Source organism: Schistocerca serialis, chromosome 11, assembly GCF_023864345.2.
Source record: "Schistocerca serialis cubense isolate TAMUIC-IGC-003099 chromosome 11, iqSchSeri2.2, whole genome shotgun sequence".
Lineage (NCBI taxonomy): Eukaryota > Metazoa > Arthropoda > Insecta > Orthoptera > Acrididae > Schistocerca > Schistocerca serialis.
In genome coordinates this window covers 12,753,629-12,825,717 of record NC_064648.1, presented here as the reverse complement: position 1 = coordinate 12,825,717, position 72,089 = coordinate 12,753,629, and the positions used below count along the sequence as shown (strand labels likewise).

The 72,089-nt window shown below is 41.6% G+C and overlaps 1 protein-coding gene and 1 long non-coding RNA gene across 2 annotated transcripts in view; both read right to left on the bottom strand.

Moving 5' to 3' along the window:
* Positions 1 to 27,900, bottom strand: part of LOC126426763 (uncharacterized) — a 94,787-nt gene extending 66,887 nt beyond the window's left edge. The window contains exon 1 of the long non-coding RNA XR_007576410.1: positions 27,772 to 27,900. This is a non-coding gene — a long non-coding RNA (uncharacterized LOC126426763). The remainder of the gene's footprint in view (positions 1 to 27,771) is intronic.
* Positions 27,901 to 45,712: 17,812 nt separating this feature from the next.
* LOC126426762 (uncharacterized) lies at positions 45,713 to 71,711 on the bottom strand. The gene is made up of 3 exons (XM_050088749.1): positions 71,543 to 71,711; positions 67,209 to 67,448; positions 45,713 to 46,654 (listed from the first exon to the last, which is right to left on the bottom strand). The coding sequence occupies exons 2-3, from the start codon at positions 67,364 to 67,366 to the stop codon at positions 46,417 to 46,419; spliced, it is 396 nt and encodes a 131-aa protein (XP_049944706.1). The 5' UTR covers positions 67,367 to 67,448; positions 71,543 to 71,711; the 3' UTR covers positions 45,713 to 46,416.
* Between the last annotated feature and the right edge of the window lie 378 nt (positions 71,712 to 72,089).

Below are 72,089 nucleotides of genomic sequence, written 5' to 3'. Positions count from 1 at the left end.
AAGAAGTCTGTAGTATTTTAGCCAATGGTTGATACTAGCAAAGAAATTTCTGGGAATATATGTCTGGAATACAGGACTAGGTGGTAGTGAATTGTGGACTGTGGGAAAAACCAGGAAGGGAAGAGGCCCAAAGTGTTTGAGATGTGACTCTATAGAAGGATGCTGAAAATTAGGTGGCTGATAAAGAGTGAGGAAGTTGTCCACAGTACAAGTAAAGAAGATAACATACGGAAAACACTGACAAGAAGAAAGGACGGGATGACACGACGTTTAAAAACATTAGGGAATGATTTCCTCAGTACTAGTGGCTAAAAACTATAGGGGAAGACAGAGACTGCCAAACATCTGACAAATTCAGGGTGCATCGTAACTAATTGTGTAATTGCACACAGTTGAAGATGGTGTAATATTCTGGTTCAGAAATAAAGTGTAAAAGTTTTGTTTTTCTGTGTATAAAAGCAGCCACATACCATCCAACAAACATGACATGATGTACGCCAAGTAAAAAGACAGCAACAGAAAAAAGAGCACAGAAAATACATCACAGACAGTGCCAATAATTGCTTAAAACATGCTGTAACATACAATAAATAAGATTAAAAAAAACCACCGATGACGACGATATTTGTCGCCGAAACTAGTTTGGGATGATAAAGAAATAAACAAGTAACAAGGTGTTTTGCATCAAGGCGAACTCAATTTTCTGATGTTACTATTTTTCTATGCAAACACGGACCAAATGGAAGAGTTCAAAGATAATATTATTGTCAGAGACACACTTGTCTGATTATGAACTAATGGGATTGCCCAATTGAAGGTTTACACCAGGTATCAAAGTCGTGGAGTCTTTGTTGCAGCTAGCTCTATAAGCTTGGGATCAGTATTTGGGTGCTGGATTGCAGTTCTTTCTGTGGATGTGGGGTTAGTTTCTGTGTTAGGGATTTGGAGAATGAGGGTGGCGAAAGGTTTGAGATTAGGGAATTCTGGAAAGTTACCAGAGGATAATTGGGGGGAGTGGGGTGCTGATCACGATTGAATGGAGAGGAAATTGAGCAAGGCAGAGTCCAATATTAGTTTTGGGTCAAGTCTTATCAATGCAGTTGGTGCTGAGGAGGTGTTTCCATTGTGGGGAACTGGAGAATTCTGGAATGTATTCTGGGTTCAAATATAATAAGTTTCCAAGAGACTGAAAAGCTTATGTCGACAAATCGACAGGTTTTCAAGAAGCGTCACTCACGTGAGACTCAGCTTGCCCTTTTCTTACATGATATACTGTGGACTGTGGATGAAGGGCAACATGCAGATTCCATATTCACAGATTTCTGAAAAGCATTTGACACAGTGCCCCACTGCAGTCTCTTAATGAAGGTACGAGCTTACAGAAAAGGATCCCAGAAATGCGAACATGTGGTGGAAGTAGGTCTGTAAGGGAGGGTTTGATGGAGGCTCTTGTGATTGTTGTGGATTTGGTAGTGAAATGTGGGATTATGAGGTTAACTGATTGGTGAGTGTTTTGAAGTGGTGTTGTCCACCTGCTTTAATTCCTGGATGGCATTTGTTTCATTAATTAAAACTTCCGGGCTGAATTGCCATGGTCCGTATATAAAACTTCTTCTCCTTCCTGACATTTCGTTGCCTACTGCGGGCAACATCTTCTGAGGTGAGTCGGCGACCGGCTGCTAGGCGCCGGAGGTCCCGCTTATACAGAGCGCTTAGATGGTGCCACAACTCGTCACGTGCTTTCGACTTTAAAACTATCTCTGGCTAGTACCATCTCTGTCGATTACAGCTTCTAGCCAGAGATAGTTTTAAAGTCGAAAGCACGTGACGAGTTGTGGCACCATCTAAGCGCTCTGTATAAGCGGGACCTCCAGCGCCTAGCAGCCGGTCGCCAACTTACCTCAGAAGATGTTGCCCGCAGTAGGCAACGAAACGTCAGGAAGGAGAAGAAGTTTTATATACGGACCACGGTAATTCAGCCCGGAAGTTTTAATTGATGAAGACACCGGCCGTGAAAGCTTACTTGTTAGGGCATTCGTTTCAGTTTAGGATTGTCGGTGAGAGCTATGGACTGGTGGAATATGAACAGGTAGGTATCATTATGGAGAAATGGGTTGCAGCTGGAGATGGATAATTTGATGATCAGACCTTTTGGGAGATGTCAGAAGCTGAGCAACAACACAGGAACAGTATGTGGGTCTGTGTTCTGGCTAGAAAAAGGGAAACTTTTCCATGTTGGTGCATATGGAAGGAGCAAGGATCTGTAGTGGAGGACAAAAAAAAGTAAAAATATGATGGACTGTCTTAAAACCCCAAAAAAGACAGAACGAAATGAAGAATAGTGAGGAAACGAAAAATCAGATGAAATATAACAAAAAAACAAGGTGAAAATGAAAGGTGGATGAGGTCACAAACAAAATAGAAAAAAAGTATAGTAATTATATGTGGTGCAGATTGGTGGGTATATCTGAGTGTAGAGAGGAAAAGCAGCACGTGTAAATGGATCGGACGAGGTCAGAACGGTGTGTGCCTGAGCGGATGAGGCAAATAACTGTAAACTACGAGGTGTAAGAAAATGTGTAGTGCGGGCAGGCCCACGAGGAATGTGGAAAATGCAGGAGTGAAGTGAAGGGGTGCAATCAGTTTGACAGTCCAGGAATAATTACGTCATCAGGGAGAATGTGTAAGGGTTGTGCACCTAGGGTACACTCGGGCACACTGCCGTGCACTGTAAGCCACACGGCCGCTCAGCTGTCGGTAGTTCGCGAGGTGCGTGGTAAGAGAGTGGGATGGTGTGTAGTTTAGGAGCTGATGAGGAAATTCAGGAAAGCAGAGAAAGATATTGACACACTGTATAATGTGATGCGATAGAGAACGGTAACAATGGGAAACAGCACTAGGACTGGGAAATCTGGGTACGAAGTAACAACAGTATGGAGTTGGATGCACTGCTTCTCACCACACAGGTGGGAGGCATTGTGTGGCATCTTCATGATCTGTAGTGAGTGGGAGGACACTATCCACATTCCTCCAGAATTTTAACACCTTTTCCCCTCCTCGTCAGAACAGGCCACCTTCCTCGAGGTCGACTGCCTCCGGATGGCTCCGTCGGCACCTCCTTACACGTCGGACCTGCCTACCTATCTCGACAGCTGACATCCGCTCCTCGGCCAGAGTCCATTCTGTACAGCTGAGCCACCTGTGGTCATTTTATCTGGAGAGACGAGTACTTCCTCTCCAGACATGTTGAGGGTCTCAGTGAGGCCTTCACAGATAGAATTTACTCTCCTCATTATGTCCAGAAACAGATCTCCCACACCTTGTCTCCCCAGTCACATACTTGGAGTGTGTGGAAAAAAAGTCTCGAACAATCTTCTTGTTTTTGAGTGGAAAGTCTTAAGGTAGATCTTTGGTCTGGTACGAGATGAGATCACTGGAGAATGGAGGATCAGATATAATTGTGAGCTAGACAAAATATACAATAGACCAAACATTGTAGGACTGATGAGAACCGAGCACTTTGTACGGGCGGGACATCTCAGCCGGACGGGTAAATGCCGACGGCCGTCGAAAGCTACGGATTATACTCCCTGTGGAAGATGTCCACTAAGAAGACCAAAGAAGAGAAGGGGGGATGGGATCCATAAGGACTTGCTGCAGATTGGAATAGAGAATGATTGGTGCCAGGAGGCAGAAAACAGAACCCGCTGGAGGAGGAACCTCGTAGCAGCGCGCAGCCCTCTGGGCCTGATCGCATAAACTAAAGTAAAGTAAAGTAAAGTAAAGTGAGTAAGTAACACAAAAGAGACTTTTACCTATCGTACACAAAATGGTATCGTGGATGCCCAGCTTCGTGCCTCTGTTTTACAAAGCTACTTTATTTATCACAAATAAGATACTTCTTTTTCATATTATGTTATTACAAATACCATTTTATTTGTTTCAAAGTACTTATTAATTGGATAATTTGCATTCAGAATTGTCATTGACAATAACCGTGGACCACTGCAATGATCCATTCTCTCTGCCCATTGTACAAGCTGACTTTTCTAAACCAGTATACTTTCCAAAACGACAAACTTAGTTTTCATTGTCAACAACTATCCTTATGCCTATAACTACACTTATTCCAAATACTGTCATTATTTAAAATTATAAAAGGGTGAAAGTTTCACATGCATCCCCTGTTTGCAATTAATGCTCAGCTGACTGAAACTGGGAAAACTACTGCAATACCACAGATAAACTTAATAACATGTCATCTGAGCATACCTTTTCAATTAACAAGAGAGAGTTGCCTATTAAAATTGCATTTGGAATCATTATATATGAGTTACAGGGAGAAATGGTTCAAAGAGCAGAACTGTATTTACTAAATGCCGTCTTTACGCGCGAAAAATTGTTCGTAGCCTTTTCGAGGTCAGCTACCGGGTAATCAAAAAGTCAGTATAAATTTGAAAAGACATAGGGTTTTATTAGAACCAAAAAAATACAAACGTTCAAAACATGTCCGACAGATGGCACTTCATGTGATCAGAATAGCAATAATTAGCATAACAAAGTAAGACAAAGCAAAGATGATGCTCTTTACAGGAAATGCTCAATATGTCCACCATCATTCCTCAACTTAGCTGTAGTCGAGGAATAATGTTGTGAACAGCACTTTAAAGCATGTCCGGAGTTATGGTGAGGCATTGGCGCCGGATGTTGTCTTTCAGCATCCCTAGAGATGTCGGTCGATCACAATACACTTGCGACTTCAGGTAACCCCAAAGCCAATAATCGCACGGACTGAGGTCTGCGGACCTGGGAGGCCAAGCATGACGAAAGTGGCGGCTGAGCACACGATCATCACCCCCAATGACGCGCGCAACAGATCTTTCACGCATCTAGCAATATGGGGTGTTTTTTTTTTGGTTCTAATAAAACCCCATGTCATTCCAAGCATGTGTGTTAATGTTTACCTCTCTATCTACTATATTCCGTGGTTTATTAAGTTATCAAATTTATGCTGACTTTTTGATCACCCGGTAAATCCGCTACTATTTTTGTATCCCGTATAGGCAAAAAGTACACGTAGCTTACATTCTTATGTGAAGTGTCGTTTGCACTGAGACATTGTAATGCTCTGTAAAGAATTTTGTTCAAAATTATGTCCAAGGAAATATATATATATATATATATATATATATATATATATATATAAAAACAAAGATGAGGTGACTTACCGAAATAAAGCGCTGGCAGGTCGATAGACAGACAAACATACACACAAAATTCAAGCTTTTGCAACAAACTGTTGCCTCATCAGGAAAGAGGGAAGGAGAGGGAAAGACGAAAGGAAGTGGGTTTTAAGGGAGAGGGTAAGAAGTCATTCCAATCCCGGGAGCGGAAAGACTTACCTTAGGGGGAAAAAAGGACAGGTATACACTCGCACACACACACATATCCATCCACACATACAGACACAAGCAGACATATTTAAAGACAAAGAGTTTGCGCAGAGATGTCAGTCGAGGCAGAAGTGTAGAGGCAAAGAAGTTGTTGAAAGACAGGTGAGGTATGAGTGGCAGCAACTTGAAATTAGCGGAGATTGAGGCCTGGCGGATAACGAGAAGAGAGGATATACTGAAGGGTAAGTTCCCATCTCCGGAGTTCGGATAGGTTGGTGTTGGTGGGAAGTATCCAGATAACCCGGACGGTGTAACACTGTGCCAAGATGTGCTGGCTGTGCACCAAGGCATGTTAAGCCACAGGGTGATCCTCATTACCAACAAACACTGTCTGCCTGTGTCCATTCATGCGAATGGACAGTTTGTTGCTGGTCATTCCCACATAGAATGCATCACAGTGTAGGCAGGTCAGTTGGTAAATCACGTGGGTGCTTTCACACGTGGCTCTGCCTTTGATCGTGTACACGTTCCGGGTTACAGGACTGGAGTAGGTGGTGGTGAGAGGGTGCAAGGGACAGGTTTTGCATCGGGGGCGGTTACAAGGATAGGAGCCAGAGGGTAGGGAAGGTGGTTTGGGGATTTCATAGGGATGAACTAACAGGTTACGAAGGTTAGGTGGACGGCGGAAAGACACTCTTGGCGGAGTGGGGAGGATTTCATGAAGGATGGATCTCATTTCAGGGCAGGTTTTGAGGAAGTCGTATCCCTGCTGGAGAGCCACATTCAGAGTCTGGTCCAGTCCCGGAAAGTATCCTGTCACATATATATATATATAAAATAGAGGGAAACATTCCACGTGGGAAAAATTATATATAAAAACAAAGATGAGGTGACTTACCGAACGAAAGCGCTGGCAGGTCGATAGACACACAAACAAACACAAACATACACACAAAATTCAAGCTTTCGCAACAAACTGTTGCCTCATCAGGAAAGAGGGAAGGAGAGGGGAAGACGAAAGGAAGTGGGTTTTAAGGGAGAGGGTAAGGAGTCATTCCAATCCCGGGAGCGGAAAGACTTACCTTAGGGGGAAAAAAGGACAGGTATACACTCGCAGTCACGCACATATCCATCCACACATACAGACACAAGCAGACATATTTAAAAGACAAAGAGTTTGGGCAGAGATGTCCATCTCTGCCCAAACTCTTTGTCTTTTAAATATGTCTGCTTTATATATATATATATATATATATATATATATATATATATATATATATATATGAGAGAGGATCAGGAAGAAATGCACAAAAAATCTTTCTTCCCCGGTATTGCAGGTAGAATGTTGAAATTTCGTGATGATATAATTTGAAGTTTTCACTACAGAGGGTATTTTGTTTTCATGTGCAGCTCTCGTGAGAGAAGCCTAAACTACACAAAAACACGGCACACGTGTTACTGTGAAGAGCAGTGAAGTGTAGTTCAATATTTGTGGGCCAGAGGGCATAAACTGAGTGAAACTGACAGGGACATGCGTGGCTCGTGTGCAACGACTGTACAGACTGTAGCAGTGTCTCCAGGTGGTGTGCATTCTTCGGAGAGAACCGTGTTGACCTCAGTGATTCGCCAAACTCTGGGTGACCGGTAACAGCTGCAACCCCGCCACATGTCGAGCCACTGAGGCAGCAATTTTGAAAGACCGGCACACGCAACTGCGAACCTTATCGCAGCAATTCGAGATTTGCTATAGTGCAGTGTACAATATTTTTCGCGACACGTCGAAATTTCGTAAAGTTAGTTCTCACTCGGCACATACGAACACGATTGACGACTGCGAGGGCCAGCGAATGGTGATGGGCTCGAACCACTTCATGCATTATTCGGCAGAACGGCACAACTTTCTGAAAGGAATCGTCACCGGTGACGAGTCTCGGGCATACCACTACGTGCCCGAAACCGAACACGCCTCGACGGTGTGGAAACATTCCTAGTATGAAAAAAATTCAGAGTGACTCAGTCTATTGGGAAAATGCTTGTGACAGTGTTCTGAGATACGCTCAGTGTGGTACGGTGGACTACACTGAACATGGAATCACGGTGAATGCTTCAGTCTACATTAAAACTTCGGTTAAATTGCGCCGTGCCCTTTCGTGACTGACATCCCGACATTAATGCTGACGGTTCAGACTTCTTCGTGACAATGCTCGCCCCCTCATTGCTGCTCCTGTTTGTGCCAAATTTGGGTGGGAGGTGCTCCAGAAACTACCACATAATGTGGACCTTGCATCTGTTTGGTCCTGTGAAGAAATTGCTGACCAGGCAATGCTTTGGGACAGATACAAAAGTGAAATCGGCAGTCCACAGGTGGCTATACTCCAACCAAACAGACTTCTATGAACAGGGGACATCGAAACTGGTACCGCGACGGAAGAATTGTGTCGAGTATGTTGGTGACTGTAAAAAAGTAGGTAAAAGATGCAAATGGATTTCTGATTTTTTTTTTGTTTTGTTACCTATTAAACTTTTTGGTGATAAAATTATTGTGTGCTACTTTCTGATTTTTCCTCTTACAAAAATGTGTCATAAATTCCTGATTATTATTTCGTGTCATTTGCTTCCTTTTTAAAGATGTGTTCTCTTCATTCCGTATCCTAGCCATTACACTAATTCCAAATACTGTCATTATTTAGAACTGTAAAAGTGTGGAAGTTTCACACAGGTCCACCGGTATCCCTCTAATAGACCTAGACACGAGACCTGCCTCGTAATTCCTCCCACTGCAACGTACTCCAGTCCTGTCACAGACATCAGAGGCAGGGTCACCTGTGGAAGCAGCCGTGCAGTCCGCCAGTTTAGCTGCGACCACTGTGTGGCATTCTACACGGGCACCACTGCCGGTGAGCTGTTTCTCCACACGAACGGCCGTCGCTCGACTGTGGCTGACACACAGGTGGTCCGAGTACCGAGTGTGCTATCTGACAGTTTATTTTAATAGTTTTATTAGTTTAATGATAAATGGTTTTTTGATGTTACCGAATCAGCTCTCAAAAGGTACGAAACTCGTTCGGATGGAACTTTAGAGTGCATCTGTCACTGTCTATAATGTATCCGAGTTAAATGTTGCACTTCAATGGACGAAATTCGTCGTTGCTTTTTAGAATCTCACGCACAAAGGACAGACACTGTGACCCAGTAATTCTGACGAATTTAAAGTGGGAGTTTACAGCCACTCTGATGTAGCTCCTGTGAAAGGGTGTGGTTGACTGTCGCTCCATTTTTAGAAATAATCTGGGTGTGGTGTTGCAGTGCGAGATCTTGTGAATGGTGGGCTCCGTGTGGTTCCCAAGTTGTGCAGCGGCTGTAAACTGAAAATTTACGGAGTAAGCAGCAAACAGTCACAAAATCGTGTTTTCTTTATTTACTTTTGCAAATCGATTTCAACTGATTAACAGCTACAAACACGAGAATAAAAATAAAAATAATTAATAACAGTGACCAAATGAATAAATGTACATAAAGCAACGTAAAACCAATTAAATGTATATAGATGCATTAAACCATTTAAAATGCGCATACAAATTTACCTTTCAACGAATATGTTCCCTGAGTAGTAACACTGTATTAAGCAGAGGCCAAACATTAAGTGGTACGTCGAGAACTGACTGTGACAACGAGGAACTGTAAGGGGGCGCTGCAAAGCAAACCCACCCTCTATGCGAAAAGATACAGTTAAAATAAAAATGAGAAGAAGAAATTACATACAACGTGAGGTAAAATATAATGATAAAATACTGAAATATTTACAAAAAAGGGATATATTGACAAAGATTTTGTCAGCCACATAGTACTGTTATATACGCCAAAAAGCGATTGTACAAATTAGTAAAAAGGAACAAATGTAGGTCGATTTGCAAAAATAAATAAAGAAAACATGATTTTGCGACTGGTTGTTGCTTACATGGTAATTTTAATGTGAGATCTGTTTGTGAGCAGGTGGAATTTGTTGTAGATTCACATGGGGAGAAACTCCTGGCTTTTTTTCTTTTTATGAAGCATACAACACACAGGTGTTTAGGCATCTTCTATTATTAGTATTGGTGTCCTTTAAACCGTCATCACTGTATTTGTATACATGTAAGAAAGTGTGAAACGGGCAGAAATGCTTAAAGTACAATCACTTATATGTGAGATGATATAAGCTAATACTGACAAAAGACCAAATATTATTCACATAACATAACATATCATCTCCCCCAAGAACCATGGACCTTGTCATTGGTGGGGAAGCTCGCGTGCCTCAGCAAAATAGAGTGTCGTACAGTAGTTGCAACCACAGCGGAGGGGTATCTGTTGAGAGGCCAGACAAATGTGTGGTTCCTGAAGAGGGGCAGCAGTCTTTTCGGTAGTTGCAGTTGCAACAGTCGAGCTGATTGACTGATCTGGCCTTGTAACACTAACCAAAACGGCCTTGCTGTGCTGGTGCTGCGAATGGCTGAAAGCAAGGGGAAACTACAGCCGTAATTTTTCGTGAGGGCATGCAGCTTTACTGTATGGTTAAATGATGGTGGTATCCTCTTGGGTAAAATATTCTGGAGGTAAAATAGTTCCCCGTTCAGATCTTGGGCTGGGGGCTACTAAGGAGGATGTCGTCACAAGGAGAAACAGAACTGGTGTTCTGCTGATTGGAATGTCAGATCCCTTAATAGGGCAGGTAGGCTAGAAAACTTAAAAAGGGAAATGGATAGGTTAAAGTTAGATGTAGTGGGAATTAGTTAAGTTCGGTGACAGGAAGAACAAGACTTCTGGTCAGGGGAATACAGCGTTATATATACAGAATCATATAGGACGAATGCAGGAGTCGGTTTCATGATGAATAAAAAAATGGGAACACAGGTAAGGTACTATGAACAGCATATTGAATGCCTATTTGTAGCCAAGATAGACACGAAGCCCACATCTATCACACTAGTACAAGTTTATATGTCAAGTAGCTCCACAGATGATGAAGAGATTGAAGAAATGTGATAAAAGAAATTATTCAGATAGTTAAGGGAGACAAAAATTTAGTAGTCATGGGGGACTGGAATACAATTGTAGGAAAAGGAAGAGAAGGAACTGTAATAGGTGAATACGGACTGGGGGTGTGGAATGAAAGGGGAAGACGCCTGGTAGAATTTCGCACAGGGCATAACTTAATCATAGCTAAAACTTGGTTTAAGAATCATGAAAGAAGGTTGTATTCATGGAAGAGGCCTGGAGACACTGAATGTTTCATATAGATTACATAACAGTAAGACAGAGAATTAGGACCCAGGTTTTAAATTGTAAGACATTTCCAGGGACAGATGTGAACTGTGACCACAATATATTGGTTATGAACTATAGATTGAAACTGAAGAAACTGCAAAAAGGTAGAAATTTAAGGAGATGGAACCTGGATAAACTGAAAGAACCAGAGGTTGTAGAGAGTTTCAGGGGGAGCATTAGGGAAGAATTGACAAGAACAGGGGAAAGGAATGTAGAAGAAGAATGGGTAGCTCTGAGAGATGAAATAGTGAAGGCAGCAGAGGATCAAGTAGGTAAAAAGAAGAGGGCTTGTAGAAATCCTTGGGTAACAGAAGAGAGATTGAATTTAATTGATGAAAGGAAAAAATACAGAAATGCAGTAAATGAAGCAGGCAAAAAGGAATACAAACATCTCAAAAATGAGAATGACAGGAAGTGCAAAATGGCGAAGCAAGGATGGCTAGAGGACAGATGTAAAGACATAGAAGCACATATGAGTAGGGGTAAGATAGATACTGCCTACAGGAAAATTAGAGAGACCTTTGGAGAAAAGCGAACCACCTGTATGCACATCAAGAGCTCAGATGAAAAACCCATCCTATGCAAAGAAGGGAAAGCAGAAAGGTGGAAGGAATATATAGAGAGTCTATACAAGGACAATGGACTTCAGGGCAATATTATGGAAATGGAGCAGGATGTAGAGGAAGATGAAATGGGAGATGTGATACTGCATGAAGAATTTGACAGAGGACTGAAAGACCTGAGTCAAAACAAGGCCCCAGGAGTAGACAACATTCCATTGGAACTACTGACGGCCTTAGGAGAGCAAGTCCTGACAAAACTCTACCACCTGGTGAGCAAGATGTATGAGACAAGTGAAATACCCTCAGACTTCAAGAAGAATATAATAATTCCAATCCTAATGAAAGGAGGTGTTGATAGATGTGAAAATTACTGAACTATCAGTTTAATAAGTCACGGTTGCAAAATACTAACACAAGTTCTTTACAGACGAATGTAAAAACTGGTAGAAGCCAACCTTTGGGAAGATCAATTAGGATTCCGTGGATATGTTGGAACACGTGACACAATACTCACCCTACGGCTTATCTTAGAATATAGATTAAGGAAAGGCATTTGGAGACTTACAGAAAGCTTTTGACAATGTTGACTGTAATACTGTCTTTCATGTTCTGAAGGTGGCAGGGAGCAAAAGGCTATTTACAATTTGTACAGAAACCAGATTGCAGTTATAAGAGTCAAGGGGAGTGGTTGAGAAGGGAGTGAGACAGGGTTCTGGCCCATCCCCCATGTTATTCAATCTGTATTTTGAGCAATCAGTAAAGGAAACAAAAGAAAAATTTGGAGTAGGAATTATAATCCATGGAGAATAAATAAAAGCTTTGAGGTTTGCTGATGGCATTGTAATTCCCTCAGAGACAGCAAAGGACCTAGAAGAGCAACTGAATGGAATGGACAGTGTCTTGAAAGGAGAATATAAGATGAACAACACTAAAAGCAAAATGAGGTTAATGGAATGTAGTCAAATTAAATCAGGTGATGCTGAGGGTATTAGATTAGGAAATGAGATATTTAAAATAGTAAATGAGTTTTGTTATTTGGGGAGCAAAATAACTGAGGAGGGTTTGAGTAAAGAAGATATACTTGTGAAATGTAAATTGACTATGACAAGGAAAATGTTTCTGACTAAGATAAATTTTTTAACATCAAATTTGAATGTCAGAAAGTCGTTTCTGAAAGTATTTGTGTGAAGTATAGGCATGTATGGAAGTGAAACATGGACAATAAATAGTTTAGACAAGAAGAGAATACAAGCTTTCGAAATGTGGTGCTACAGAAGAATGCTGAAGATTAGATGGGTAGATCACATAACTAATGAGGAGGTACTGAATAGAATTGGGGAGAAGAGGAATTTGTGGCACAACTTGACTAGAACAAGGGATCGATTGGTAGGACACATTCTGAGGCATCAGTGGATCACAAATTTAGTATTGGAGGGAAGTGTGGAGGGTAAAAATCGTAGAGGGAGACCAAGAGATGTATACACTAAGGAGATTCAGAAGGATGTAGGTTGCAGTAGGTCCTGGGAGATGAAGAAGCTTGCACAGGATAGAGTAGGATGGAGAGCAGCACCAAACCAGTCACAGGACTGAAGACCACAACAACAACATATCACATCACTGTGTCTATCCATGAAAATACTGCCCCGTCTGAACATGCACAAACTATCTTTGTTCTTTATTTTGTGATAGTAATACAGTCATGGAAAAAACACTGGCAAAAATATATAAAGTCAGGTATTTTTGCACAACAGTTGGTGTGTCCTATTATAACCGATCATCTGCTAATTGTAAAAAAAAATCTGACCATAGATGTTTGTTACAAAGTGAAATTGAGGCAAAGATACCACTAATGCTGCTTCATGCTTTGAGTGTTGAAAGTTACCGCAATGTGTTAAACAAAACATTCACTCTAAACATAAAAACAATAAAAAAAATTTCTGTAAAAGTACAAGCCAGTTGTACAAGAGGTCAATGAAAGACGAAAGTTGGTAAGCTATCAGAACCATTGCAAAAAGTCAAAAGTGTAGAATAGCACATAGGTGTAGATAGTAGATACAGGTATGAGTAGTAGCATTACATTAAAGTGAAGTAATTATATCGAAATCATATGAAAAGTATAGCACGCATTTAAAAATGTAGGTCACCACATAGATGTTTGTGGATGAATAGTAATCACAGCTCAAGTCATCTTGCTGGTATTAAACATCTTGTCTCATAAAGTACAGAAACATAATAAAGCTTTCGGATGTACTTATGCAAACATTACAGTCAATGTAAATGAAAAGATATTCATATAATGTAAATAACTGACAGATTTTAGACATTTAACATTAGACTTTCCTAACACATTAGTGGGTCAGATCCACGGATTAGGTGCTAGCGCAAGACAATGGAAGTCACAACAAAGTCACGTATCTAGTGTTATGCATGACAAAGATCAAGCCCTGCAGGAGGCTAGAGAGGCTGAACAAACAGTAATAGCCTTTATGTCAGTACAACAGCAAACAGTAATAACCTTTATGTCAGTACAGGTAGTAAAACTTTGTAACCGTTTGGAGGAGAGATCCTTTCATGAGCTATAATGTACACACACACACACACACATTCTCCTCTCTGCAGGCTGGACACACAGTGTGAGTGAGTGTTCTCTAACTCACAGAAGGATGTTTTCCCAGAAGTAGCATGATTTTCCTCCTCTTTTTGTGTGATCTGTTGAAAACTCAACACTCCTGGTATTTGGTGAGTGGCCTAATTTACTCCTAATTATAAACAAACAACAATTTTTTGACCAAAAATTAGTGCACAATATTTGCAGGAATTAACACAATATTCCAATCAGTTAATGTCTCTACACTTATGTTTGTCTGACTCAAACTTGTTGCAATATTTTTTACACTTATAGCACTGCACACAGTCAGTCGACAGCCCCAATATTTCAAACATATTGTTGTATTTAGGATACATGCCACAAGTAATCACCACAAGTACCGTTTTCGTAAAGAAAACATAAGTTGGCAGCTTTCATCCAATGTGCCTGTCGCAGATGATTTCTCTGATTTCCCTACTCCCATCCTGAATTTCTTCCAACGTAATTTGAAGGCTTACATCGCAGGAAAGAAATTAGTGAGTCTTCAATGAACATAGTGAGTTTGTGTGTGGTTGTGTGTGTGTGTGTGTGTGTGTGTGTGTGTGTGTGTGTGTGTGTGTGTGTGAGAGAGAGAGAGAGAGAGAGAGAGAGAGAGAGAGAGAGAGAGAGAGAGAGAGAGATTCCAGCAATAATTGTGTTAACACATTTGCTTGACTATTGTATTCATATTTCATTAGGAAAGAAAAAGGAAAAGTATACATGACGGTTTCTTAATTCTTATTACAGACTTCTGAGGGTTGTGGAGGAGACTTAGATTCTTCATCCAAACTTTGTCTACTAAGTCTAGAAATTTGCTGTTTCAGTGTGAAGCTCAGACCACTTTGAAGTAACCTGCTTCACGGTACGCACACAGTGGAGATACGGGCACTCACCGTCGGGTCCTCTTCTGTGTGACAAAAATGTCCTCCTGAAAAGTAGTGTGTGGAGAAATCTGTGAAGAAACGCAGTCAACCGTTCCAGTTGCAAAACGTACCAGTTTCTCACAGTCATTGTTGTGTTTGGAGGGAAATGGTAAGCAGTATCATAATCCCAGTAGAGAGTGACGGCACTGCCCTCTCCTCGGTTTGTGTGTGTGCGGTGGAGTGGAAGGTTTGGAAGTGATCTGATATTAAAACTAAACTTGTATCAAAATGGTACATTTCCACAGACAGTAACTCAAATTTTGATGGCGAAACTCTAAGTCCCCTTTACAACTGTAGAAGTGCCCGTAAGCTTTTCCTCCTGCAACCCTTGAAGACTGCAAGAGGACACAAATGAATTAATGACATTTATCTGCTAGAGGGCTTTTATTTACATCAGTGGGAAAATTTGAACATTTGTGCCAGACCGGGATTTGACCCGGGTCTCCTGCTCACTCGGCAAATGCTCTGACCACCGAGGCATCTGGACACGGTAGTCATTGCAGCTTCACGGACTACCGTATCACACCTCCTGTCAGACCTAGTTCTCAATTTACGGGTGTAATGAGCAGGGACACTATCTCAGTAGTGTGTGGATAAATGGAGAATTTGAGTCTAAAGGGAGGTGAGCCAGCATCTGTCTAGCAAGCAGGAGGTGCAGGTTCGGATCCCGGTCCAGCACAAACTTTTAATTTTCCCCACTGATGTAACTCGACGCCCACTAGCAGCTAAATGTCAGCAATTCCTTTGTGTCTCGATTCGTACTGGTTGCAGGATCAAAAAAGGTGTCTGTTCTCTTGGACACGTGAATTTTGCAGTAACTTTCATTTTCGAGTTGGAGAGGAAAAAGTACTGCGAGAACAGAAATTATAAGCCCTGCGGACGGGAGTTGACTGTTTAGACACGGGTTTCGTACCGTTCGGCCACAGTCGGTGAGGCTTTCCTCGTGAAATGTATCTCTGATAGTGGATGACATTTCACTGTGACAGGTACCGCAGCTGTATACATTTTAAGAAATCGTTATTTGCACAGTCTCAGGTGTATGACATAAATGATTGAGGACTAGCTTTGATCAAATATAAGAGAAAGGAAAGAAAAATAAAAAAACTGTCCTGAGCGGGATACGGGTCCATTTGACCAAAATTTTCAGAGCAACTGTAGGCCATAACTCGACTATTGCGGACCTACAGCAGATTGGTATGAGTGCACGGAAATGTGTGTGATTTTAAACTGACTTGCCCCCAGATAGCTACCTGTTATGCTAAAGAGCATAGTTACAAAACACAAAGGAAGGACTAGATAGGTTGAGGACAAAGGGCACTTGGAATGGGAAATGGCAGTTGGTAAGAAGGCAGCTAGGAGGAGTAGATATTCGGACAGTTGTCGTATAACAGATAGATTTTACCAACTGTCTGTCAACAGTTCGACGATGTTTGCAGCAGCATGGACTATCAGCTCGGAGACCACGGCTGCAGTTACCCTTGACGCCGCATCACAGACAGGAGCGCCTGCGACGGTGTACTCAACGACGAACTTGGGTGCACGAATAGGGGATGAATCCAGGTCCTGTTTACAGCATCATGATGGTCGCAACTGTGTTTGGCGACATCGCTCTGAACGCACATTGGAATCGTGTATTCGTCATCGCCATACTGGCGTATCACCCGACGTGATGGTATGAGGTGCCATTGGTTACGTCTCGATCGCCTCTTGTTCGCATTGACTGCACTTTGAACAGGGGACGTTACATTTCAGATGTGTTACGACCCGTGGCTCTATCCTTAATTCGATCCCTGCGAAACCCTACATTCCAGCAGGATAATGCACGACCGCATGTTGCAGGTCCTGTACGGGCCTTTTTGGATACAGAAAATGTTCGGCTGCTGCCCTGGCCAGCACATTCTCCAGATCTCTCACCAAATGAAAACGTCTGGTCAATGGTGGCCGAGCAACTGGCTCGTCATACACGCCAGTCTCTCCTCTTGATGAACTGTGGTATCGTGTTGAAGCTGCATGGGCAGCTGTAACTGTACACGCCATCCAAGCTCTGTTCGACTCAATGCCCAGGCGTATCAAGGCCGTTATTAGGGCCAGGGGTTGTCGTTCTGGGTATTGATTTCTCAGGATCTATGCACCTAAAATGTGTTATAAATGTAATCACATGTCAGTTCTAGTGTAGTACATTTGTCCAATGAATACCCGTTTATCATCTGCATTTCTTCTTGGTGTAGCAATTTTAATGGCCAGTAGTGTAGTAATAAATAATGTAAATTAACAATCATTTCGGTTTATTTGCAACGTAAGTAACGAAAAAATTAAAATTCGGAAGTGTGCACACAGGCACGTGATTCCGTGACCCTTCCGGCTGCAGCAGCTGCTCCTGCCACCTAAAGTGGCTGAGTCGAGCCCAACTTTTTTTGCCCTCCCCCTAAACTGTTGATCACCTGTGGCCCTCAGTTCTGTCACTCTCATATCTCGCCAAGCCCTGCATACACGATGAGTCTGGACCAAATCAGTGATGACGAGCAGGCGCAATCCCCTTGTTAACATTCAACAACATGTTTAACTTACTGTTTCACTGATCGATATCGGTCCCGTCACATTACGGAAAGATGCGGAATGAAATCGGCTGTGCCCTTTCAAAGGAACCGTCCCGGCATTTTCCTGGCGCGATTTAGTGGAATCTCGAAAACCTAAATCAAAATGGCCGAAGGCAGGTTTAAACCGTTCTCCTTAAGAAAGTGAATCAAGTGTGCTGACCAGTACGCCACCTCGCTCGGTAACTTACGGTTTCGAGTTGCCTCGTGAGAGTCGGTCAGTTAACTTTGCATATTTTTGCTCACTGGTACGTTATGGTATATTACAGGGTTAATCAAAAAGGACTTTTACAATTCGTGGTGGTTATGGTCCGTCTGTGCAACTAATTGAAGGCTATTTGTTTATTCCCATGCGCGTTTCCCTTCTTTTATCTGCGAAGCATCTTCAATCTTCAGTGGCCTGTAATACATGTTTCTCTTTATACATACAATAAACGTATTGTTACAATCTACCACAGGGCTTCCCAACATTTTCAGCTGGCGGACCCTTACTTCAGTCGAAAATCCATGGCGGACCCCTAGTCAGTCAAGAGCACAGTAACTTTAAATTTCAGAGCGAAAGCAATGGGAACTGAAAGCTTCTTGGTGCAAGTGTCATGTTCGCAATGACCCCCCCCCCTCCCCACCCGAAAGTATCAATAGTCTTTGGTTTAGAGATGAATGAAAACAACTTGAAGGTCAAAAATCGAGTCATGAAGTAGGCAGTGCACTGACAAAGCAAGTTTAACATTTAACGATGCCTGGGGCCGCATACGTGCCAGCTAGCGCTGTGATTGGTCGAGAAAGCTCGTTCTGCGCATGCGCATAAGGTTTCAGCGCGTCTAGCGCCGTGGCCTGGCTCACAAACGGCCCCCGTATTGTTGCGAAACAGTCGATCAGAGAAGCCGCGTTCTCCGGCACTAAACTGTGTATGCGGTCTCACTTAGGAACCGCAAAGGCTGCTTAGGAATACGACATGAAGTAAAAAAGTACACGTTTTTCGCACGAAAAAAGTGATGAATTTGATTTTCACATTTTTATACAATAAATTTACTCACTATTTTACACGATTGGGTGAAAGGTGGCCGCGGACCCCCTAGAAAGAGCCGGTGGACCCCTAAGAGGTCCGCAGACCACACGTTGGGAAGCCCTGATCTACCACATAATAAGTTTATTGTATGTATAAAAAGAAACATACATTACAGGCCACTGAAGATGCATCCCAAATAAAAGAAGAAAAATGCGTATGGTAATAAACAAACAGCCTTCAGTTTGTTTGCGTGGCCCTCCTCCGCTGGAAGTACAGAAATATTTGTTTTGTAAATGAAACCGCCTTTTCCTGCTGCCACTTAATTTCTTTTTCCCAGACGCGTTTCGCCTTTTTCATGTTTAAAAGCATCATCAGTGCGCTCATTTGCTCTGATCTGTGTTTTCTCTCAACTGGTCTGGTGGTCGCACTACCACTTTTTACCGACATGTAGGCACAATTTTGAGTTTCGACATTTTTCACACTGTTCGCCATGTTTCAACCACTCGCTAACCGTGGTTAACAAGTAAATCGGAAATAAAGTGGTAGTGCGACCTCCAGACCCGTTGAGAGGGAACACAAACCATCCCACTGAGGATGCTTTAGAATACGAAAAAGGCGAAACGCAACTGGGGAAAATAAATTAAGTGGCAGCAGGAAAAGGCAGTTCCATTTACAAAACAAGTATTTATGCCTTCAGTTAGTGTATTTATAGCAATGAAGGGAAAGACGGAAAACAGAAAAAAATGAAGACTTTACAAATGTTGAATGGTATAGAATTTTATTGTGGTAACTTTGACAATCGGTAGACGTGTCGTTTTGTAGCAAACAACCTCACGTAGTGCATCAGTACCCCCTTCCGCCACCAGGAGCGCCAACGCACTGCACAATTAAAGTGGCTACTTTCCCTGGTGTGGAGCATGCTCTCGGAGTGTTCTGGTTTCGTGAAGCAAAGTGTGCGACAACTGTCCAGCGTCAATTTCGCACTGAATACGCTAAACAACCTCTAAGCAGACTTGGGCATACAATTTCGTCGAATCCACGTTGACGTAGCACATACGCTAGTCTCTCGCTAATCCGGCCTCTCAGTAACCTGGCGCACATCCAAAAACACGGGCACGGTGAATTATCGTGTGCAACAATGCTTTATATACTGTATTTGAAATTGTAGCTTTCCTTACAGTTCGAAATAATGTCTTCTAAAAGGAAACACGTTATGCTAGACCTCAAGCAAAAACTAGAAATTTTAGACAAGTTAAATCGAGGTTCTTCGCAGAAAGCCATTGCTGCTGAGTTCAATGTTGGACGAGCAACTATTCGTGACATCAAAAAGAAACAAGATGTTATTCGACAGTACTCGACACAAATCGATAGTGAGTTGGGAAATCGGAAGGTTATGCAAAAGAGTGAGCATGAAGAACTGGATGTTGCTAGCTGTTTATAGACTGTTCGTACAACAATGCAGTAAAGGAATTCCAGTCAGTGGCCTGATTATAAAGGAAAGAGCAGCTGCATTTAACAAACGACTTGACGGTAGTAGCCGGCCAGTGTGGCCGAGCGGTTCTAGGCGCTTCAGTCTGGAAACGCGCGACCGCTACGGTCGCAGGTTCGAATCGTGCCTCGGGCATGGATGTGTGTGATGTCCTTCAGTGAGCGATGGTTGGCTGTCAAACTGGAAAAAACGACACAGCATTCGGCAGCTAACAGTCACCGTGGAAATTCGCTCAGCTAACGATAAGGATGTTGATTAGTTTGTAAATTGCTCTGAGCACTATGGGACTTAACATCTGAGGCCATCAGTCCCCTAGCACTTAGAACTACTTAAACCTATCTAACCTAAGGACATCACACACATCCATGCCCGAGGCAGGATTCGAACCTACGACCGTAGCGTTTGCACAGTTCCAGACCGAAGCATCTAGAACCGCTCGGCCACTAAGGCAAGATACAGAAGATAATAGAGGAACAAGATTTAACTCTTTTACAAGATACTTCATTCAAAAACGTTACCTGCCAATAAGGAGAGGAAACCCGTGGTTAGGAGCAACAGAAACAGTGTGTAACATTAATGGTGTGTTGTAATGCAAATGGGAGTCATAAACTACCGCTTATGGTGATTGGAAAATCTCAACATCCACGTTGTTTTCAACACACTGACATAAATACTCTACCAGTGCAGTATAGCGCTCAGAAGAAAGCGTGGATGGACAGACAAATATTCTCTTGGTGGTTCCATGAAACTTTTGTACCAGCAGTGAGAAAAGAGTTAAAGAAGGAAAAGCTTCCACTGAAAGCTATCCTTATAATTGACAATGCTCCCAGTCGTCCTTCAGTCCGATGGTATGGCGTGTAAGGGTGAGAAACGCCATCCTCAGCTGCTGTAAATTGACGAGACTCTGGTGACCGAGTGACTCCCGGGATAAGGAGTCGCTCTCTTCCATGCCAACGTCCTCCTTGCAGGGCGGATGAGCGGTTAGAGATTAGGGCATTAAGACATCCTATGTTCTTGGGTTGAGAAATCATCCCTAAAGGCGGAAGATCCAAAGATGGGCAACGACAAAGGACACCAAGGGAAGGTAATTCACCTATGAGAAAGCAGCTGTGATCACAGACTGGGTGGCTCAAAACCGTGTCCGATGTACAAGCACTCTTTCTCCCACCCGATGTGACAGCCTAATTCAGCCCACGGACCAGAGGCCAGGGAATTTTGGAATTAATTAAACGTCATTATCGAAATTCACTTCTCGTCTCCTTGATGAACGAAAGTGAAAACGACTCTATTGAGACTATGCTGAAGGCGTGGAAAGCGATTAACATACTTGATATAGTTTTCCAAGCAGCCAAAGCATGGGATAAAGAGGAGAGCGCTACCATAATGCAGGGCTGGAGAAAATTGTGGCCATCCGTTGATGCAGAATTAGATCCAGTAGTGAGTGACAGCGATGAGCCAGTCAATTCGGAATTATCAGTTACTTTGTACATTGACATGTTCTACAACCTTCCAGGAGGGGAAGAAATTGATGATGAAGATGCTACTAAGTGACTGAATGAGGAAAATTGTAATATGGACCAAACTTTAACAGATGAAGAAATAATCAAAAGTATGGAAGAAAGTAATGATGAAAGTAATGAAGAAGAGGACACAGGAGGAGAGAGCATGAAGATTTCTCGCATTGCTGGTGCTGAGCTGCCGAGGTCTTCCTGGAGTACATTATGCAACAAGCACCACCGATGTAATGCTTGTAAAGCGGTTGCGTGATAAAGCATGCCACCATTGCGTATCGTAATCGCGACAGTTAAAAATTAGGGACATGTTTCGTAGTGAGTGACACGACTGTATAATTACGTACAGTATACACTCGAGGACTAAGTTTTCACTGAAAATTAATGTATTTTTGGATTTAAAGCATATCCTCTATGTACAGTATACTATATCCCCTATGTTTTCAAAATAAATAAGAAACAAAATAAATGAATAAAATAAATTTCAGACACTTCCGGTAATCCGGCACCCATACGTGCCAGGAATGGCGGGATTAGCGAGAGTCTAGTGTATTACATCCGATTTTTTGCAATGAGTGTGGAAAGAAATTTATTACTGGTGTGGGTGACGCATCTCAAATGGCGAGGTTATTTGCTACTAAATGACACATCTACCGATTCTGTAAGTTACGTCAATACATTCCTATATAATTCCAGAGTTGTAATGTCCTTTTTGACTCACCCTGCATTCTGCAGTAACTCCTCACTCAGCCCAAAAGCGTTCATTTCTCAAAAGAAAGTAATCAGAAATATGTGTGGGTCTCACACACGTACATCTTGCAGGTATCTCTTGAAGCAGTTACGAAGATTAATTACATCCACCTCCGTAGCTGAGTAGTGAGTGGGGCTGACTGTCATAGGCCGCCGCGGTTCAAAAATGGTTCAAATGGCTCTGAGCACTATGGGACTTAACATCTGAGGTCATCAGTCCCCTAGAACTTAGAACTACTTAAACCTAACTAGCTTAAGGACATCACACACATCCATGCCCGAGGCAGGATTCGAACCTGCGACCGTAGCGGTCGCGCGGTACCAGACTGTAGTGCCTAGAAAGGCTCGGCCACTCCGGCCGGCCTGCGCTCCGAAGAAAACGTGGATGGACAGACAAACATTCTCTTGTTGGTTCCATGAAACGTTTGTACCAGCAGTGAGAAAAGAGGTAATTCCAAAATTCCCTGGTCTCTGGTCCGTGGGCTGAATTAGGCTGTCACATCGGGTGGGAGAAAGAGTGCTTGTACATCGGACACGGTTCTGAGCCACCCAGTCTGTGATCACAACTGCTTTCTCATAGGTGAATTGCCTTCACCATGGCTCAAAGAGTCGCACCTACCCTTGGTGTCCTTTGTCGTTGCCCATCTTTGGATCTTCCGCCTTTAGGGACGATTTCTCAACCCAAGAACATAGGATGTCTTAATGCCCTAATCTCTAACCGCTCATCCGCCCTGCAAGGAGGACGTTGGCATGGAAGAGGGCGACTCCTTATCCCGGGAGTCACTCGGTCACCAGAGTCTCGTCAATTTACAGCAGGTGAGGATGGCGTTTCTCACCCTTACACGCCATACCATCGGACTGAAGGACGACTGGGAGCATTGTCAATTATAAGGATAGCTTTCAGTGGAAGCTTTTCCTTCTTTAGCTCTTTTCTCACTGCTGGTACAAAAGTTTCATGGAACCACCAAGAGAATATTTGTCTGTCCATCCACGCTTTCTTCTGAGCGCAGGCCGGCCGGAGTGGCTGAGCAGTTCTAGATGCTACAGTCTGGAACCGCGGGACCGCTGCGGTGGCAGGTTCGAATCCTGCCTCGGGCATGGATGTGTGTGATGTCCTTAGGTTAGATAGGTTTAAGTAGTTCTAAGTTTTAGGGGGCTGAAGACCTCAGAAGTTAAGTCCCATAGTGCTCAGAGCCACTTGACTGTCATACGGGGGACCAGGGCCCGATTTCCGGTAATACCTGGGCGGTTTCCCCCTGGTGGGGGGACTGGAACGGAGGGTGTTACACCTCACAATTCCGACTGGGGAGGTAGTCGAGTCTGTAGCAGCGGCTCCGGAGTCACGAAAGGCGACGAGGGCCGGGGGAGCGGTGTGCTCACCAGACGCCCTGCACGCCGCGTCTGATGGCACGGCGCACGGTCGAGCCAGAGTGACCAGTCAGGGCCAGAACGCGGAACTTGGGCTTTACATTAAAATTACGCACAGCCTCACAGCCACTGTAGAGACAGGCACGGAGAGTTGCATTAGACCAGTCTTTGGACTTAAGGGGAGTAGGGCGTCAAACGGGACGACTTGGAGCAGGAGAGTCACCACAGGACATTTTAATTTCCACTGACTATACTTTTACAAATAAATTCACAAAACTTTGTCAACACGACCAGGAAGCATTCAGGATTCACACTCGTAGCAGTGAAAGTTCAAAAACATAAAAAATACGTTTTTTTACATGTGAAACTTCATCTTTTTTTTACTTACTATTGACTGCATTTGTTGCTATAGGTACCCTTTCCTTCATAAGTAAGAGAGATTTTTGAACGAATTTTGCACAGCATACAAACCACGCTTACAGATGTATGAAACTCTAGAATTTATTCAATTTATGAAAAAATGAATGAGTTGTTACATTTTAAACTTCGTGTTTGGAAAAAAACTTAAATTTTATAGCTAGTTTTTAATAGATTTGGAAAATTCAAGTGTTTTGAATTAAGTAGTATGTGTTTAATGAGCATACCAAGTTTGAAAGCACTAGGATATTTATTTTGGATGTTACATGTACCTAAGTACAGAAATTTGTGTATTGCGGAAAATGGCCGTTAAAGTTTCTGCTTGTATTTGGCATTCTTTTAGAACTGTCCAGTATCATAAGCAGGTTCTTTTCCATATTCTAAATAAGTTTTCTTCCTTTTCACACTCTTATGATGCACTGTTCCTGATTTTATTACCTCCAAAAATGATTTATCTCCTTTCACTACCCGCTCTCTGTCTATGGCATACAAAGCTTTGGCCTCCATTCCCATTTTCTTCAAATGTTTAAATGTGTGTGAAAACTGCTAAGGTCAGCAGTCCCTAAGCTAACACACTGCTTAACCTAAATTATCCTAAGGACAAACACACACACCCATGCCCGAGGGAGGACTCGAACCTCCCATTTTCTCTAAAACATATTTCCTGCTTTGCACACCATCATTGAAACATGAAACTGCATTATAAACACCAATGGCAAGTGCATTTCTTCCCACAAAAACAGTTTTTGGCAATCTTTTCCCATACACATTTGTTAGAACTTTCATTTGGGTTTTGGGTACCGCCACAAAGTAATTTCTCCAGAGAAAGTATCGATATCAATAGTCTTTTCTTTCACATATGACAATCTCTGGCGCAAATATAAACAATCGAATTCTACAGAGCGAAATACACTTACGTATGACATAAGAATGGTGTGCAAAGGGGTGTGGCGCTGCATCTCGGTACCAAATAATGTGCCTTATAATCTCGAAAATATACAGGGTGATTATAATTAAAGTTAAACTTTCAAAACGCTTTAGAAATAACACCACTTGTCAGAATGACGTCAAATTGCAACGGAATATTATCGGAGAAGGGGGAAAACGTATGGCATAAGAAAAAGAACAGTGGTGAAGTTGGTGTGAACACGCCGGGTACACGGCTTTTCCTCCTCTCGCGTCTGCGACGTTCGCCATAAATAAATCAAAGCAGGATCGCGATCTGCTTGTACAGCTGCATTACAAGAATCATGATCAATTTGCTGCCCACGTCGCTCTGCATAAGTTCAAGGCATTGAAGGGTTTGAAAGAATGCGTTGATCGGATGACTGCCGTGGGTCTGGAGAAAATGATTCTGAAATTCGAAAAGACGGCTTCTTTTGGTGTGGAACCTGGCAGAGGGAGGAAACGAATTGATTCGACGTCAGTGGAAGCAGTGGCCACAGCAGTGCAGGAGAAGGCGAGTATGCAAACGCGTAGTGCACGGAGAATTGCCCGAACATGGGACATACCCGTGAGCACGATGCTTAAAATCCTACGAAACATCCTTCTTTGCTATCCATTCAAAATTACCCATGAGCACGAGCTGCTTCCTGTTGACTTGTCAATAAGGGAGACTTTTGCTTTAGAATTTCTTGCTCGCATGGAAGTGGACAGCGATCGGCGTGGAAGATTTTGAGGACAGACGAAGCCCTCTCCCTTCTGACAGGATTTGTCAATACACAGAATTGTCCAATATGGGCAATGAGAAATCCAACACGCACATCAATCATCCTGTGAAGGTCACTGTGTGATGTGGGTTTACGGCATCATTTATCACAGGGCGATATTTTATCGAAGAGACAGGTGCTTCCGGTCCTGTTACCTGTGCCGTCACTGGTAAGAACTACGACTGTCTAGTGCGCAACCACGTCATTCCAGCTCTCCAACAGCGTGGATGTGATCATTTTTATGCAAGATGGCGCACTTCCGCAGATCGCAAATCTAGTTAAGCGGCTGCTGAAGCGCCATTTCTGAAAAGCTAGAATTATCGGCCGCCATTTCCCTACAGCCTGGCCGCCCCGACCACCTGGTCTTAATCCGTGTGACTTCTGGCTGTGGGGGCTGTCTGACAGATGTTGTGCTCACTGTTCCGACTGCAAACTTACCAGCTGTACTGAAGGCACGCATTGCGCAACACATTCTGAACGTGACCCAGGAAACATGCTGTTTCTCGACTTCAACTTGTTGCAGAAAACTGTAGGTAGCAAATTGAATACGTTTTGCGCCAGTCACACGGAAACTAATAATCCGATTTGATTTTGATTGATGCGGTTTATGCGGTTTTTGGCCTCAGAACAGCTAAAAACCGATTTTTCTCATCCGATGTGATTTGTTCCCATAGGAACTTACCACAAATTTCCAAATTTCTATAAATACGAAAGGAAATCCCCCGACTGAATGGTGACTCATCATCAACCAGCCCAAACCGCCAAACTTTGGAGGTGTTGATCTTATACGGAAGACATCGTTTAAGAAGGGATTTTTCGGAATTCCACCCATGTGGGGGCGAAATAGGGGATGGAACGCTTCCTGACAACATATCGCTATTAAGGCAATTTTGAAGCTAGAACTACGAAAATTGGTAGGCCTATTTGGTTCCTCGGCCAGAAATAAAAAGATGATGTTTCAACATTTTTCGAAATTCAACTCCCAAAAGGGTGAAATAGTGGGTGAATTTTTTAAAAAAACTAAATAATTAAAGAACTGGTAAAACATTTTAAAGCTACGTCTATGAAACTGTATTTAGCTTCTTAGTTGGAGATAAAAAAATACTTGTTTCAGCAATTTTAGAGATTCAACTCCTAAGTTTGGAAATGGGGGAAGAAAGTTTCTATGGAAATATTTCGTTACATCAAAACATTTTTAAAGCCAAGTCTAGGAAAATTGGTATTTCATTTAGCTATTAGAAATTTGTGTTAGCAGATGTCATTTTCCAAGAGTATTTTAAAACAACGCAGGATTAACAAAAACCTCCTACTCCAGCTATCCGAATCGCTTTTTGTAGTGTTTAAATGGCAAAAGAAAGCCATACGGTGCATAGCAGGGCTTAAACCATACAAATCACGAAGAGATTATTTTAAGAAACTAAATATAATTACAGTGTCTGGCCTGTATATTCACAACTCCCTCGTCTTCGTTAATGAGAATTTGAGTAAATTTGACTTAAGGACGACATTTCATGACCATAACATAAGTGGACATACAATTGATTTGCCATGTGTTAGGCTTGCAAAGACACACAACAGGTACAAAAATCTTGGTCCTGTCTGCTTCAACAAATTACCTAAAAATGCCTACACAGCGCCAGTAAATAAGGTGGATCAAAAGTAAATTAATTTACGCTGCTCAAGAGTTCCTCGAGTATGTGAAAAATTACCCACTTTCCTTATAAGAAAGAATAAATTAACTGCAAACTGTACATATGTTAAAATTTTTGGATGTGAGGTCCGCGTTACGCAAAACACCGTTTTTCTCAGTACTCAAACATGTTTCGGCACCACCAGTGGGTTTTCGTTTTTATTTATTCTGCAATGTGAACATTTTTGGTAAATGATTATAAAATTATGTGTATTTCTAGTTCAAACAACAGATCGTTTCTTTTTTTGTAAATACCTTTACATTTGGTGTGTATGAATTTTATGTACCACTTTTGTGTTAATTGCTACAGGTTGCTTGTCATCTGCAATCAAACGATGTTAATGGGAAAGTTTTTCGCTGGGAGTTAACCTATCTTTTAGAATGTAATTTAGTTTTTCGCGCCTATTTTCGTATTTACTTACGTTTTCATGTGGCAAGCACATTCTCCGCATCACGCTGAGATGTAATAGTTACGTATGCATGACAACAAGTATTTTCCACAAATAACGTAGTAAAACACTTTTTCACCACACCAGAACACAGTGTGATTGTGGTTTGTTGTGTGTCTCAGCCCAGAGCGTGTTCATTTGTTTACCAGAGAGTTCGGCGCCAAATTTGAATTTTGTTTGCATTTTGTGTGTGTGTAGACTCTATCTGTTGTGCAGTTTTTATTTGTAAAGTTCCTTTAATGTGTTAAATAGTGTGCCATTGGAGAGTGTAGTGTATCCGTTTAAGACCTGATTTCCTTCTGCTATTGCCTTCTGTGTATTAAGTTTTCCTCAATAGTCAGTTTGCTGTATAGGCTGTGGCTGGGTTTTTAGTATTCTTAAGTCTGTTTCTATTATGGTTGGGTGGTGATTGTTGACTATAAGGTGGTCAGCAAATGTGCTATGGGAGCTGTTGCTTTTACAAGCTCTGAGATGTTCCGAATATCTTGTTTTGAAGTTTCTGCATGTTTGTCCTACGTATACTGACTGGCAAGTGTTGCATGTGAGTTCATATATTCCTGATCTGTTAAATTTATCCATGGGTGTTTCTTGTGTTCTTATCTTTTTCTGTGTTGTGTTCTCTGTCCTGTATCCTATTTGGAGTCCCTGTTTCTTTAATATGTTGCCTATTCTGTGAACGATCTTGTTATTGTTTATTTATTATTTATTTGTCCCATAGGTCAAATCAGTACAATGGCTTGTACAACTGATATGGGATAAGTCAATACAAATATACAGTTTACAGTAGTCTAAAACAGTAAACAAGAACACAGAAGAATGATTATATTACATTACCTACAAATTATGTTACTTAAAGTTACAGCTTCACGGAGAATTTTTACATGATGTGACAAAATTGACTTAATAACATTCAGCTTTGATACATTATCATGCACTAAGACAATTTTGATTCATAATATTCCTGGATGGTATAAAAGCAGTCTTTTATTAAAAGAGATTTCACCATCTGTTTGAATTTATTTATTTCTTGTATAAAAGTTGGAAGATGGTTATATAATTTTATTCCCATGCAATTGACACCATCACTGTATAATTTTGTTGAGTGGGGAAGTATTCTTAGAGAGGTTTTTGATCTTGTGTCATAATCGATGTAATCCATATTTTTGCTAATTTTGTTGATACTTTTTTTGGTAAAGAATAATAATTATAGTATGTATTGGCATGGGAGGGGCAAAATATTTAGTTTCTTAAATAATGGTTTACAAGTGTCTCTTTGGTTTTTGAACATAATTGTTCTGACTATCTTCTTTTGCAGTTTGAATATCTTAATTGATTCAGAATTTTGGCCCCAGAAGAAGAAGATTCCGTAGTTAAGTACAGAGTGAAAGAGTGCACGGTACATAGTGCTTTGGGTACTTGTGTTAGTGACGTTCCTTATTGATTTAATCATGAAGCATACTTTATTAAGTTTTGTGCTGGTAATGTCAATGCACCTTTTCCATGTGAGCGTATCAGTAATAGTGACCCCCAAAAATTTTATTTCATTTTCAAGTTTAACATTATTTTGTCCAGTGATATAGTTGGTAATAATGGATTTCTGTTTTGGCCAGTGTGGAAGGTTATTCCAATTGTCTTTTTTGCATTATGAAGCAGGCTGTTACTTTGAAGCCATCAACTTATTTGATCTGTGGTCCTATCTATATTAGACTGGAGAATTTGTTCGGGCGCAGATATGAGTACAGAGGTGTCATCAGCAAACAAAGGGTTTTTGTGTCTGGTAGGCTGTGAGGAAGGTCATTTATGTAAAGTAAGAACAGCAAGGGGCCCAGGACGGAGCCTTGGGGAACGCCTTGCTTTATGGTATGTATGGAGGAATGTACAGTGCTAGCTGTACCCGAGAGCTTAGGTTCATTTAATTCGACATACTGCTCTTGATCTTCCAGATAGCTTTTAAACCAGTCATAGGCATTTCCTCTTATTCCATAGGAATTCATCTTTTGCAAAAGTATACTATTATTAACCATGTCGAAGGCCTTTGTTAGATCTAGGAAGATACCTATGGCTGGGAGTTTTTTGTCCACAAGCTCCAGTGCATGATCTAGAAATTCTTGTATTGCATCAGTTGTAGCTTTCTTACTTTGGAAGCCGAACTGAGCAGGTGACAGGATATTTTCTTTGTCTAGAAAGGACATGATTCTGGTGGCCATTATATATTCAAATACTTTACTAAAAGTTGAAAGCAGTGCAATGGTTCGATAATTACTGGGATCCTCTTTGCTTCCTTTTTTGTGGACAGGTATAATTTTTGCAATTTTGAGCATACCAGGAAATGCACCATTCAGGAATGAGAAGTTTATTATGTGGGCTAGGGGTTTACTGATAGTTACTGCAATTATGGAGGAGGAAGCATGGAATTTGATCTTGTCCAGCAGATGATTTTTTTTAAATTTTGCTATGAAGTGTCTTTTCTATTTCAATTTCAGATGTAGGCCTTAAAAATAGTGTCTCAGAGCATAAGTTTGGTTCTAGTTGCAAGGGACAGCTATTTTTAAGATGGTCAGCCAGGTTTTCTATTGTTTCTGTAAAGTAGTTATTGAATTCCTCTGCTGTTTCTTTCCCACTGGAGACTAATTTTCCTTCTATTTTTAAGGTAATATCACTTTGTAGTTGTTTTCCTCTATTAGTATTCATATTAATAAGTTGCCACATGCTTTTGCTCTTATTGCAGGTGAGTATGTGCCATTTCGTTTCATGTGTGTGTTGTTGCTCTGTTGTGTTTTGTGTTGTTCTGTGCTGGGTGAGGATTTGTGTGTGTGTGTGGTGTGTTCTGTGTTCATTTTTGTACTATTTGCATATTGTTTGATTTAACTTGTCTACCATATGAGGGTACAACCATTTTCTGCTACTATTTGTTTTATTTTGTTTAGTTCTTGTGTGTAGTTCAGATTCATGCTCCACAGATTAAACACAACACCCATGAAGAAACAGAAGTTTGCATGCTTATGTGTCAATGGGTGGTTTGATAGGTTGTGAATGGTGGTGCTTGTGGTTGTCAGTTTCCTGAATATTGTGAAGTTGTGTGTGTTGTTTGTTTTTTGTATGGTGAGATCTAGAAAGTGTAGTGTGTTGTTAGTTTCTGTTTCTAATGTGAAGTTAATTTTTGGTGTAAGTTGCTTAGTTCATTGTGTAGCTGTTCTATGTGTGTATGTGGTTCATCAATCAGGCATTGACATAACGGTACCAGTATATAACCTGTAGTTCTTTGGTTTTATTATGGGTCTGAAGATTGTCCAGGTTGTGATCCCATTGGCAGTCCTTCGTGTTGAGAATAAAATTATTTATTGAATACAAAATTATTTTGTGATGTAATGGTATTGAGTATGTTGGTTATTTCATTGATTTGTGTGTCTGGTATGTTTCCTTGTTGTTTTAATATTCGTGTGATGACGATGATTGTTTCATTTATTGGAAGGCAAGAGTACATTGATGTGACGTCGAATGATATGAGGGTTGCTGTGTCCGGCATGTGTATGTTCTTGATTCTGTCTATTAACTCCTTTGAGTTTTCCAGATTCCTGTTGTTATCAAACGTGTACAGCTTTTTAAGTAGTGCGTGTGTTTGATGGGCTATGTAGTAGGATGGAGCATTTCGGAAGTTAATTACGGGTCTTAATGGGATATTATCCTTGTGAACCTTTGGTAGGGCATTTAGGGTGGGTGCTTTTGCATTTTCCTGTGTCATCCTCTTTACCTGGCTTTTTGAGAATGTATTATTGATGTTTTACAGTGTCTGTTGAATGTTTTTTTCTGATCAGTTTTGTGATGTTGTTGTCTTTGAGAAAATCTAGTGTTTTCTCTGTGTTTTCCTTTTCATTCATAATTACAGTAATATTCCCTTTGTCTGCTCTTGTTACTATGGCATTGTTCTGTTTTAATTTATTTTAAGTTTGCTGGCTGTGATTTCCTCTGATGTTTTATGATTAGAAATAATTGTGGATTTGTGTGTTCTGATTATCTGTGATATTTCTGCAGCTACTAATTCTCTTGTCTAGTTTGCATTAAACTCTGGGGTGCTGAGTCTTTCTTGTTCCTGTAAAATGTCTCCTGATTCCGTTATTAGGTTTTCTATTGTTTTGTGTGATATGTTAGTGTTAATGTTGTGTTTTGGCCCTTTTTCTAGTAGGTTCTTTTCTTGTTCGGTAAGATTTATGTCAGGTAGGTTAACAATTCCGTCATGGAACTTATATTGTTGATTGAGATTGTTTTTAGTGGGTGTGTTTGTGCTGTTGATTATTCTGTTGAGTTTTCTGTTTTGTTTCTCTCGTTTTTCTTGCATTACTTTCTGAATATATGCCTTTTCTCTCTCTGTTATTTCCTCAAAGTGAGCTGGTATTGTGAATTTGTTGGACAAATCTAAATGTGTTTGGTAAAGTTTAGTGTTAAGCAACTACTTTTTAGCATATAATTCCCTAATTTCATGCTTTAGCCACAAAATCTCCACTTTCTGTTACACTTCCTTTGGTGCAGATGACATGCTATTCACAGAGTTTTTGATATAATATGGAATTACATTATTAGCTAGGCAATTTTTATTAAATTGTATATTGAGAGTTGTCTTCTGAAGCTTCATTAAAGTGTTCCTGTATTTGTTGTAGAGCTTGCTGGGGAATGCCTGGCTGGGCGACGAAATATCCATCATTTTGATTTGCAGCTCCTTGTATTGGCTGTGTTAGCAGTTAAAATTTTTGGGCGTGAGGCCTGCCAGGTGCCGGGAACCCACCTGGCACAAACCTTTTTTAACGCCAACAACTTCAGTATTCTGCAAACACTTCCTTCCCTATCCCAATGTAGCGCAACAATTCGTTCACTCTGATGCGTCTGTCAGCAGTCACCAATTCGTTAACTCTCTGCACATTGTATGGAGTGTGTGCAGTACGAGGCCTGCCGCTGCGAGGACAGTCCTCAATATTGCCGTGCCCGCTTTCGTCACGTAACCTGCTTGCCCACCGACTAACTGTACTGCGATTGACAGCAGCATCTCCGTACACCTTTTTCAATCTCTTGTGGATGTTTCCCACTGCCTCGTTTCCACAGCACAGGAATTCTATGACAGCACATTGCTTCTGACGAACGTCAAGTGTAGCAGCCATCTTGAAGACATGCTGTGACAGCGCCGCTCACAGGAACAGATTGAACTAAGTTTGAAAACAAGTGGGAAGGTTTGTATCTACACACTGTAAAACTTTCACACATGCAGAATGAAAACTGTATTTTTACAGAAATAGTGTGCATTTCTTTTGGAGTGACCCCTGTAGTTCATTTATCTTGTAACTGATCTGTTACGAAACTTTTTGTTGTTATTGACATTTGCATAAATATGTGTTGTATCCATCTTGGATTATTATATTGTAGTTGATGACATTTGTCCAAATTTATATTATTATTATTATTACTATTGTTATTATGTTAACACTGAAGGCACCAATTGCACGTAAACATTTTCAGAGGTGGAATAAAACACATGCATTTTGTATTTGTATCTGGTGCCCTTACAACATAATGCATGCAGGTTTCCATTATGGTGGTTACAGAGGTTATTAATGTACCAGTGCTTCACATTTTCAATGGATTATCTCAGGCTTACATTAACCTGTGATCTACCAGTGTTAATCACTTAAATATGTTACCTAGACAAATGTATTCCCGAAATTATATTACTCTACATCGATTACTTTTTGGTGTTGCAATTTTTTTCCCATCAGTATATATCACCAAAAATATTTTCTTTCTGCCATTACAAATTTACATATAAGTCATAATCTGTAAAACATCTCAGGGAAGTACTGAAGGCATTTTGATCTCGTTTCCAGCAATAGGTAAAATGACTGACAAGAAAAGTTTGCGTGTATCACTCACAAATATTTTGTGTAATTGCCTGAGCTAAGACGAAACGAATTCCCTCGCCACTGTGAAATTAATACCATCGCCACAACAGGCGTAGGGCCACCCGACTACTGCGCTGACAGTCTACGCCTACGACACGTACAGTCTCCGTAACATTTCAAAGTAAAGTAGTACTGGTAATTGATGCAGGAATGCACTTCAGTTGTTTCAGACGAGTTCCAGTACCTCATATAATATTCAGAGAACAATTCAATGTTTGTGTAAGAAATATAGTCCTATAGCCAGCTGTACCATTTTCTTCTTCAGGGACTTCCATCAGATCTTACCACTAATCACAATAGGGACAACAGCAGATGAAGTCAGTGCACGTGCAATTGCGTTGGCACGGCATATTAAAATAACTCGAAAATTAATAAAATAAATGAGACATTAAAATAGCAAATGCAAAATTACAAAAAATTTTAAAATATAACACAAAATCATTCTTAAAAGTGTTGGAGTACTCAGGAACAGTACATGTCAGTATCAGTATTGATAACGGGCAAAAACTGTCAATTTTTTTACAGAGCTCTCAGTGCCCAAGTCCTACTCACACAAAATCCAGCCATCCAGATATTTTTCCCTAAATGGTTGGCCACCTGGATCTCCCGCTTGGATCACTCTCATTTTTGGCAATACCGAGGAGCACGTGCCATAAATCTGGACGAAATCAGTGGTGACGAGTAGGCGCAGTCCTTCGTGAGCTCGGATGACTGGATGACAGCTCCCTGCTGTTGCATCTCTGTGCCAGAGGTTATCGGTCACTGCGTGTGGCAAGTTGTGGCTCAACAACCCATAACCGTGTGTTTCCAGTGGGTGATTGTACAGACGATGTCTGACTGTTACTCTGACCGAGGTGAGTCAGTTTGACCCGTGGGACGTCGAAAGAACTGTACTGGCAGGTGCATGTAGATAGACATAAAGTTCCCCGAGAAAGCCAACTAACGAAGTTTCAAAATTGAGCTTTAAGTGACAGCTCTAGGAATACACCACAACCCCCCATGTATCGCTGTGTCATTGGACTTGTAGGTACGAGAGACTAATTACAGTGTGTGCACACAGGCGTTTAAACAATTGTTCTTCCAGTGCACCAAATGATACTGGAATGGACAGAAGCACATGCAGTATAAAATCAAAGTAAGGAGAAAAATCAATATTACAAATAAATCACTGCACAAAAGAAAGAAAAACCACTGTGGCAACAAAATACATGGGGCTCACTATAATGGCTTTTCTCTTTTCTTTTAACTGACAGGACTATAACAGTAAAACTGGTGCCATCTTTCCAAAAATGTGTTATATATTCACTGAGCAAAATACCAACCAAAATACAAAAAAGTCACGAGCAATGGCTGTATGAGTTTGGATATCCAGAAAAATTCAGTGTAATTCTGGGTTACCATCTTCAGTTTACAGTCTTAGTATGATGCACTCTTATTTGACGACACCGAATCATCATCAAGTATTGAACACTGGTGACAAGAATTTGCTCAGGTCATACGTGTTGCAGTGTGACGCGGTCTACAGCATAACAATGTGCACTATTCTAAACACATTTTCGCGAATGCCATTACGTCACCACTAGAACTGTGACTGAACTGTTCAGGTGTCAGTGGGAAATATGTGTAACTGTCTCAACTCTCATGTGTGCTGGTACTTCCAAAATAATACTCGCCAATTCTGCATTCGTGTGTGCACAATATCTGTATCTGTTGTGTATGTTATTACTTACATGCATTTTTTTTTTACAATAGAAGTTTTCATTTCATTCATTTAAAACATTGCCAATAATAGGGTTCTCTCCTCTGTTTTGTGCTTACGTGGGGTATGACGTGTATACTTACAGCTGACTAGAATTTTCCCCTTTGGCACCGGTACAGTACAAAAAAAAGTAAAAAATTAGGAGACCGTACAAAGAAACACAACAAGGAAGACGACGATGTTCGGACAACCGGGCTTAATAACCCGCAGCTTATTGCTGTGAAGGGAGGGCCGGTGGTGAAGCCGTAGTGAAACCACCTGCGCAGAGACTGCAATGTGGAGACGAGGGGAACAGAAGAACTGGCGGGCCGAGGTACGAGGACTGCAGCCTCGGCAGCAGCGTCAGCGGCCTCGTTTCCTGTCAGACCGACGAGACCGTGAACCCACGTATACGTGACGGTGGCTCCGTCAGGAGTGAGCGAGTGACAGCTTCCGTGGACCCGTTGCACTAAAGGATGGACAGTCTGCAGCACACAGAGGCTATGAAGGGCACTGAGAGACTCTGAGCAGATGACGCAATCGGAAAGCCTCTGTCGCCAGATGTACTGCGTTGTCTCATACGGGGAGGAGAGCTGTGCTGTAAATACTGAGCTGTGTTCCAGAAGCTGAAACCGAAAAATGTTGGTGCTAATGAGGAAGGCACACCTGACACCACGGTCACTCTAAGAGCAGTCAGTGTACACTGAGGTACTAATTCAAAGTTCTGTGCAAAGGTCACGATACCGAATGCAATAGGGCGAGGCCGGAGTAGTGTCCTTACGAGGCAAACGAAGGCCAAGGTGAACATCGACTGCCGCACAAAACCAAAGTGGTGAAGGGTATGCATAAACGAGACACCCACAGTCTAGTTTCTAATGGACGAGGTACCGGTACACACGGAGGTGTTCCGATCTGCTCCCCGGAAAGTACCACAGAGGACACGTAGGACATTGAGAGACTGCAGTGGGCAGCCAGGAAAGACACGTGAAACGAACAAGAAAGTTTCCTATTGAGCACGAGTGCCAGGAATTTCGTAGTTTCGACAAAATGAAGAGAAACAGGTCTGAGGTGTGAAGACGATAGAAGAAACCAATTGCACCGGCAGAAATTCATACAAACTGTTGTGTCAGTGAGAAACGAAAGCCACTGTTGATGCTCCACGAGTAAAAACAATCGAGATATCACAGAAGGTGCCGCTCGAGGAGGCGAGTCCGTGGAGAGCTGCAATAGATGGCAAAATCGTCAAAAGTAGGGAGCCAGAGGTGCAGGGCAGTAGACAGGCCATTGTAGGGTATATGGTGATAGCAAAGAGGACGACGCTCAAGACGGAACCCTGAGGCACACCGTTTTCCTCGATAAAGTCGTCCGACAAGGCAGAACCCACACTTACTTTGAAAACTCAAACTTTTCAAAATTCCTGAAGCAAGTGGGGCATGCAATTACGGAAGCCCCACATGTAGAGAGTGTGGAGAATATCAGTCCTCCAGCAGGTGTGGTAGGCTTTCTCCAAATCGAAAAACACGGCCACAGTCTGGGATTTCCACAGAAAACTATTCACGACACAGGTGGACAAAGTGACGAGATGGTCAACTACAGAATGGTGCGCTCGAAAGCCACACAGTGCAGTGGTTAGTAAATTGCGAGACTCGAGACACCGTACCAGCTCGACAGGAATCTTACATTCTGTCACCTTGCAAACCCTTGGTCCCAGAGAGCCATTGGAGGTTGGCCCACACAACCGAAGAGGGAGTAGAACTGTTAAAAGAACTACCAAAGAAAATCCAGGCATGTTCCCTAAGGGAGGGGAAAACGCACAGCAAGAGGGTAGACATCCAGCACGGAAGGGAGAAGATGTTGCAAAGGCTGGGGCCACATGGTAGCCAAGCATGAACTCACCAAAGAGCAGCAAGCCCCATGCGTGCGCATGTGCGTGTGGGGCGGGGGGGGGGGGGAGGGGGGGGGGAGGAGATCATGCATAAATCACATTTGTATTCGTTGATGCAATGGCACAGGCTCCAGCAAGGTAGGCGATACATTAATGAGAAAGTCCAGATGATACGCTCCAGTTAACCTTTGTGGTAGCACTTATGACCCTATTAATCTAATGCCAAGCACACCTGCCCATAACTTGATTGAGAATTGGTGCTGATGCCCTCTTTCCTGAATTGCTTGAGGATTCAAAAAATGGTTCAAATGGCTTTGAGCACTACGGGACTTAACTTCTGAGGTCATCAGTCCCCTAGAACTACTTAAACCTAACTAACTGAAGGACATCACACACATCCATGCCCGAGGCAGGATTCGAACCTGCAACCGTAGCAGTCACGCGGCTCCAGACTGTAGCACCTAGAACCGCTCGACCACTCCGGCTGGCGCTTGAGGATTCACACCTGCCTATACATGCTGGTTATGGGAATTCACAACACCATCTCAAGTGAACCATGCCTCATCGGTAAATAAAATCTCTGATGTGAACAGTAGATCTGCGGCGCACTTCTGCAACAGCCACTGACAGAACCACCATCTGTCGTGATGATCCTGTGGCCTTAGGGCCTGAATGTGCTGTAGACGATATGGGTAAAGTAACTGTTCATGAAGTACTCCCCAGATAAGAGAATGAGACATGCCTTCTGCTGCAGCTAATCATGGCAACTAGTCCCAGGGGTTTCTTCCACCAAACATAGTACAAGCTCCTCCTTGTCAGGTATTCAGACTCTGTGGGGCCTTCTACTGTCAGTCTTCTGAGGCGCAAGGATACCTGTGTCCCTCAGGCGCCGGAAAAGTCTGTCTAACAGCTTATCGGAAGCCATTTTGCACTTTAGATGCATTTCAGCATAGAGGGCAGGAGCTGACAGGCTATCTCCATTAGCTACACAGTAGCAGAATATCGTATCGGCCAGTTGACTTGTCGAGTAGCAGACTACCGTTGCTAACAAGTGGTGTAAGTGAGAAAATGTAAATGTACTATACCATTTGCACATACAAACAGTGCAATAACAGTAAATACATAAGTGAATCCGCATTTGGAAGAAGAAAAACACCGTGATACATACCCAGGGTTGACTGTAATGACAATAAGCACTCGAACATTATGAAAACTAATGCAGCCTACAACACAACTCTAACCACACAACTGGCTGCGGATCACTTAATGGTAAGACAACATAATACCATGCCGACACATTTGACAGGGCACCAATGCGATGACAGTGCTAATAACCACAACCGAGCATCGCGCAGCCATTCCTATAAACATGTCTATCTCAGAAAATATCGTTTGCAGACCAGTGTTTATTGTTTCTTTTTTTGATGATTACTACCACGTGTCGAAGTATCTGAAACTTTTTTAAACACGCTATATATATTTTGTAACAAACTTTTATCTAAAATTGTCAGTGCAGCTTAGTAGTCCAGGTGTTAATCATTACAGTGTAGTACGCCAGAGAACCGATTTAGTTTTTGTTAACTCCACTACAGATGTGCGAGAGGAAGTTTACCTCAGTGACAGAATTAAGCACAGCAATCTCGTCTTTAGGAATACAGACTAACTGCAAAATTGCTTGGCTAGGATATCCAGATTTACAGATTTTGCTTTGTGTATTGTAAAACAACATTGGTGCACTTCATTGGATAGGTTTTATTTATACTCTTTGCTAGGAAAAAATGAGTTTGTTAAATCTGCATTTTTATTTGGATTCCTACTCACTACATTTCAATTTCATTTTGTTTACAAATAAAAATGCCTAGGAAACAGTCAAGTCTTTCTGATTACACCAGAATGGCTAATAGACAGGTCTATGCCATCTGAAGAACCCAATAAAGATCACGACGTGAGACTCACTTCGGGTTGAGAACATCAGGCTTTGACTAGCTATTTGGAAGTTCCTTTCAAGAAACATAACTCCGATCGGGAGTGTTGTGCATTATGTCGCACCTCTGACCTCTTCACTCACACAGGCTTTAAGTTACTCGTCCCCAATGTAACATCGTACAAACAGAAAATTTGACGGGAATCGGCACAGACGAGGGACTTCTTACACCAAAAATCCCACTTATTCTTATCAGTTTATCACTTCCCTTTAAATGTGTGCAATTCACGGTTATGCCAGACCACAAACAAAACACAACACCAGATGCTGCGTGATGCGGGTGTGGACCTTGGCGTCAGTCGCTTTTTGCACAGGCAGCTTTATATGGCTCTCTCCTGTGTTAGTGAAGCAAACAGTCTCTTTGTGTATGTCCCCAATCACACTGCTTCAAACACTGTATACAAAAAAGTCTGATTAGTAAAAAATATGTATGTGGGCAACACCAAGCTTGTCACCTAGTCAAATAATGAAAACAAACAAAAAATATATATATAATCTGTAAATAAGATACTTTGATTTCCACAGAGCAGTTATCAGTGTACAAGGGGGGTCCCAGAAGAAACCGGATTGTTGTCATAAAAAATTTATTGATGAACCTTTTCACAAAATTACTTCAGTCACCTTCAAAATACTCTCCATTACATGCGATGCACTTGTCAAGTCTCTTTTCCCGCTGTTGGAAGCATGTTTGGAACTCTTCAACTGTGATATTGTCCAGTGCCCTTTGCGAAGCTGTTTTTACTTTGTGGAAATAGGAAAAAGTCGCACGGGGCTAGGTCCGGCGAATACGGAGTGTGAGGAATGACAGACCACCTCTGAGATGCCAAATAGTGGGTCATTCGTAAAGCCGTGTGTACTGGAGCATTGTGGTGATGCAGAAACCAGTCACCTGATCACCAAAGTTCGGGGCATTTCCTCTGCACATCCTCTTGCAGACGCCTTAAAACATCCAAGTAAAAGTGCTGGTTAACAGTCTGGCCAGGGGGTACGAATTCCCGGCGCACAATTCCACGAACACCAAAAAAGACAGTGATCAGCGTCTTCACATTTGACCTCACTCGCCTCGCTTTTTTTGGTCTGGGAGAGTTGGGAGTCCTCCATTGGCTTGACGCTTGCTCGGTTTCTGGGTCATACCTGTAACACCAACTCTCATCCCCTGTAATGACTATGTTCAAGAAGTCTGGACCACGTGCAGTCTCTGTTTTCAAGTCCTGACACACATTCATGCAGATGGTTTTTTGCTCCTGTGTGATAAGGCACGGAATAAATTTAGCAGCAATGCGTCTCATGTGCAAATCCTCACTCAAAATCCGCTGGCACGAGCTCCAACTGATTCCTGTCTCAGCTGAAATTTGGTCGATCGTTTGGCGACGATCCTCGTTGATCTTTTGGCGGACCTTTTCAATGTTCTCCTCATTTCGCGATGTTGAAGGGCGTCCAGAATGAACTCGGTCTTCAACACACATCTCACCATGTTTAAAGCGCCCAAACCACCCGTAAACCTGTGTGCGGCTCATAGCGTCGTCCTGGAAAGCTTCCTGAAGCATTTGGTGTGTCTCCATTGCAGCTTTTTTAAGCAGGAAACAAAATTTCACACACACTCTTTGTTCTTTTAAAGTTGCCATAATGACTTTGCAGAGGTAACCCGCCAACAGTGAGAGAAACACAATACCAGACTTGCACGTTCAGCTCTACACTGGCGCCATCTGCACAGCTGTTTCATGGAGGTCTGTACTAACGCCATCTAGTGTGAGAACCTTTATGTCTACGAGTGACAGCGAACTCGGAGTCCGGTTTCTTTTGGGTCCCCCCTCGTACAACAAGTATAATACTAACAAGTAATATCTTGGACCTCTTCCTAGATAAACTTCCCAGTACATTGACAACATTATGACTTTCCATCTCACATGAAACTAATGTCTTTCCATCTAACATTAAACTATCTTACTGGCAGATTTCAAGAGATCAATCAATAAAGAGAATCCAGAATGGAATGTATCAATATTATGACAATGATAGTTGCTACTCACCACATAGCAAAGATGCTGAGGAGCGGATAGGCACAGCAAAAAGAATATTAGAAAGTGAGCTATGGGCCAACAAGGCCTTTGTCAGAGATAGAAAACACACAACTGATAAACATATGAACGTGACTGCAGTCTCTGGCTGTGGCCTCAGGTGCAAGTGAGCTGCATTTGTGTGTGTGTGTGTGTGTGTGTGTGTGTGTGTGTGTGTGTGTGTGTGTTCTACCTCCAACAAAGTCCTTGTTAACTGAAAGCTCATTTTCTGAAAGCCTTTTGGCTGTGCCCACCTGCAGCTCAGTATCTCTGCTACATGGTGAAGAGTGACTATCTTCTTCATAATATTGCTACAATCAATGAAGAGGGTGTCAGATGATTTCTGCACATCTCCGAACCAGTTTCAGAACACAAACTAAATTCAATTACTAACAAATGCACCTTCATTAACAGTTTTTCCATCATCAAATCTGTTGTAAATTGAACTATAGTAAGACACCACCTCTAAATCGTATGCTGCATCTCGAACTGAAATACGCTGCCCGATGACTGAAGTGAAGTGTCCAGAAGACGTGGCCGGATGACAGTGTAACACTAATTATTTACGTGACGGCCAGTGGTGCGTGTGTGTTAGAGCCGCGATTCTTTGTGACACACAGAATGGCCACCAGAGAGTGTTAATCTCGTTCGTGCTTCACGTTGTTATCGGCCCGGAAGGATATATAAGGGGCATAAACAGTGTCAGAAGTCGAGTAATCTCTGAGGAGGACACAGATCCTGTGAGACAGCGCTATCAGCACGTGACAAAGTTTGAAAGAAACTGCCGGCCGGCTAGTCGAGTCGTGCAGTACAGAGATTTGCCGGTCAGTCACGTGTGACAGTGGCTCGATGTCCGAGTGCGTGGGAACGTGAGGGCAGACATACTAGTCTAGTTTCTGGCCAACCACAACCAGGGTTGCCACAAGTTTCCCCAAGTGAAATTCCCTGATATTTCCCCGATTTCCACACAAGTTTTAGCATTTTTCCCTGACAAATTTTGAGGTATCGAGGGTAAGTTAAAACTTAAGTCGACAACCCGTCATTGCCACAGTGGTACAAGAAATAATAGTGTAAATGAGGAAATATCTAAAAAAGCTTGCAAGCAGATGGCGTTCCCCAATGTGAGCAAAAATCTTAAGTACTAACATTAATATATTTTGTAATGAACTGTTTTTAGATGGAGAAAGCAAGCCACACGGTACGTGTGTCTCATTAAGACCACAATATTATTTCATTTCAATGAAATGAAACACATTCGGTGACAAAAGTACGCATTTCCTCAGAGTCGCAAGACAGATTTAAAATAAGTTCACTGACTTTGGAAATAACCTCAGAAAAAGTAGGCCTCTCAAAAGAAGTGTATAAGAAGGGGAAGAATTGTGTAAATCAGCACTGTAGGTGACCACCAATACAATGTCGGTTCTACTACGTTCGTTATTGTCAATTATTAGCCACTGCGTTATATCTATTATTTTACAGGTATTTCGAAAAATACACGAGTAAGTGGCATACAAACTACCAGCGACTGACACAATTTTCTTCTTCTCATTGTCCGTACTTTCTAATATGTTACCTACTTTTGAAGTGCCAAAATGTACTAGAATAAATAAAACGTCTATAAAACGCGACACTGTACAATGTGCTTGAGGTGAGACAGTTGCAGTTCCTGAAATCCGTCGCCCGTGGCCTCTGGCCCGCCGAGGAGCGCCGCAGTCCCGGTCCACGGATAAACCGTGAAAATTCGCTGCGTTTAAACCACGCACAGGAGTTGACCGGCCTGCGGGCGGGTCGGTGGGAGTAGATCTGACGAGCAGGGCTCGCACACCAGGGGGGACCGAGCGGCTTCAGGTCGGCGAGCCTCACCCGTTACAGGTACCCACACAAATCCAGCTATTCACGAGCCGCAGACAGCGTGTCGACAAAATGAGACTGGGGCGATCGGTCCGCACGACAGGTAATTTGTTCGATTACTCTGAGAATTGATAATGATGAGGATAGGTAGCAAGTCACTGTAAAGATGATTGCCGAGGCACCGACAGGACGTATAAAAGACAATTGTCCTCTCACAACTAAATTTTCAGCCGTAGCTTTTGTCAGAAAACAAGAGCGCACACACACACACACACGCATTCAAACAATCACACAGACACAACAAGTGCACACATGTTGTTGTGGTCTTCAGTCGTGAGACTGGTTTCATGCAGCTCTCCATGCTACTCTATCCTGTGCAAGCTTCTTCATCTTCCAGTACCTACTGCAACCTACATCCTTCTGAATCTGCTCAGTGTATTCATCTCTTGGTCTCCCTCTACGATTTTTACCCTCCACGCTGCCATCCAATGCTAAATTTGTGATCCCTTGATGCCTCAGAACATGTCCTACCAACCGGTCCCTTCTTCTTGTCAAGTTGTGCCACATGCTCCTCTTCTCCCCAATCCTATTCAATACTTCCTCATTGGTTATGTGATCTACCCATCTAATCTTCAGCATTCTTCTGTAGCACCACATTTGAAAAGCTTCTATTCTCTTTTTGTCTAAACTACTTATCGTCCACGTTTCACTTCCATACATGGCTACAATCCATACGAATACTTTCAGAAACGACTTCCTGACACTTATATCTATACTCGATGTTAACAAATTTCTCTGCTTCAGAAACGCTTACATTGCCATTGTCAGTCTACATTTTATATCCTCTCTACTTCGACTATCATTAGTTATTCTGCTCCCCAAATAGCAAAACTCATTTACTACTTTAAGCGTCTCATTTTCTAATCTAATTCCCTCAGCATCACCCGACTTAATTCGACTACATTCCATTATCCTCGTTTTGCTTTTGTTGATGTTCATCTTATACCCTCCTTTCAAGACACTGTCCATTCCGTTCAACTGCTCTTCCAAGTCCTTTGCTGTCTCTGACAGAATTACAATGTCATCAGGGAACCTCAAAGTTTTTATTTCTTCTCCATGGATTTTAATACCTACTCTGAACATTTCTTTTGTTTCCTTTACTGCTTGCTCAATATACAGATTGAATAACATCGGGGAGAGGCTACAATCCTGTCTCACTCCCTTCCCAACCACTGCTTCTCTTTCATGCCCCTCGACTCTTATAACTGCCATCTGGCTTCTGTACAAATTGTAAATAGTCTTTCGCTCCCTGTATTTTACCCCTGCCACCTTCAGAATTTAAAAGAGAGTATTCCAGTCAACATTGTTAAAAGTTTTCTCTAAGTCTACAAATGCTAGAAACGTAGGTTTGCCTTTTCTTAATCTTTCTTCTAAGATAAGCCGTAGGGTCAGTATTGCCTCATGTGTTCCAATATCCAAACTGATCTTTTACGAGGTCGGCTTCTACCAGTTTTTGCATTCGTCTGTAAATAATTGGTGTTAGTATTTTGCAGCTGTGACTTATTAATTCGGTAATTTTCACATCTGTCAACACCTGCTTTCTTTGGGATTGGAATTATTATATTCTTCTTGAAGTCTGAGGGAATTTCGCCTGTCGCATACATCTTGCTCACCAGATGGTAGAGTTTTGTCAGGACTGGCTCTCCCAAGGCTGTCAGCAGTTCTAATGGAATGTTGCCTACTCCCGGGGCCTTGTTTCGACACACGACCACTGTCTAAGGCCACTGCGTCTACAGTCTCTGAGAATCAGATCCGAACAAACCACTCCTCACGCCTCCTGTCGGGAGCTCCTAGGCTGGCGACAAAAAGTCGCGAGCTGAGGGGAGTGGTAGGAAGGGGAGGGGGGGAGTGGGGAAGAAGTGCACACACATACTCAGCCACATCTGGCCATCGACGATGTGTGACACCTCAGCAAACAAACCATTTCATCTACTGAGACGAAAATGAGATTTTTCCAGTGTTTTGTTTGTTCAGATTCCCCTGATGTGTTTGGAATTTCCCCGATTTCCAGAACCTGTGGCAAATCTGACATCTGACTGCCACAAGTTAGGATCACCCTGTGCACCGAGCACGAGCACACGTGACCCCTCCTCAGCTGCGTCTGCCGCCTGGGACACTGGGGAACTGCTCTCCCGTGCACGGGATGCCGTTACACAAATTACAACGGTTGTACATAGAAGAAAATAATTTAACATTACTCTTTAGTGACATAGTCCAAACATGCAGCTGAAGAAAATAATCTTGTCTTTAATCCATCCTAAATTACAAACAGACAAGATATAATACTCATATTACGCAGCTGTGGTTATACAAAGTAAATTTTACTTTAATGGTCTATAGTTCACCAGATAATGCTTCACATATTTTATTTAAGTTAAATAATCTTACACCACATTTACACTGAAATAATCCTTTATTTGTTCCTTCTTGTAACATTAATTTTTTTTCACCTCTGGAAACAGAAATACTCTTTAGATGGACTACTTTAAAATCTTTGATCCAACCAATTTCACTTTACCACTTACTTATCTTCATACCCGACAGTGACTTATCAGCCAAAAACTGGTTTGTGTAACAAATAATAAATGCTGTACAGTATTACACTAGTGATGTGTGGTTCATTCGTAAAAGAGTCTGTCGTGTATTTTAATCACAAAGTGGTTCCTCCAAATGAAATTTAATATTTAAAAATGGTATCTAGTAGTATCCTGATAAATATAATTAACACTTAAAATAACAAGGTAGCAGTCCTCATTTATTATTGTTTCACAGGTTTATAAAAACAAAGAAGTTTTTAAATTCGACTTACTGCAAAAAAACATTGTCAGTGCTATTTATGAATTGCTACCTGATCTGTGTAGCCATTTTATCATTTAAAAAATTTGTTTCATTGTGAATCCATTGTTGTTACAACAAGAATCAAACATTATTGCAGATTATTACAGCAGGTATTCAAACAACATTACTGTTTCTTCTACACATTTCTAAAATTATTTGTTATATTCCTTCAAAACAGTTTCCGCTTATGTTGACAAGTACTGAGAATTGTACTTTCCTATAAATTTCACATCATTTTTATACATACAGATATAGTGCTCTCAACCTCTCTCACTGTCACTGCCGCCGACGCTACTATCACTGTCGCCGTCTTCGTCACTCTCCGAACGGTCGTCCACCGCTTCGTCTGCTTCGCCGGGCCCTACATCCTCGAGTGCCTCGAAGTAGAAAGGCTGTAGCCCAGCGTGGACCGTGCCGCGGATTACGAGATTGGGCATCTGCTCGGTCAGCCCGTCTGTGGCTCTGGGGTCACCTCGGCACCCTTCGACACTCAGCTCCCTGTGACAGGAACGGGAGCACTGATGTTACTGTAACAAACTGAGATCCTTCTGTACTGTGAATGTTTGTACAACAGTATTAAGTATATCTCCACTTCTTAAAACCTCATCAAGTTTTGACACTGCCTTTTTACCAAGCAGCAAGCGTCTCCACAATATCGAGAGATGCTCGCTGCTTGATAAAAAGTAAGACCTTAACGAGGTTTTAAGGTGTAGAGATATAATTTTAGCAACAAAGATCCATATTGTAAGGGCTACAGTCTTTCCAGTTGTTATATACAGATGTGAGACCTGGACCATTACAAATGTGGAACGAATGGTGAAGAATAAACTGCTTTGAGTTGTGATGTTGGAGGAAACTCCTTAGAGCCCCGTGGACTTCAAAGAGAATGAATAGGTTAACATTAGAGCAAATAAAACCAGAGCACTCCCTGGAAGGTCTGATGCTAAAACAAAACCTGACCTACTTTGGAGACATCATGAGAAGATATGTTTCACTGCAAAAAACTCTAATGGTGAGGAAAGGCACTAGAAGAAGAGGACGTCAGAAGGTGAAATGAATCAATCGCATCACAGAAGTAATCTGCTCCAATCTGGAAAGCCTACAGGAGAAAGTGCAGGACAAAAGAAATTGGCATGCTTTGGTTCATGTGATCACAGAGAATTGGAACTGTCTAGACAAATAGAAATAGAAAGAGAGAGAGAAAGAGAGAGAGAGAGATTGTTACAAAATTCTAATCACGTACATGAAAATTCATATTTACTCAGAGAAAAAAAATCTTTAGGTAAGTGAAAAAGGAGGTGTGGCAGGAGCGACCGTGCACGGAGAGGGGGAGGGGGGGGGTACCAGCATGGTGGGATGGGTAGGGACAGTGGTGGCGTAGGAGAGAAATTGGGGAAATTGATGGCATGGTAGAGAGGTGCGGCCGCAATGATTTGCAAAGATATAAAGCTACTGGAATTTGTTGTTCTTAATTTCACAATCCTCGGATTGTATAAATAACATGGGGAAAGTACTCAATTCTATGAATTTTGGAGAACATTCTCAAGTTCACACAAATAAAACAAAGTGAGTATGTACTTCACCTGAGTGTGTTCTCAGCTTGAGTAAATGAGTGGGTAACCTTGCTCAACATGAAGAACATTCTCCGATTTCATACGAATAAACACAGCAAAGTTTCTCACGAGCAGAGAAAATTCTCCCCTTTTTGATATGAGCTCTGTAACATAAATCAGGCTGATTAAATTCTGCAGACATTAAGTCTTACCAAGTTTTTTTAGTAAATTTAATAAATCTATGTTGCTCAGATGGAAAAAGAAACATATACGTAACCCGAAGACATATTGAGTAGAGTAACTGTGTAAGTTTATATGGGTTTAACAGTAAAAACATTATTAGGGTGGTGAACTTATTTCCCAAATATCATGAAGAAAAAATGAAAACATTTTTGTGCTATTTACGAGACCCAAGTTTTCCCGAGTGGTGTATGGGAAGACCAGGTACAAACGAGACAAATATGTCATTGACCTTTTCAGATGTTCATCATATTTTCGCACAGCACAGATGTTCCATTTTGCTATGCTAGAAATAAGTAGGCAAATCATAAAAATTAAAAACAGGTTTATTACAAACCTAGTGAACTGTTTCTCATAACAAAACCACAAGATGACCACTTAAGTACTTGACGTGCCAACAGAATATTATGTGCCATTTAATCGAGATTACCACGTGTCAGAACACACTCGTTTTACAATCCGGAGTAGACGATAATGCGACGTATTGTTAAAATTTCATTCGCATAATGCGTTCACCTAACATCAATAAAAAAAAGTTCCCTGCATGTCGAAAATTTGTCAAGATTATCAGAAAATGTATTTTCATAAACCATCCGTAATCTTCTTAATAATCTGTTGCCGCACAAAAAAGTGAAAACAAAATGAAATTTTATGCAACTCTTCCCAAACACAGTGATGCTACAGTTCCATATTTGTACACTGAATAGTTTGCATATTTCAGCAAGCTGAACGAAATGCAAGATAAAGAGTACGTTCCGTGCCCGGTGCAGACAACACAACGCGGAGAACAGATTCGAGCAGGTGGCGAGATAGTGAGAATGAACTCCCTCATCAGAAAATATGCTCTGAACATTTTGTTCATACGATATAAAGAACTTCCTCAGAGCACGTTCTTTCACTCAGAAAATCTTCTCCAAAGAATGTTCTCTTTTTTATCCATACGACCTCTTTAGTTTTTGCACCCTTATTCACTTCCTACAAAGCCAACAACTTCTCGTCTCCACTCCAGAATCACCTGTTCTAAGCATCCTCAAGACTTTCTTCCTCTCCTCCATTACAGATAACTCAGTAGGCTTCAGTCCACACTGTCATCGACAGCTCGATTGCACCACACGGGCCACACCTCCAAAAGACTATCGGAATTGGTCCTTCACACTGTGTACGGTAAGAAGATTGGTGATGGGGAATGTGGAACAGGTAAAACGAAGCAGATGCCATCCCCAGAGCCCATGACGTTCTTAGATAATACAAATCTCCTTCATCATAACCAACATGGATTCCGCAAACAGAGATCATGTGAAACTCAGCTCGCCCTATTTGCCCAAGAAATTCACAGTGCCGTAGACACTGGCAAGCAGATTGATGCCGTATTCCTGGACTTCAGGAAGGCATTTGATACGGTTCCGCACTTACGTTTAGTGAAAAAAATACGAGCTTACGGAATATCGGACCAGGTTTGTGATTGGATTCAGGATTTCCTAGAAGAAAGAACACAACATGTCATTCTTAACGGTTCAAAATCTGCAGATGTAGAGGTAATTTCGGGAGTACCGCAGGGAAGCGTGATAGGACCTTTATTGTTTACAATATACATAAATGACTTAGTTGACAACATCGGTAGCTCCGTGAGGCTATTTGCAGATGACACGGTTGTCTACAAGAAAGTAGCAACATCAGAAGACTCGTACGTACTCCAGGAGGACCTGCAGAGGATTAATGCATGGTGCGACAGCTGGCAGCTTTCCCTAAACGTAGATAAATGTAATATAATGCGCATACATAGGGGCAGAAATCCATTCCAGTACGATTATGCCATAGGTGGTAAATCATTGGAAGCGGTAACGACCGTAAAATACTTAGGAGTTACTATCCGGAGCGATCTGAAGTGGAATGATCACATAAAACAAATAATGGGAAAAGCAGGCGCCAGGTTGAGATTCATAGGAAGAATTCTAAGAAAATGTGACTCATCGACGAAAGAAGTAGCTTACAAAACGCTTGTTCGTCCGATTCTTGAGTATTGCTCATCAGTATGGGACCCTTACCAGGTTGGATTAATAGAAGAGATAGACATGATCCAGCGAAAAGCAGCGCGATTCGTCATGGGGACATTTAGTCAGCGCGAGAGCGTTACGGAGATGCTGAACAAGCTCCAGTGGCGGACACTTCAAGAAAGGCGTTACGCAATACGGAGAGGTTTATTATCGAAATTACGAGAGAGCACATTCCGGGAAGAGATGGGCAACATATTACTACCGCCCACATATATCTCGCGTAATGATCACAATGAAAAGATCCGAGAAATTAGAGCAAATACGGAGACTTACAAGCAGTCGTTCTTCCCACGCACAATTCGTGAATGGAACAGGGAAGGGGGGATCAGATAGTGGTACAATAAGTACCCTCCGCCACACACCGTAAGGTGGCTCGCGGAGTATAGATGTAGATGTAGATGACTTCTCGGTGGTTTTGTCCGGGCCAGACAAGTCGCAGGAGGGACCATCAGAGGAAGAAATACTTGAAGGAACTGCAAAAGAAATCAGCAGAACTACAGCATCGGCACACTTCAGGGAAGCAATGACATAAGAGTTTTAAGACTGTACATATAACACCGTATTAATGTAAGCTGGCTTCAGCTACTAATTCAGATGTTAAAGGCATCAGTGCGAAGGATATTCTTGTATTACTAAATAAGTCATTTAGTGGAGCTCCAAACTTAGGGATTTCACAGACAATGTGAATGCAGGATTTCAAGTAGTCCAATCAGATGACAAACCATTGCTACTTCACAATATAAGTCTAAAATTATGGCAAAAGCTACAGCAAAATTAACTGTCCGGGATAATTATAACTAGAATCGAGTGAATATAATCGGGGAAGAAAATTATACAGATAAGTGCAGCATAGGCTATTATGCGTGTAGGCCTGTCAGGCCAGACAACACACAGGGAAAGCAATTGCATCATCGGTTAATCGGATAGATGAAGTTTAAAAATCATTCAGAGAGGCTGTCACCAGTGACACGGGCAGCACAACCGTGAGGTGCATCGAGACTGGTGCGGATACTGGGACAGGATCGCTCCATGCAGGGCCTGCCGAGTGACAGGATTCGGGCAGCTGTACGAAGGCACGCCGATTAAATTAGGTTAGGCACCACAGCAGAAGAGGTGTTGTGAGAGGAAAGTGCCCTACTCTCCGTGAAAGAAAAAGGATCTATTCCTGAGAGTGAAGGAAGTCTAAACTCTAAGTAACAGAGGGAAGATGATGACACTGAGTGCAGATGGGTCACACGGCTAGAGACTGTGGAAAGTCAAAGAGGAACACGAGGGTAGACGGTGAAGGCAGAAGAAGCAAAAGGCTCTCAGAAATATTGTTACCACTGTGACAAACCAGGTCACACAAATGCAGACTTAAAAAGATAACCATTTGTGAAAAATGTGAAAGGCTAGACCCCAATTCAATGAGAAATTAGGGGCTGTGCCCACAAGTGAAATGGAAAACTAAGAGTGTGTTACACGAGGAGTACACATCTTACTGTGACAAAATGCCCAAATGTTAAGAGTCACAGATTTTGAAGCAAGAAACAAAATTGCAGTGGAATATTGCTACAAATTAGGAAGTCAGTTGAAGTTATCAATAGATATCAGGGCACATATGAAGTCGGTTTGATAAGTCATTTAAAATAAGCGAGAAAAATGTTTGTTTCGTAAATAACTCAACTTATTTCTCAACATATTCTGCTTGGAAGGATATAAACTTGGTCCCGGGATCCACCAACTTTTTCATCCCACTGCAAAATACTTGTTGATTGCAACTATCACTTCCTCATTTGATGAAAATTTCTTCCCAGCAAGCCAAAGTGTCAAGTAAGGGAACAAGGTGAAGTCACTTGGGACTAAGTATGGTGAATAGGGTGGATGAGGAACCAATTCAAAGTCCAATTCATGCATTTTCACCATTGTTATCGCTGATGGGTGGGATGGTGCATTATCCTGGTGAAAGGACCCTTTTTTGTGGTTAAACTTGGGTCTTTTCTCCACCAACACAAGTTTCAGATGATGCAACAATGAAGCATAAACAGGTCCAGCTACGGCTGTGCCTTTTTCCAAGTAATCCTTGGGAATCCGAAGAAACAGTGACCATCACCTCACCATCTGACAAAATGGTCTCTGCATTCTTCAGTGGACTGTTACCAGCCTTTTGTCAACTGTTTTGTCTGCCATTTCGACTCTGGTGTGTAATGATGGATCCAGCTTTCATCAATAATCGCAAATCAGGAAAAGTAGATGGCAAAAAGGATCTATGAATACGACGGTAAGCTCCACATGACAGACATAAGATGAAAAAGTGTAAATCACAGAATGGTGAAGGAAAAGTTAAAAATGCAAATTAAAGGCAAGTTGTGAGACGACATGTTATGAGTTACCTATAAGGCAAACTAGTGGGGCATCAGAAAGTGATGTGAAAGTAGCTCATAGCAAAGAAAAACATAAGAACGTGTGTAGAAACAGGGTTGAATCCCAGTAATGAAAAAAAAAAAAAAAAAGATTATTCCCAAACAAGAAGAAATGCCAAGTGTGCATACAGCCAAATTTACGGTACTATTAGAGCAAGGGAAATATATTTTCAGTGTACTAATTACAAGTGAGGCCAAGTGGAATCTGAGTACAGTGAAAGTTTTAGGTGAACTGATAAGACAAAGTGACACCAACATGAGCCACACAGGGAGCAATTAACGGCATGAGCACAAAAGGAAATCTCACTGCACAAGTTAGAGAAATGATCTGAATGGTCAGTTGGATAAAGAAGACTGATATGAATTGTATGGCATATGGTGAGGTATTTTATCTAAAAGGTGACAATTTGGCATTCACATAAATGGTAAGGCATGCATTCCCTATATTGCCAAAACAACAAAGGAAAGGTACATCCCTACAGAATACTGGAAGCACAAAAGGTGGTATTACAGGAGCAAATTGAGAAAATGGTTAATGGGGATATAATTGTTCAGAGAACCTGAAAAGTACCCACGGACACCTGTGGGATAGGGAAATATAGAATGAAATCTCAGTGGGGGAAACTTTCCCCATCCCCAACATAAGTGAGATACTGGACAAACTGGGGAAAGCCAAGTATTTCTCCACTATTTTAATAGATTCAGCAGATAGAGGAAAACACAGCATTCACTGCAAATTATCAGCACTAAGAGTCCAAAAGGATGCCAATGGGGCAAAGAATGCATCAAATATATTTCAAAGACTAGTGAATGTTGCTTTGGCAAGATTGCATGGGACAAAGTGTTTCAATGTACTCGGATGACGTAACTTGCTAAGGTAGTTCAGTAAAGGAATGTGATGAGAAGTTGCAGGAAAATATTGGATGGTTTAAGGGCACCTAGGTTAAAGTTACACCAGATTGTGTGAATTTCTGAGAAAGAGGTAATATTCTTAGGACACAAAATAACAAAGAAAGATGTGGAGCCAGGTGAGCATAATGTGAAGAGGTGGAGAACAGTTCTGAAATCCATTACAGGATTTAAAGGATATTTAGGGGTGGCTGAATATTAATACTGTGAATCCATTGTATAATCGCTGAACTGGGAGATCTGCCACAAGCAGCATTTGAGGAACTGAGAGATTAGTAAATCCTCCCATGCTGAGCTACCCTGATTTCAAGAAACCATAACACTGGTGCTACAGATACCAGCGCAGAACTGTTCGGAGCAGTTCTGTCACGAAGGGAGATAGATTCAGATTTGCCAGTCAACTGTGCCCCACGGTTGTTAGATAAGGCTGAAACTAAGGTAGAGTGCTTAGCAATTGAATGGCCACAAAACAGTGCAGACCACACATTTAGGAAGATTTTACCGTAGTAACAGATCACGAGCCACTGACACGGACTTTTGGTGTCGAAGGTCTGTTGCCGAGATTACTGAAATGGTGGTTGGAACTAGAGGAATATTTTTTTTACACTGTGTATAAACCCAGAAATCTTAATGCAAATGCTGATACATCAGTGGTAGCCAGTGGTATCTGAAGCTGGGTGTTGCACCAAAGTTTCAATGTTACATTTTTATACGAGATGGTTACAAGGAAGAAAATTCTTTTATCGGTGCCTCGCTTCTCGACATTTGTTACGATTTAAACATCCTGACAATTCGTGTGTATGAATGCCAGAAAATTCAATTTTTTAAATCCGAGTTATGATCCTGAAAAAAGTGAGAAATATATCCGACAGAAAAATATCTGTAGCAAAGAGCATGCTATGATTTATCAACTATCTAGAAAAACTATTGAATGAGCTACATTTCTAGTAGAACTGAAACACACTCATCATTTAACGAACTTGTCTTACTTGTATTGAAACTTTGCCATTCCATTTTTCACTGACAAACTCTTCAGTCACACACCAATTGCAGTCTGTAATCTGCATCGCGAGACCTCTTTCGGCGGAAAGCATCGCCGAGGCCGTCAACCTTTCCTCACTCGGAGTTATGTAAGAATAATTTTATTATTTTCAAAGTTGAAAAGCAGCCTTTCGGTTCGACCGATGTCAAGGGAATTGTGAGAATTACCTTCAACAGTTTAGACTACTTAGTGAACATCTTCCCTGGGCTGTTAGTTGTCAGACTCAACTAGACTAACTGCACCAGATAATGATCTACATTCTTGTGCTAGGTAGATAAAAGATAGTTAACAATATAGTTTCAGCTTATCCAAAAATGATGACAACGAACACATTTCCTTTAGGGTATCTTCAGGATATCTTAAAAAGATACAAGGGGAACTTAACACGAAAAAACAATGAAGCAGCTACCAGATGATGTGAAAAAATACAATGATCTATAACATCAATCACGTTGCACACCACCTTTGCCTTTCTTTTCTACTCACATCAGGCTATTCCAACTTCATTCTCTTCACTGATAAATCAGTAGATTCATTAGTAATCAACAGATTCAATGCCACTGGTGATACCAATTACTTCTCAAATCTCGATAACATTTATTTTAAATGTCGAAATGATCTTATGGGCCAGCACGCATTGATTCTCCGTACCGTAACTGACCAAACAGAACTCTGACAAATGGCATAACTTAACTAGAAAATTCCAACCAATAACTGAAACGGGTACTGTGTGGCCCCCGCTACATAAGTTCTGAGGGTGCTCGCATTGGACAAATGAAACATGTAAAATAAATAAAAAATTACATGCAACTTGTGCCGGCTCTACAATTTTAATTTATAACAGTTGCTGTTCCCCTGCAGGCAAATGTCTGCGCTCACTGATAATTTAAGATATGATTGAAACGAACATTTTTATGGCGAAGAGCCTGGTAAATTGTAGTTTCACTTCTTATAGAATCACCTTCCAGTATGTGATTTATACATTGTTGGAGTAATGAACTGCGTTTACGAATTGAGATCGAAAAATCCACTGGACAAGATCGAGGGAAATGCTTTCTCACTAAGTCACCGAGGATAGTGGTCCACTGCGCACTCTATGAAAAGAATGGACATATTCTCTGAAAACTCTAAATAAATAAATAAATAAATAAATAAATCATACTGCAATTGATTGATACCACTTTGCTCATTATAAGATTAACTTCATCAGCATAGCAATGTACACATTCTGCATTAGGACAATTTTTACACAACAGTTTGTACCCCACCCGAGGAAACAGCCATAACAGATGCCTCATCACAGGTCTGTGCAAGTAATTTTTGGTGAGTCTTTTTGCCTATTCAATTCTTCTAGCAAAGTCGCAGCGAACATCTGTGCACCGTGTTCAGAAGGAGATAGGAAACTCTAGAACCTCTGGGTCTCAATACGTAACAGTATACAACAGCCATCTGAAATATGTTTGATCTGTTTGTTTTATCTGCTATAACAGCTAAAAATTATGATTCCTTATTTGCTTTGAAATTTCTTCTTGGTATACATCCAACATAATTTGGAAAAGTTCACTTTGAATAGTTTTGAAGGTTCCTTTGAAAACAGTTGCCTTACCCAAATTATCTTTCAATGCTGCATTCAATCCAGAAGTAAAATTAGTCAGGGTTTGATAACAATTCAGTTTTATCATGATCCCTTAAGGCCAATTCGAAGGAACCACAGAAATATATTTAGCCCAGACCTATTACACCCAACTTCTTCTACTACGCAAACTGACGGTGGAGGGAGGAGAAATAAACATACGGGGATGGTACTAAGATATCAGTCGTATCAGGACTTTGTGCAAAATAAGTTGTGACGAGGGATAATGTGCACGCAACTGGGACTCAAACCTGGGATCTCCCGCTTACTAGGTAGTCGCATTAACCACTGTGTGACCCGGACAGACCGTTTATCACAAATGCACAGACTATCTCAGCTGACCTGCACTCCCACCTAGTGCTGCCTATCCACAGCCCCCACCTGTGTCGTCCACACTCACTACATTTAGATTCCTGCTGGAGATTGAATGTAAATGTGCATCTGCACTGAAGGTTGTGATTTCAGTGCCCATCATGGCAGATCGGTTATACAAATGTGTGACGTCTGTTCTTTCGGACACGTCATTCTCGGCAATTTTCCTTCTCGATGCACTACTCGGTTGTTCAGCTATTTTGTATTTGAGCAGCTGAAGATTCGTGCTTTTACACTTTGGTACTCAGATGGTTTACGTCTGTAACCCTCACTTTTGTCCACAAGGGTTCAACATCATACAGGCGTGGGAAGCAAAATAATGCATTTTTAAATTCACAGCCACACAACCAATCACTATTTTTACAAATATTCATTTTAAACGCTGTCCTAAACTGTCAATTTCCAGTATTAATATTTTGCACGGTGTTTAAAACTGGTTACACTTTGCAAACTAGGAACTGTGTGACGAGCTAGTTCTCACTGTACAGAACGTATTATATGCAACAGTGCACAGAAAAATGCAGCATCGAGAACCGATACACTCGATCACCTCGAAACGCCACAACGTATACACACGAGGTTCTCAGAGATAATATTTCTAAATGTGATATATAAAAACATTAGGACTTCAGTAACAGCTACAATTGCAATATTCCAGCCATTTTTCCAAATGCCACTACATTAAATCTGCGCTCAATTTACAACTGAAAAACTATAAACTCCAGTTATGCTGATGAGAAAAAAATTTCTCCGAATTTCTACCTTCAAAACTAATTTGTCAAAAAACAAAACTATCACAACCGATGTTAAAAGATCGGTACTCTTAACTTTGTGGATGGTGGAATGGCACACTCTAGTGGCCTCGATGACAAATGAATGAGAGAAAGCTGGCAGACACGTCGTCCATAGAGTGGTGCCTTCTGACGGGACATTAGGAACTGTCTCGAGTCAGGGAATTTGCGTGCCGACTGTGTTACTCTCCGACGTCACTGGCACATGAGCCACCTGTTGCCACGGACGGGCGTCGACTCGACTCGACTCGTACCCGCTCCGAGTACGGTGGTGTGCACTGTCTGCACAGAGTTGGAGTAAGAGAGAAAACTCCGAGTTTGCTTGAAGCCTTGCAGCATTTTCACGTCTGTTATCGAGGTGACAAGATGTCAGGTAACCGAAGACTGTATATTGTAACATCTATTACAGCACATATTAGGCTTCCTAAACCAAATAATTACAAGAAAAGTGGACATATGACGTGTAAAATTACTGGGAGCTGGGCAACATTGCAACAATACCATGCGTCCTCATTGTGATGCATTGAGCCGAATGTGGTCAGACGATGTAGAGGGCACGAAAGAACGAGACACAGAGTGGTTAGGGAAAATTAAGAACGTGTGAATAAAATGAACTAGACACAGAGGAAAAGGTCGAACTAGTGTTAGGCAGTCATCAGAGGATGCACAGAAACTTAGGCCAAATAGAAAACTATAATTAGTGGAAAGGCATGAAAAGAGGAACACATTAGGAACTATTACAAATCTCAAAGAAATAAGTTCACACAGAGAAGAGGGTACATAAGTTATTAAGGATCCAGAAAACTGTGACGACAGCATTTCACTGACAAACGGGGTGCCCTAGAGAACTCGTAGGACACTGGTGGAATACTTATGACACTTCGTTAGAGAGGACCACTGTACTTGGAATATATGGGAACAGTATACTGTTTCTGTATTTAATATGCCTCACAGTAGCAAAGTATCAACGAAAATAATCAGTTTTTGAAACAAACAAGTAACTGGATAGAAAAAAAATTTATTCATCATGTGGTGGCAGGAGAACACACATGGAAAAGGTATTACAGTTTGCAAGCTTTTGGAGCCACTTGCTCCTTCTCCTAACAGAAGGGTCGAAGGGGGAGGGAGAGCAGTGAAGGATCCTTCTCCTAGCAGAAGGGTCGAAGGGGAAGGGAGAGCGGTGAAGGAGGAGGACTGGTAAGGTTTAGGAAAAGGAGTAGAGTTTGGAGGAGTCATGCAGAACCTCTGGTCAGAGGAAGACTTACCGGACAGGAGGAGACGGAAAGACTGACCGTTATAGACTGCAGTGGACAAGATTCAAAAATCTGAGAGCTTAAACACGGTAGATACAGTAATACGAGAAACAGAGAATACTGCTGTAACATCGTGCACGAGCTAATAAATGCGGAAAGCTAAGTGCACTGTATGTGGTACAGGTGGGATGGGTATTGCAAAAAATAGAAGGTTAGAAAATGAAAGATGTGGAAAACTAATCTATCCAATTACTTATATTTTCACAGTAGCAATGGCTATACATTGTTGGCATAAATTTATGGGAGACAAGTACACATTCCAGGAGTCATAAAGACAGAGGAATGAACTGTTATGCATATCAGCCAACTAGAATGCTGCAAGCAGCACATCCAGTAGCACGAGAAAGGATAAAAGAAATTAAGGAAACCAGGAAAGCTCACACGAAGAGTTGGAGAATCGAAGAATATTTAGGATGCTTCTTTTGTTTGATGAGACCGTAAGAAGGTGTCATTCTAAGAAGCTAGCTGCACAATTCCGTGGACCGTACAAAGTGATTGCAGATGACCTATCCGATGTGACAATTAAGATGTACAGAACTACGCAATGGAAGTACATGCGAAATCCCAAAATTAAACTTTTTCTGTGGTGTGTCCCAATGTCAAGTGTTCAGACTATTTTGTTCTGCTGAAGCTACCATAGCAGGGGTAGCTTATCTGGATATGTTACCAGAACGGCTCTTTCATCAGTTAAAAGGTGACCCCGAAAACTTCACTCGGCAACAACATCGGGCCCCTATCCATTGGCACATTTTTGTATGAGCACAGTCGAACATCGAAGCCTTTGACCGCTGGACTGGTGCTAATAACTGATATGACGAGGACACTGTTCTGCTGGCCTCGACCCCTGTGATTTTTTTCCTTTGGGCTTTGTAAAAGATCTTGTCTGCTTTGTGCCACTATCTAATGATCTGCCAGAGTTGAGAAACAAAACTGAAGGGGCTGTTGTTGCTTCCATTGCTCTGGACTTATTACCCAAAGTGTGGGAAGAATTGTATTTTAGGTTGAACTGAATATTTGTATAAAAAACTGTTATAATATACCACTGAAACGGGACATTCCTTTGCAGACAGACTGTACTTTAACACGAACTTTATTATCTACATTGAGGACAGGAACTGATTAACATCAGCTACGTTGTGGGCGACATGTGCAGAGCAGTTGTGTAATGTTATTCAATACTATAACTGCAGTGACAGGATGCAGCGAACACACACTGAACATCACTTGCTTCATGACTCAAAGCACTATGGAGATGCATCAGGACCATTATTTCAATGAGCTTCTGGATTTAAATTCTTTACGACAGGGTGTACATGCGGACAATTTGGGAGGGGGGGGGGGGGAATAAATAAATAAGAAAAAACCACGTAGATTTTCCCCTGTTAAAAATACACTTTTTCTGGGTGAAAATGTACTATACCCTGAGAGAAAGTACATTTTTCCTTGTTAAGTGCCAGTATATTTTCCTTCGAAGCTGTAAAACTTTTCAATTCTTTGACTGGTAAACGTTTTATACACCAGCACAGAACTTCCAGCATTTTAGGAAACAAAATTCAGCAAGAAAACAATGCGTTCTGGAAAGCTCTTTGCTGTGGGGCAACATAAACACTGTATATACTGGTATTACAAAAGTATAAATACGAATTCCAGCACGTACAGCACAGTAGCTTTCGGAGCAGTGAAATTTAGACTGTGCTGCACAATGCACTTCCGTTAACCAATTATAGCTTGTGTCACACAACCTAGACAGCCGACGACAGCAGATATTCGGAGCACGGTACGGAGAAGATGAGACAATTTACTTGTAAAATGAGCAGGAAAGAAGCAAACAAGTATTGCTACGACTGCGACATATCCCCCTACATGTGAGAAAACTTTGACCCTTTCATTGGAAATCCAATTACGTGTGAAATTGCTGAACTCATCCTTCAATTTTTTTTTTTTTTTTCGTTTTCTAAAGGATAATCATACTTCTGCCATTGTTTTTGCATAATCTGTAATCTACGAAAGAACTGAAATAAATATGAAAAACTAACCTTGAAGCTTGGTCTCTTTTTAGCATGTGTTAAACACAAACGCACCATTAAAATTTTAAATAATGGCATAAATGGCTGGTCTTTTTTAAAGTGGCTGGCTCTCAAAATGTTTAAGTTTCGAATGACAGTGAAACACTTCACAATTTAATTAATTCATCACATATTCTCACATGTCTTGTGTAAAAGGAAATTTACTTTGAAAGCAGTGCTTCTCAAATAACCATTCACAATATTTTCCCACAGCTTGTTAGAAATGTAAACACCTGTGATGTCACTCTCATCGAAAGCAATTTGTTCTTACAAAGTTTTCACAGTCTTAACTTTTGCTTTAGTCTGATTCTCTGGTTTATGTTTTACTGCTGCAGTATTATTCTGCAGGAGTGGGCTACAGTAAAATTATTTGTTAGAATATCAGTTTTTATCAGTCAAAACTACAAAAATTGATCTGAAAATTAAAACAATGAAAAATTCCCAAAATTCTAACAAATTGCTGGACTTTTTCCAGATGAAAAAGTTCCCCCATTTTTTCTAGATTTCCTGGCCGTGAGAACGAGCACATAACTCCACAGAATACAGACTGCCACGCAACTGTGATACCAAATAGGAGAACAGCAGCTGTTGTAATTCAGAGAAGTAGCAGTGATTCTGACTGACATTTCTTCAAATGATCACTGTGTGTGCACGGACTGGAGGAGTACATCATCAACACTTGCCACACTTTGGGACCTACAAACATCTACAGTGACATAAATGGTTGCACTGGTGCGTCATGTGCAATTTCCTATTCAGACATAAATCACAGCACCCTTTCAACAAATCTAAGCTTTCTGTGCACCTTTCCTAGTAATGTTTTGCCTGATCACCATATTTCATATAACTTCTTACTATTACCCATTAATGCATATACAATGTGATACACTCAAGACATTTGCTACTAATCTTATAAGCAGATACTACACAGCTAGCTCTCTCTCTCTCTCTCTCTCTCTCTCTCTCTCTCTCTCTCTCTCTCTCTCACACACACACACACACACACACACACACACACACACACACACACACACACGCGCGCACACACACACACACACACACACACACACACACAGAGTCATTATTTTACATTTATCCTTATTTAACACTGATACAGAACTGCAAGAGAAGTTATTTATTTTCCTCACATGCTATCTGAGACAGAACACAGAGAAAGCCCGAGTGCTTCTATATTTTTGAAGCCTTTGCCAAACAAACGTAAACTGCAGGAAAAGGATAGATTACTATTCACCATAAATATGACACGTTAACATCTCAGTCCATCCCTATGCCACTCCCCGTCCTGGGCCACAGCTACAGGGATCGTATCACTGTGGAGACCCTGGTGCAGAACCAGCCCAATCCACCTCCCAGCACTTCCAATTCCAGATCCGTCACAGCCTCGTCCTAGCCCACCAGAGGCCAGGCCGTCCGAGAAAGCAGCTACGTCATCTACCAGCTCTGCAATCACTGCACAGCTTTCTATATCGGTACGAGACAAACGGGCACCGCCAATCTGGGGGGCGAGAGCGAAGTAGCACCACGTGGTACAACTTGCAGGTGAACATAATGTGCTGGATTTTGACGGCTGCTTCACTACTCGAGCCGTGTGGATCCTACCCTCCAACACCAGCTTTTCCGAACTGCAAAAATGAGCATTATCCTTACAAGACATTCTCCACTCCCTCCCGAAATTATAGCTGCCTGAACATACAGTAACCTACTGTCGCTACTGTTTCCATCCCCTCTGTCCTTCCACCTCGTCCATTTTCGTGTCCTCTCACCCTCGCTGTGTGCCTCCCTCTGCCAATGCACCTGACCATCCTTTCCCCTCCTCTTCTCCTCTTTTTCAATCTTCCCCCTCCCTCCACCTCCCAACACTGCACCTGCCAGTATTGCTGTACCTCCATCTAGTCCCTGCATTCCCCGCCCGTCTTCTTCTCTCCCCCCACCTGTTGTTGTGGTCTTCAGTCCTGAGACTTGTTTGATGCAGCTCTCCATGCGACTCTATCCTGTGCAAGCTTCTTCATCTCCCAGTACCTACTGCAACCTACATCCTTCTGAATCTGCTTAGTGTATTCATCTCTTGGTCTCCCTCTACGATTTTTACCCTCCACACTGCCCTCCAATGCTAAATTGGTGATCCCTTGATGCCTCAGAACATGTCCTACCAACCGATCCCTTCTTCTAGTCAAGTTGTGCCACAAACTCCTCTTCTCCCCAATTCTATTCAGTAACTCCTCATTAGTTATGTGATCTACCCATCTAATCTTCAGCATTCTTCTGTAGCACCACATTTCGAAAGCTTCTATTCTCTTCTTGTCCAAACTATTTATCGTCCATGTTTCACTTCCATACATGGCCACACTCGATACAAATACTTTCAGAAACAACTTCCTCACAAATCTATACTCGATTTTAACAAATTTCTCTTCTTCATAAAAACTTTCCTTGCCACTGCCAGTCTACATTTTATATCCTCTCTACTTCGACCATCATCAGTTATTTCGCTTCCCAAATAGCAAAACTCATTTACTACTTTAAGTGTCTCATTTCCTAATCTAATTCCCTCAGCATCACCAGACTTAATTCGACTACATTCCATTATCCTCGTTTTGTTTTGTTGATGTTCATCTTATATCCTCCATTCAAGACACTGTCCATTCCGTTCAACTGCTCCTCCAAGTCCTTTGCTGTCTCTGACAGAATTACAATGCCATCGGCAAACCTCAAAGTTTTTATTTCTTCTCCATGGATTTTAATACCTACTCCGAACTTTTCTTTTGTTTCCTTTACTGCTTGCTTAATATACAGACTGAATAACATCGGGGAGAGGCTACAACCCTGTCTCACTCCCTTCCCAACCACTGCTTTCCTTTCAAGCCCCTCGACTCTTATAACTGCCATCTGGTTCCTGTACAAATTGTAAATAGCCTTTCGCTCCCTGTATTTTACCCCTGCCACCTTTAGAATTTGAAAGAGAGTATTCCAGTCAACATTGTCAAAAGCTTTCTCTAAGTCTACAAATGCTAGAAATGTAGGTTTGCCTTTCCTTAATCTTTCTTCTAAGATAAGTCGTAGGGTCAGTATGGCCTCATGTGTTCCAACATTCCTACGGAATCCAAACTGATCTTCCCCGTGGTCGGCTTCCACCAGTTTTTCCATTCGTCTGTAAAGAATTCGTGTTAGTAGTTTGCAGCTGTGGCATATTAAATGGATAGGTCGGTAGTTCAAACAAATTTCGGAATTGCAGCCGGTCGTCGTTCAATACTTCGCACGATATGTCAACTGGGCACCTGCCAGTCACCTTCAGCTGAGCCGTCGCAGACGCGAAAACGTCCTCCATTCCACAATATATAGCGTACTGTAACTATTCTGCGCATGCATCGAAAGCTTGATAGTTGAACCACACTGCCCGCCGGCCGCGCCCTCGCTGGTGAATAGCGGAACTCAGTCGCCCTCTGCGTTGCTGTTTGCCACGGCCGTCGATGCACTCGGTCGTCTTCGATTTGAGCAAATCGTGGAGATGACAGGATTCCATGCACTGTCCAGCTGGTAGCCGCTGTCACAGTTTAACAGATTTTCCGCCAGTCGTATTTCTACGGATTCTTCAATAATGGAGTCCCAGAAAGACGTTGCTGTAGACAAAATCATTGTTTTCTCATACTCCATTGAATGTCCAGTAGAAATACCATGTTCAGCAGAGGATTCTTGCTATTTTAAACGAAGTGTTACCAACAAAAGGAAGAAAAGCTAAAGATGGTTCTGGCATGTTCTCCTCTTTATTCTCTTCCTGCTTCTTAGTTTTAATTGTTAGTGCCCTGTTAATCTGCCGGATGGAATACCCATTTTCGCTGAGTACTGTCTTTAAATGGGCGAATTCTTGAGGTAAGCTATCTAGATCTGAGACAGTATGAGCTCTATGAACAAGTGTTTTAAGCAAATTCATGGTTTGTGATGGGTGATGGCAGCTCGATGCTTGCAGGTACAAATCAGTACAAGTGGGTTTCCAGTAAACTGAATGCCCTAGAGAACCATCATTCTTCCTTCGACCAGGACATCCGAAAAAGGCAAACAACCATCTTTCTCTATTTCCATGGTGAACAGGATGTTGCTATGAATGGAGTTGAGGTGATGTAGAAACTCCATTAATTTATCTTCTCCATGAGGCCACACTATGAAAGTGTCATCCACATACCGCCAAAAAACAGTTGGCTTCAGGGCAGCTGATTCAAGCGCTCTCTCTTCAAAATCCTTCATAAAAAGGTTGGCCACCAAAGGAGACAGGGGGCTACCCATGGCGACACCGTCAGTCTGTTCAAAATATTCTTGATTAAACATAAAATAAGTTAAAATTCACAGGATAGATCGGTAATTTTCACATCTGCCAACACCTGCTTTCTTTGGGATTGGAATTATTATATTCTTCTTGAAACCTAAGGGTATTACTTACGCCTGTCTCATACACTTTGCTCACCAGATGGTAGAGTTTTGTCAGGACTGGCTCTGCCAAGGCCATCAGTAGTTCTAATGGAATGCTGTCTACTCCTGGGGCCCTGTTTCGACTCGGGTCTTTCAGTGCTCTGTCAAACTCTTCATGCAGTATCGTATCTCCCATTTCATCTTCATCTACATCCTCTTCTATTTCCATAATATTGTCCTCAAGTACATCACCCTTGTATAGACCCTCTATATACTCCTTCCACCTTTCTGCTTTCCCTTCTTTCCTTAGAACTGGGTTTTCGTCTGAGCTCTTGATATTCATACAAGTGGTTCTCTTTTCTCCAAAGGTCTCTTTAATTTTCCTGTAGGCAGTATCTATCTTACCCCTAGCAAGATAAGCCTCTACATCCTTACATTTGTCCTGTAGCCATCCCTGCTTAGCCATTTTGCACTTACTGTCGATCTCATTTTTGAGACGTTTGTATTCCTTTTTGCCTGCTTCATTTACTGCAGTTTTATATTTTCTCCTTTCATCAATTAAATTCAATATTTCTTCTGTTACCCAAGGATTTCTACTAGCCGTTGTCTTTTTACCTACTTGGTACTCTGCTGTCTTCACTACTTCATCCCTCAGAGCTACCCATTCTTCTTCTACTGTATTTCTTTCCCCAATTCCTGTCAATTGTTCCCTTACGCTCTCCCTGAAACTCTGTACAACCTCTGGTTTAGTCAGTTTATCCAGGTCCCATTTCCTTAAATTCCCACCTTTCTGCACTTTCTTCAGTTTTAATCTATAGTTCATAACCAACAGATTGTGGTCAGAGTCCACATCTGCCCCTGCAAATGTCTTGTAATTTAAAACCTGGTTCCTAAATCTGTCTTACCATTATATAATCTATCCGATACCTTCTAGTATCTCCAGGATTCTTCCATGTATACAACCTTCTTTCATGATTCTTGAACCAAGTGTTAATTTTGATTAAGTTATGCTCTGTGCAAAATTCTACCAGACGGCTTTCTCTTTCATTCCTTACCCCCAATCCATATTCACCTACTATGTTTCCTTCTCTCCCTTTTCCTACTCTCGAATTCCAGTCACCCATGACTATTAAATTTTCGTCTCCCTTCACTACCTGAATAATTTCTTTTATCTCATCATACATTTAATCAATTTCTTCATCATCTGCAGAGCTAGTTGGCATATAAACTTGTACTACTGTAGTAGGCGTGGGCTTTGTGTCTACCTTGGCCACAATAATGCGTTCACTATGCTGTTTGTAGTAGCTTACCTGCACTCCTATTTTTTTATTCATTATTGAACCTACTCCTGCATTACCCCTATTTGATTTTGTATTTATAACCCTGTATTCACTTGATCAAAACTCTTGTCCCTCTTGCCACCGAACTTCACTAATCCCCACTATATCTAACTTTAACCTATCCATTTCCCTTTTTAAATTTTCTAACCTACCTGCCCGATTAAGGGATCTGACATTCCACGCTCCGATCTGTAGAATGCCAGTTTTCCTTCTCCTGATAATGACATCCTGTTGAGTAGTCCCCGCCCGGAGATCCGAATGGGGGACTATTTTACCTCCGGAATATTTTACCCAAGAGGACGCCATCATCATTTAACCATACAGTAAAGCTGCATGCCCTCACGAAAAATTACGGCTGTAGTTTGCCCTTGCTTTCAGCCGTTCGCAGTACCAGCACAGCTAGGCCATTTTGGTTAGTGTTACAAGGCCAGATCAGTCAATCATCCAGACTGTTGCCCCTGCAACTACTGAAAAGGCTGCTGCCCCTCTTGAGGAACCACACGTTAGTCTGGCCTCTCAACAGATACCACTCCGTTGTGGTTGCACCTATGGTACGGCTATCTGTATCGCTGACACATGCAAGCCTCCCCACCAACGGCAAGGTCCATGGTTCAGATTGCTATTAATGTGACAGTTGCGTTCCAGTCAGACCTGCTGGTGGGAGTGGACATGTGTGCATGAGGTGTGCTTCTCTCTCTCTCTCTCTCTCTCTCTCTCTCTCTCTCTCTCTCTCTCTCTCTCTTGTCGAAAGCTATACTGTGTAACAGTCTTTCTGTCGTGCATTTCTGCTTCTCGACAGGTCACCTTTGTTATGAGTAAGAATCTATCCATTTCCTTATATTATTCTTATTCCAACCTGCAGTTTCCAAAGCTTGAACCTGCAAAGTAATTATGTAGACACAGATCTTTCCTTACCTGAGACTGATGAGATTCTCCGGAAACTTATCAAAAGGCTCTCCAGTAACATCCGAATAATCGAATGTCAGACAGCGCAAACCTGACAATTTGAGGATGCTGCTCACACCTGGCTGCAACTCTGTAAAATACGTGGTACCGAAATACACGGTACCCATTCGCAACGTGTGAAGTCGCGGTAGCCCGACGAGGTAGGGGAATAGGCCTCCGCCGAGTCTGCTACAACCTGTCACATCTAGTCTGGAACAAACCACAAGTGCACTATCGTTTACATGGGAACAAGTTGGCAGAAATAAATATGATGAATTTTACTCCTAGCTGTCACCTTTGAGACAGAGCATTTTTCATGTAAATCAAAATTATTGTACATCTTCAAGTAAAATTGTTCCAAAATTAAACTTAAGTCTAAGGTGAGGGTGATGACAAATACACCTACAAAGTGGCATGACTGTCATAAAGGAAAAGTCACAAAAACAACACCTTACACAAGATCTGAAGCAAAGATTTGCAACATTGATGACGATACCCTACTCCTTGAACATCAGGCTTTATAATCAGCAAGCCATTGTTAACACAATGGAAAAGAGCAAAATGCTACATTAGCCACTATCTCACAATGAGAAACTTCAGGGTTATGCATTGAGAAGAAAAAATTTTCTTTATTTCTTTAACAAAAACACACTTTTTGCCTAGAGAAAATACACTATCCCTTGGGTGAAAGTACATTTTTTCCATGTTAAGAGACAATATACTTTTCCATTGAGCTATAAAATTTATCAGTCCTGGGAACTGTAAAGGCTTTTATGCTCCAGTGCAGAGAAACCACCATTGTAATATTTCCTTACATAAAGAATGTAGGTAGAGGTTTCGCTAAGAATTTTGCACGATTGCACTGAAATGCCGATTCTTTGCATATACAAATGTTTACCGCATTTACCCGATTATAAGATGAGGCTTTTCCCAAACTCATCATTCCTAAACTGTAGGATCATTTCATCTCGTATTCACAGTCAACATTTTCACATTGTTTTGTAGAGCATATAGAGGTCATAATACATTTAGAGATGAAGCTTTGACTCTGAGATCACATGCAGGTCAATTCTGAAGAATTTGGAAGGGCAGGGAAAGGGTGGAGGGAGGGATGACAGATGCCTTCTCAGGTCCCACCAAAACCTTTGAAATTGCAATGTATTCTGAATAAACAGGCAAATAATTGTGACAGCAAAGATATAAATTTCACAGCTGTACTGTCAGGATAATGATTAAAAACAGTGGTACCACAAAAAAACTGGGTTAGAAGCAAAATAGGTAGAAAAGAAAACAGTCCAAATATTAATGAAAACCATATCTTTTCCTTTATTTTAACTCCTTATCATAAAACCCTGAGTTACCTCAGTTTTATTATTCTGACAGATACTAAAAATCCATAGTGTACTTGGGCAGCTTATAAATAGACCTGTGAAAAAGTAGAACTCCATTTATACCTGTTTCAGCACTGATAGTTAAGTGTTCAGCCACTATAGAGCATCCGGTACTGCGTTTGTACCTGGCTGTCGTGGTGGTTGCCACTCGGTACCATCTTTACTGTGTGCAGCTTTAGATGCTCGACAATTAAACACGTGCATTCCAGCCTTTCTCCTGTATTGTTGTTTAGGTTTACTACAGTGATCCTAAGTCTGACATTGAATTTAAGCACGTTGTTGTTGTTGTTGTTGTTGTTGTGGTCTTCAGCCCTCAGACTGGTTTGATGCAGCTGCAAGCTCCTTCATCTCCCAGTACCTACTGCAGCCTACATCCTTCTGAATCTGCTTGGTGTATTCATCTCTTGGTCTCCCTCTACGATTTTTACCCTCCACGCTGCCCTCCAACACTAAATTGGTGATCCCTTGATGCCTCAGAACATGTCCTACCAACCGGTCCCTTCTTCTAGTCAAGTTGTGCCACAAACTCCTCTTCTCCCCAATCCTATTCAGTACCACCTCATTGGTTATGTGATCTACCCATCTAATCTTCAGCATTCTTCTGTAGCACCACATTTCGAAAGCTTCTATTCTCTTCTTGTCTAAACTATTTATCGTCCATGTTTCACTTCCATACATGACTAACACTTAAATCAATACTCGACGTTAACAAATTTCTCTTCTTCAGAAACACTTTCCATGCCATTGCCAGTCTACATTTTATATCCTCTCTACTTCGACCATCTTCAGTTATTTTGCTCCCCAAACAGCAAAACTCCTTTACTACTTTAAGTGTCTCATTTCCTAATCTAATTCCCTCAGCATCACCCGACTTAATTCGACTACATTCCATTAGCCTCATTTTGCTTTTGTTGATGTTCATCTTAGATCCTCCTTTCAAGACATTGTCCATTCCGTTCAACTGCTCCTCCAAGTCCTTTGCTGTCTCTGACAGAATTACAATGTCATCGGCGAACCTCAAAGTTTTTATTTCTTCTCCATGGATTTTAATACCTACTCCGAACTTTTCTTTTGTTTCCTTTACTGCTTGCTCAATATACAGATTGAATAACATCGGAGGAGGCTACAACCCTGTCTCACTCCCTTCCCAACCACTGCTTCCCTTTCACACCCCTCGACTCTTATAACAGCCATCTGCTTTCTGTACAAATTGTAATTAGCCTTTCGCTCCCTGCATTTTACCCCTGCCACCTGCTGAATTTGAAAGACAGTATTCCAGTCAACATTGTCAAAATCTTTCTCTAAGTCTACAAATGCTAGAAACGTAGGTTTGCCTTACCTTAATATTTCTTCTAAGATAAGTCGTAGGGTCAGTATTGCGTCATGTGTTCCAACATTTCTACGGAATCCAAACTGATCTTCCCCAAGGTCCGCTTCTACCAGTTTTTCCATTCGTCTGTAAAGAATTCACGTTAGTATTTTGCAGCCATGACTTATTAACGTGATAGTTCAGTAATTTTCACATCTGTCAACACCTGCTTTCTTTGGGATTGGAATTATTATATTCTTCTTCAAGTCTGAGGGTATTTCGCCTGTCTCATACATCTTGCACACCAGATGGTAGAGTTTTGTCAGGACTGGCTCTCCCAAGGCTGTCGGTAGTTCTAATGGAATGTTGTCTACTCCCAGGGCCTTGTTTCGACTCAGGTCTTTCAGTGCTCTGTCAAACTCTTCATGCAGTATCATATCTCCCATTTCATCTTCATCTACATTCTCTTCTATTTCTATAATATTGTCCTCAAGAACATCGCCCCTGTATAAACCCTCTATATACTCCTTCCACCTTTCTGATTTCCCTTCTTTGCTTAGAACTGGGTTTCCATCTGAGCTCTTGATATTCATACAAGTGGTTCTCTTTTCTCCAAAGATCTTTAATTTTCCTGTAATCAGTATCTATCTTACTCCTCTTGAGATAAGCCTCTACATCCTTACATTTGTCCTCTAGCCATCCCTGCTTAGCCATTTTGCACTTCCTGTCAATCTCATTTTTGAGACGTTTGTATTCATTTTTCCCTGCTTCATTTACTGCACCTTAGAAAGTGAAGAAGAATGTGGCGTTATTTCATTCGAGACCGAAAGTGACGACAGTTTGCCAGTCGAGCGACAAGTACTTGCCGGTGGTACGAGATAAATACGTCCACTGTGCTCTGGCCAGCTTCTACGAGATTTCTGTTCACAGGAAACCGTTGTGAAATCCACACTTAGAATTGACAGTTGCACAGAAACCTAAAAATGACTCCAAGTTTCAGATATATCAATCGAAGTCTAGTGCACCAGTATGCTCAGGATTTTACTATTGGTGATTTTCAAAATTTTGTAACTTATAATTTTGAGCTCTAAAAACCATCTTTATATTTCAGTATGTAATGTCTTTCAGTATATAATGTTTTTCATTAATAAAAAATATCATTTTTGGAACATAATTTGAAAAAAATATATATATATATTAAGGGGTTAATTCTCCTTGTATTATCAAAATGTAGACAGTCAAAACTGGAATTTTAGGCAGATACATAATGTCAATAAAACAGTTTGTTACTCTGATTAGTCAGGGTATGTTAAAATAAATGTTTCTAAAGAAGCCTTTCGGATCGTCTTATACTTGGGTAAAAACAGTAGTAAACTTCATGCGTGTTTGACAATTGTTGCACTCTACCTCAGTCATATTGCAGTTTTAATGGCCAGCTGCATATTTTATTTAATGTCTTGACTTACAATTCTTATTCAACACAATTTCAGTCACAACATTTATGAGTAACTCACACGATTCTGTACTACTTCACCAGTTACGTTTTCATTATTCAGCAAAATACTCTGTCTGCACTACACTGCAAAGCCAGCAACATCACTTACATTTCAAGATGTTCTAGACGGTCAATCTCCGAGAAGGCAGCAGGCGACAGCTTCGTAGCGTGAGTGACGGAGAGCTGCCGCAAACCGGGACATCCGTGGCTGATGGCAATTACTGTGTTATCTTCCACACCGTATCCGTGTGGTAGATCCAGCACTTTCAGTTGTGGCAGTCCTCGATTCCTTAAAAATACAATCGAGTACATAGTTTATGTTGTGTCACATTATTTTGTCTTTATAATGGGGGGAAAAAATAAGAAACAGCAACCTGACACATTCTGCTTACAATGACAGAACACACCCTGCTCACCAATTTTGATAACTTCAGGACGCTGATCAGTTGCCACAGCAAAGTAACTCTCATGAAAGGATAGGATCACAACACTACATTTTTTGGAAACATCCACGTCAAATGAACCGAGGCGCTATCTGATTTGCACCAAGTACAATTTTAGAACACTAAAAAATAGGGAAATTGTAACTATATTAATTTTCCAGGTATCAAAATTCTAATTTAAATTTGTTTCATATATGTTCGACTGATCACGGA

Excerpts from the sequence above, each read along its gene's own strand:
- LOC126426762 (XM_050088749.1), bottom strand. The coding sequence starts at position 67,366 with ATGGGTACCGTGTATTTCGGTACCACGTATTTTACAGAGTTGCAGCCA. Across the intron at positions 46,655-67,208 it reads GAGAATCTCATCAGTCTCAG|GGAGCTGAGTGTCGAAGGGT; the intron begins GTAAGGAAAGAT and ends TTCCTGTCACAG.